This window comes from Dermochelys coriacea, chromosome 3 (genome assembly GCF_009764565.3).
Source record: "Dermochelys coriacea isolate rDerCor1 chromosome 3, rDerCor1.pri.v4, whole genome shotgun sequence".
In the NCBI taxonomy this organism is placed as follows: domain Eukaryota; kingdom Metazoa; phylum Chordata; order Testudines; family Dermochelyidae; genus Dermochelys; species Dermochelys coriacea.
In genome coordinates this window covers 106,259,759-106,331,847 of record NC_050070.1, presented here as the reverse complement: position 1 = coordinate 106,331,847, position 72,089 = coordinate 106,259,759, and the positions used below count along the sequence as shown (strand labels likewise).

Genomic DNA, 72,089 nt, shown 5'->3' with positions numbered 1-72,089 from the left:
TGAACAAATTAGCGGATCAGAGGCAGGAGAGCTGATTGTATGTGAGTGCACACAATCACTCTTATCCCCCGGGAGACAATCAGAACCCATAGGCCAAGCTAAGAACAAAGCTTCATGTACACAGGACCTGAGAGATCCTTTGAAGGGGGAGGTAATTGGGAGATCCAATAAAGAAAATTGAAATTCCTGCAACTGTTTAGCTTAACATTTGTATGAATCCTGGATTTTCCCTACCTGGGGTGAAGCCTATTTCGTGGCCCTGGCATATCACTGCCACTTTTTCCATTTCCACAATGGTTTAGTTCATTGATTCCTGAGTCTGATGGTGATGAAGGGCCATATTCTGGCCAGCTCCTGCATGGGAAAAGCAAGGAAGGTGAGTAAAGAACAGCACACAAGAAGCCATTTGCAATGCACAACAATGAGTTTTACTGGTCCCACAAAACCCAGAGACTGTGCTACATATTCTACTGGCACCTTACCTATTAAATATTTACACACGAGCATACTTCTCTCGCAGTACAAAGAGCCTTTCCCTCACTCTTGTGCCTCTGCACAAAACCTGGCCAGAATCCCATTGGGAATATGTAAACCCAGCTCCTTCCTGGTGCCTCTCATAGGTTTGGTGTCCAAAAAAGAGTGGGACCAGATGAGGATTAAGTGACTTCTTGCCCCACCACACACGCTGCATCAGCCCACTGGAATATCTGAGCGCTAAGTGGGAGGGCATGCTGCATCCTCTCCAAGGGTGGAAGAGCTAGTGCTCTAAGATGCACAACACAGAGACCCCCAGAAAGTATTGTGCTGAATCAACAAGAATTTCTCTGGGGTTCTCCAGCAATAGTGCAGCTCCTCCTGCACACCCAAAGCCACCAAAAGCAGAAACAGGGCCTTAGTTAATGTCCTATTATAGGAAATATGAAATATTATCATCACCATAATTGATTTATGTGTACACACTGTACTCCCGAACTTTTGGCCTAAATAATTAGGCCCTCACATATCTGGAGTATTTTCTTTGTGGCCCATACATGCAGCAAGATTCTGCAAAGGAGTAGGAAATCATTTTAACTCTTTCATTTCCGGTACTTACGGTTATGGAGTCTCAGAACACACTCCATTGAAAACAGAAGGAATTAAGAAATATTTGGTACATCCAGCTGCTCAGCAGGTGTTCCATGCCCTGATTGCTCTCCTATGGCATGTGCTAGAGTGCAGTTCAGCAAAGCTTCACTTTAACAAATTTTTAGAAACCCATCGAATGTCCCAAGACTAAACATTACTTCCTGGAGCATGTTTTCAGTGTAAAATCCATCAGTGTTTTATGAGTGGTTTTTTAGGGCACAGAAAACCACAAAAAAAGAGCCACAAAAAATCTGGCAAATTTTGTTTTTTAAATTCCTTAGGGCCAGGGCCAGCCTTAGCAGTTCAGAATAAATCCCTTTATTCACATAACCTTCTACAAGAAAAAAAAAACAGCCTTCCACAATTTCAACTGGAGAGAATAATTTCCCATATGTTAAACTAAAATATTCATCAGCTGCAGCTTTTCTGGCACCGGCTCTATAATCAAAGTAGAGCATTAAAAAGTTTCTCTGGCCTAGAGTACTCCTGCTTGCTTCAGTGGTCAGTAACATTTTCCTTCCCAAGTTATGGTCTGTGCCCTCTACTCACTTGAAATCTTAACGAAAGGGACAAAAGAGGTGGACTTTGATATTGGCCCTTCTCCTCTGGATGGGGAACTCACAGCGCTTGCCAGTTTTGCTATGGATTCACTAACAATTTAGGAAGGAACCTGGGGAGAAAAACGATTCAGCTATTAAAGAATGAAGAACTGAGAGTGACTTTATCTGCCTCTGCTGAGGGATGATCACTTGGACTTCCAGCTCCCGAAGGCAAAGCGTGCGTGAAACGAAAGGTGTGGTTCTGAATCCAGATAGTCGTATCAAACCCGGTGAAGAAGCAGAAAGCCACGTACTGCCTTCTCTGATACTTGTGTTATGCACATGGATGTAGCTCAAACATAACATTTACGGTATTGCCAAATGCTTATAAATCTACCTTTAGGATGTCAGTAGGGGGTTAACGCAAGCCTGGGTTGACACAACTCTAGAGGCATTCACATAAGAGGCCTACAATTGCTGCATAGGCACATTTGGCCCATGTTTCCAAAGAGGCAGTAGCTGCAACCACAGAGGAGTACACTGCCTGCCTCTGTTGGACCATTAGTATGGAAATGAGGCATGTGTGTGACAGGTGGCCTTACAACCAACACAATTAACTTTCTCCATTAGCTGACGCACTGACAAAACAGATGCAGCATCAATAAGCACAAAAAACCGCCACAAACACTGAATAGGAATGACACGTTGCACACCCCTATTATTTATAAGGAGGAGTAGCATAATTTCTTCCATACACAGTAGAGAGTGGGAAATAGTTGTGGTGTTTGTTTGTTTTTTAATTTTGAAACTTACAGTAATATTATCCTGGACCCCACAGAGCCCTCAGTGCTATACAATGCATTCAGGAATTAGTTTGCCACAGCAATGGAGGAGAAAGTAAGCAGGCCAAAACAATTGTTTGTCAGCTGAGTAAATTCAGGAATATCAAGATCTGAAGTGTAGAGAGTAGGTTCCAAGACTTCGATGTATGATATATTCTACCTGCATACAATAACACCCCTCTGGACAGTTAAGGTGGAACAGCTATTTGTATTCCTAAACTCTGTTGCAATTCAGCTGAATACACTGGATTGAGGAAGACAACTTGACATATAAGCTTTTAGCAAAGGAGCAAACTGCAGGGTTGACCTAGTGGGAAAGTCAGTTTACCCTTTTTGTGTGTGTTTATGAGAAATAAATAGCTGTTGGGATTCTTAGATGTTCTTGTTTAAAAATAATTTGTTTCAGGCAGGCCCTAATATGGTGGGTGACTCACACTGGATATTTAAAAAAATAACAGTAATCATTTGAAATACAGAACTACACCTCTACCCCGATATAACGCTGTCCTCAGGAGCAAAAAAATCTTACCGCGTTATAGGTGAAACCACGTTATATTGAACTTGCTTTGATCCACTGGAGCATGCAGGCCCGCCCCCCCCCGGAGTGCTGCTATACAGCGTTATATCCGAATTTGTGTTATATCGGGTCATGTTATGTCGGGGTAGAGATGTATAACATAGTAGCAAAGACCTACGTGACAACCTCCTAGCGACAACCAGTGCCTGATAGAACAGTTAGAAACATTTTGAGCCAGATCCTCAGTGAATGTAAACTGGAATAACTCAATTGCTATATTGATTTACACCAACTGAGGATTTGATCTATTCTCTTAAAACAAAGAAAATATAATCGCATTAAATCATTAAATCCCAAAGGATAATTAAGCAGGAAAATATTCTAAAATAGAATGTGTCATCTTCTAAGTTATACTGAGAACAGACTACATTGCACACCAATTCGGTGGAAGTTTGAGTAATTAAAATATCCAGTTTGTAAATCAGCCCAGCTCAACAGTGATCAAACAGAATTGTCCTCTGATGATTCATAGATTCATAGATACTAAGGTCAGAAGGGACCATTCTGATCATCTAGTCCGACCTAGTGATTATTCACTATCCCATAGGAAATGCATTGATAGATAGGTATTAACACCACCCTTGTATCACCATATTTTGCACCCCCTTTTTTAGCAGAGAATTAAATGGCTGTAAGGGCATGGAAACTGTATTTTTCACACCCCTGTTGGTGATCTCTTCAGGTCCCTGTTGAGGCAGAACTGACTGGGTAATAGGGGGAAGCCTTCACCAGTATGTGTGTTGGGTGTGTATCTGTTTTATACATTGATGATTCAAGTCTCCAGAGCTCTGAATGCACAGGAACTAAACTAGTATTGAACTAGTTTGTAAAATAAAACAATATCCAAATTTTGCTTTCAGATTCTCTGCCACCCTCTTGAGTTTAAAGGATTTATTTTTTATTCTGTTCTTCTCTATCTCAGTTTTTATACTACACCCATGACCATTCTATTTGTGCCTCTTTTGATTTTTCTCTAAAACAAGTGCCAGATAATATACAGCAGATCTGATTTTCAGGATTTTAAGACCCATAGAGCCAGAAAGCAGAGTGAAGAATGACTGAAAAATGCCTTGCTTTGTTAACTGTAAATATGAAATTGGTGCGGAGAGCACAACATTACCTGGCTGTAATGGGATGCTTGTCCATTAATGTGCTGTGGGAGCTGGGATGTTTTTAAGATATGTGATAAAGTCTAGATAATTTATGGTGATCAAATAATTTCCTGGTATTTTGTACAAGGGTTGAGCTGCTAAATTTTGATGTTGGTAAATTATATTCTGCTTACTTAAACTTCTTTCCTAGTTTCAATCTGATAAAGAATTCCTCACTAAAACAATTGTTGATTTGTTGTTTAAACAGTGTCTTTGTTTGGCACCAGAAGAGGCTGTATTCCAGTGGTGGGTGAAGTGAGTGAGTTTGTGTGTTTGTGATTTCTATATGAACATAGAATACGATATGAAATCAGATTTCTCACTGATTACAACTGCCATCATGGGTTACAGAGGGAGATGTGCTTGCTCTTAGATAGCCAGGTTCCAGGCCATGGGGTTTGCAGACACCACCTTAAATTCCCCTGCAGGTGCATTTGGAATCATCTCAAATTTTGATTTAAAAAAAGGGTTCTCTGGCCACAACTCACACATGCAAAAATTGAAGCAGAAATAAGCATTCCTGACACTATTAGAGAGGGGAGGTCTAAATTAGCCTTATGATGGAAAGGCTCACAATCTTAACTAGGAAGAACTAAGGTTTCAGAGTAGCAGCCGTGTTAGTCTGTATTCGCAAAAAGAAAAGGAGTACTTGTGGCACCTTAGAGACTAACAAATTTATTAGAGCATAAGCTTTCGTGAGCTACAGCTCTGTTAGTCTCTAAGGTGCCACAAGTACTCCTTTTCTTTTTAGGAAGAACTAACCATCTCTCCATAATAATTACACAAGCTGTTAATTTTATTATTTTGTGCAGTTCCTGGGGATACATGGCACGTAAGGCCTCACTATGAAAGTGTAGTTTAATTGACTGAATTATGGAAAAATCCAACACACAGAAACCTACTAATCTAATTAGTTATGCATCTCTTGCTGATTTCTACCATATCCCTGCAAAGCCACATATCTAGCTCTGGTGTGCAGGTGGCTAGGCAGTCTAACTTCATCCTAATGACCCTAATTAGTAGTCAGTACTATATGAAGCAGGCTCCTTGACACCAACTAGTCTACCTGACCAGCTAATAGCTCTCAACAAGTAGGTGTTAATGAGGCAACATGAATTTAGATGCCTCCAGAGAGGGATGTGTGGAGTTGGGCTGCTCTTAATCAGAGTTTTCCATTTACTACCTCTCTGTGATTAAGAAATTACAACCAAATGACTGACAGTGAAATCACCTGCTGTGTGCAGCTCCAAAGCTCGTCTCTTTCACCAACTGAAAAGTTGGTTCAGTAAAAGTTATTACCTCACCCACCTTGTCTCACTGTAATCAGAAGGCATATCTGCTCAGAGTGCTTGGCCTCAGCATTCGTTCTGTCTCACTTTTACTGGAGTAGGTGCAGGAGTGGAGACTGTGTGGCTGTAACTTAAGTTTCATTGTTGTCACTCCCTCACTAGCACAGTGTGAACAACTCGGAGTGAACGATGTATCTGATTAATTTTGCATCTTTTCTGCTTGCAATTCATAGGCTTTGGAAAAGATTTTCAAAAATGTCCAGTGATTATGGGCAGCTATGGTTTTGAGTGTCCAACTTGGGACACCTTACAGGAGTTTTGGTTTGAGAAATCACCCCAGAAAGGAGGCATCCATGATCACTAGTTGGTTTTGAAAATCTTGACCTTTCTTTATTTTTTTTAACAAAGGTATTAGTTATCGTTTTTGGTTTGTATTTTGTTTAAAATTTCCTGGAAAAAAATAAAAAAACAGATGAAATTCAATGCAAAAAAATTCTTGGTAAATACCAGGGTTAATACATGGGATAGGAAGACAGAAAAAAACAACAAATAGAAAAAAGTAAGAGTATTGAATATAAAAGCAGTTTGATGCTGTGGTTTATTTCAAGAATTATACATTAACAGTACAGACACATATTCCCATGCATGAATGTGTGTGTGTACCTTCCACTTCTTTCCCTTACTTTAACAGCCAGCCTCACATTTACACTTAGACTAATTTATTATTAACATAAATACATTTACCTATTGTAATGTATTGGATTTTCTAAACGTAATCAGTCTTCTCATGTATGTGAGTGGTCCAAAATCTGTGTGGAAATTGGTAAAAACTGGATAATAGCTTTTGTAAAACCTGGGAATTTTTTTGGTAAAAAACAGTAAAAACTGAAAATGAAGGGCCTTAGGAATTCATACTTGTTTGAGTACTGTGTTATGCAGGTATGTCTCAGATGATGGGTTGTTTCTGGACTATTCATTTTGACTATGTTTCTGATTATTGGCCGTTTGTTATTTCAGGTATCTGAGTGAACATCTAAAACATATGGTATTCCTTCTGCTCCATGACTGGAGACTGAAACTCATTAAACAAGGAAGGTATCTCTGGTATAAATAGTGCATGTCTGCCTGTGCCAGCAAATAGCCACTTGTTCACATATAGAAAAGGAAAGGAGTACTTGTGGCACCTTAGAGACTAACAAATTTATTAGAGCATAAGCTTTCGTGAGCTACAGCTCACTTCATCGGATGCATTCCACCGAGTACTCCACCAAATGCATCCGATGAAGTGAGCTGTAGCTCATGAAAGCTTATGCTCTAATAAATTTGTTAGTCTCTAAGGTGCCACAAGTACTCCTTTTCTTTTTGCGAATACAGACTAACACGGCTGCTACTCTGAAACCTGTGATTATGCAAGGCACTGAATTTAGCCGTATAGAGAAAAAAAAGTCCACCAAATGCATCCGATGAAGTGAGCTGTAGCTCACGAAAGCTTATGCTCTAATAAATTTGTTAGTGTCTAAGGTGCCACAAGTACTCCTTTTCTTTTTGCGAATACAGACTAACACGGCTGCTACTCTGAAACATATAGAAAAGGAGTACTTGTAGCACCTTAGAGACTAACAAATTCATTTGAGCATAAGCTTTTGTGAGCTATAGCTCACTTCATCGGATGCATCTCTAAGGTGCCACAAGTACTCCTTTTCTTTTTGCGAATACAGACTAACATGGCTGCTACTCTGAAACTTGTTCACATATGTATGTGTGTACTTGCACAAACAGCCATGTGAACAAATATTCTTGGACAAGCAAACAAACAGGGGATGTGAACATGGGAGTATCAAAAAGCAATTCAAGATTCATAAAAATTTGAATAATTGTTTCCATTCTTTGTCCAGCTGTAATGATAACTCTCTGTAAAAGCCTCCTTTTGTATTCAATCTCTTGCTTACTTTGTTTCAGTCGAGAGGTGATTTTTGGTTTGGTTTTGGTTTTGGAAGAATCAGCAAAATCCATGGAGCAATTTCTGAGCCAAGTCATCAGGAAATATATATATTTACTTTTCTCATAAAAAGAGTGAGACTTTTTTGTACACAAATAACTCAAAAACTTTAAAAAGTCAGACTCTCCATCTGGCTTGCTCTCGTTTTTTTAAAATAATAAAGTGGTGATTTAAGTTCTCAGTGTCACATTTAGCACACTACTTCACAGCTTTAATGAACCTGATCCCTTTTCTTCTGAACAAGAAATGAGCTGGGTAGTCAGGAGTGTAATATTTTACTCAATGGCAGTTCAAAATGGCATGGCTTTTAGTACCAGCCTACCCATTCCGCAGAGCTCCCACTTAACTCATAAAACTACCTCCACACTTAATTCCGAGTTAATCCACTGAGGTGGCACTGACTTTTACAGTTAGAAGCCAGTTCCAGTTCTCCCCTCCATGTCTGGCTCGTTGGCAGTATGGTAGGCAATAAAGTACCTGGTACATTGTCTGTTTTGTGGCTCACTTCCTTTTGTCACACATGTATTTATTGTGGGGATTAGAGCGTAGTGAAGTGGCAAATGTGTGGTGTCAGAGTTCCTTACAATCCACTACTCTGTTTCCATCAGGCTGCTGTAGAGGGACACTCTGCTTGCTTTCTTGCTTTTTTTGCATTAGAATTGCCAACCCTCCGGGGTTGTCCTGGAATCTCCAGGAATTAAAGATTAATCAAAGATTATAACGTCCAGAAATATGTCCAACCAAAATTGGCAACCCTATTTTGCATCCAGGGGCAGTCAAGAGGTGGAAAAGAGAGTTGTGTCCTAAATTGTATCTATATCTGAAACAGCATTTTTAAATTGTCCTCATGCCAAGGCACCTGGGATGCCATGGAAATATGACAAACTACAACTAGAACACTATAAAAAGTAAGCCACCAAACCCTTAAAACATTAACATCCAGATTTTGACCCCCTTAATCATGTTGGGAACCAGGATGAGATCATGTAATTAAGGCCTTAAATTAATAATATTAAAAATTGAAGCATCCATTGAAAATGGTGTATAGGGGGAAGATAGCAAATATCAGTTCCACTTGTTTGATCATAATAAAAAACATCTTAGGGATAAGAGTTTAAAGGTTTTTGTTTGTTTTTAAATAGGAAGAGATGGACTCAAATGATGCCAAACAACTTCAAGTGCTAGAGTCCATCAAAGCAAAAGCATCATTGTTACCTGCCATGGGGCACAAAGGAGGGGTCCAAAAATTCAGATGGTGTGTGAAAGATCTCTGAATAATAATAATAATAAGAAGAATAGAATCTTATGGTAATTTTGAAAAGGGTCCAGAAAACTCTGCTAGTGTGAACTGTTTCTGGTACATGAAGTATTATGGTACAAGGGTGCTCGAGAAGTTCCATCTAGTTTATCCTCACAAGGGTAGATATTTATCAAACACCCTTTAAGCAACTGGAACAAAAGGTTTATTGTAACTCCACACCCAAAACTTTTTACATTGCAACCATGATGTCTTCTTCAAGAGCAATGTGTAAGGAAGAAGATGCAATGGGCCAGATTTCTCTTTCACTGCCACCAATGGAGGTGGCCCCACTGAAGTCAATGAAGTTACAGTGGTAGAAAACTAGTATAAGTGAGAGGAGAATCTGGGTGAGCATGGTTCATGTAGAAGCAGAAAGAGATCCTGATAGCATCTATTTATCTTTCTTTATAGATCCTTTCTAGGAATGCCCCATGACTGAAAAAATACTGACATTGAAGAAACTCCTGCAAACTCACGATGGGCTTGATCCAAAGCCCATTTAAGTCAATGGGAGACTTTCCATTGACTTCAGTGTGCTTTGGATTAAGCACCCGTATACAGAGCTCCTATTACCTTCAACGAGCGTTCTATGCAAGGGGCTGGTTCCTTTATTTCCAGTTGTCAACATGGATGTGAAAGAAATCTTTTGTTTCATTTGCAGCCTCTACTCCCTTCTTCCCTCATTATTTAGGCCTGGACAGTATATCAGACATACAGTACCTGTGACATGACCACAAAGTAAATGCCAACGCACTTCCAGCATCAAGCCTTTCTTTTCTGCCACGTAAAATAAAAGCCCCGCTTAGATTTAGAAAGCAAGGGAACTAATGGGGAAGGTGCATTAGTGTGACCTAGCTCCGCTGGTATAACACAACTAAAAATGCATGACTCAATTACACAAGAGTTAGCTAATGAGGAATGGAGAAGATGTTACAGTTTAAAACAAATGGAGACTAAATGAATTGGGTGCGGCCTTTCAAATCTAGGCCATTGAACAAAAACCTGGCAAGACATTTTCTTCACAGGATATGAATCATCCGAAATAAAGAAGAGAGACCACGGCCACCTACATTCAGAGTTTGTACAGTATGACCTTAAGGCCCAACATCTACCAGAAGTTGAGTAGCAAAAGGCCAAGCTCTGAAGAATAAAAGGGCTTACATCAGTATTAAATAATTCTCTCTTGGAGATGCAAATTTCTAATTAGTTACTGTGGAAACTGTAGAGGCCTGGAAGTAAGCCCTGCACAATGAGAGTGAGAGTTTACTTTTTTGATTTACTGCAGGACTGCAGCAGTGGAGGGGGACAGAGAGGGGGAAATAAATTCATTGCTTTTAACATGACAACAGAATAAAGTGCAGCAAAAGAAGTGACTGTTTTGTGTGCTGCTGTTACGGAGCCCAGAGGAACTTTATGTGACATAGTCTCACTTAAAATGTTGCGCTGGAATTGTAAACTACTTCTTTACAAAGAAATGACTTTCACAACACCCTCACTTGTCACCTCCCTTATAAAGATGTTGGCCTACATTTGTTGAAGTGACCAATGATTTGAAGTGCCTCAGTTTTGGGGGTGATTAACTGGAGGCACCTGAATTTCAAAGCGTAGCACTTTCTGAAAAAATTAGGCCCTTTTAGACCACCTAAAAATGAAGGCATCCAAAAATCACTAGCTGCTTTTGAAAACGTTGGTCTTGGAACCCAGCACAGAAATCTGGGTTTAGCTAATTCTTCCAATTTTCTTATCCTCACTTGGATGTATATAATCTTTAGTTTAATACATACACAATATGGATAGTGTAGTATGTTGATTGCAATGTACAATATGGATATTCCATGTTTATGGATGGATAGTCAATGAGGCCTCTTTCTGCAAGATTCCTCAGTTTTTGTTTAGATCAATGAAAGTTGAGGATTGTCAACATCTGACTGAAGCTGATTAGCACCTCAGAGATTCAGGTATCTTGTTTATCTCGAATGAGGAGGTGTGTATTAGACCAACTGAAAGCCAGAGGGAAAATAAATAAATCAGGGTGAAATTTATTTGCTTAGGTAATAATGACAGCTGACAGACTATTTATTGTACCAGGGAACATCTGAAATAGGGCTGAAGTGATTCCATCAAATTCTTTGTCAGGAACAAGAAAGAAGGGACTGGATATTCAGGGTTTGAATTAAGGGATAACTGGGACAGGGAGCTGTGAATGCAGTTGAATACATATTAAGAGAGGTAAGAAGGAAAGAGGATTTTCCCAAGTTATTAAAATGTACTCTATACTATGGATCATCCTACCACCACTATAAACTAAATTGCACCAGGAATGGGCCAGTTCATGATGGTACTGAGTATTGGATTTTCTCTCATGGTGCTATATTGTTCATCAGAATCTCAAATTTCATTAAAACATGTAAGTCTCTAGCTGCTATGGTTGAGAAGAAAATCTCAAAAATGTGAAATAAGTGGTGCAGAGATGTTTCTCTGAGCCTGCAGAGTCTGCCACAGCAGCTGTCAGAGGTGTGAAATGCACCATTCAACTCAGATATTCAATGAGGATGATTTAAATGTCAACAACATTGCTAACTATTTTGTTCTTCATATAAGAGAGGACAGGAAGGATCATAGATCTGCACAATTTACTATGAATGATGTCTCATTTTGGTGCCATGAGTACTTGTCTTTTTTCCCCCTCTGCCACCATCAAGAAAGAGCCAATAATCTATGGGCATAGTCAAGCCAACCAAGGGGGCACCGGTCTTAAGGAGCCCAGTGCTGCTCAGAGACTTGCACAGTCATACTTTCAACATTGGCACAATCTACTATTAGCTTTGTCTCATGTTGATAACTCACATGGGTGGAAATTATTTTGTGGGCAGAGCTTGGAAGAGCAGCACCACTGTTTTTTCCCCAATCTGATGCCTGCAATTCTGAGTATAATGGCCAATAACAGACAGTGATCACTCAAGACAATCTGCCACCCTCTGCAAAACTTCTACCCTTTTAGGTTTCAGAGTAGCAGTCATGTTAGTCTGTATTCGCAAAAAGAAAAGGAGTACTTGTGGCACCTTAGAGACTAACAAATTTATTAGAGCATAAGCTTTCGGAAGTGAGTTGTAGCTCACGAAAGCTTATGCTCTAATAAATTTGTTAGTCTCTAAGGTGCCACAAGTACTCCTACCCTTTTAGGGTATGTCTACAGTGCAATAAAAGACCCACAGCAGCAAGTCTCAGCACCCAGGTCAACTGATTCAGGCTTCTGGGGCTCAGGCTGCGGCGTTAAAAATAGCAGTGTAGATGTTCAGGGTTGGACTGGAGCCTGAGCTTTGAGACCATCCCCCCACATGGGGTTTCAGAGCCTGGGTTCCAGCCCAAGTCCAGACATCTATACTGCTATTTTTAGCCTCTAGCCCTGCGAGCCCAAGTCAGTTGACCTGGGCTCTGAGACTGCCATGAGTATTCTATTGCAGAACAAACCTATCCGTAGACATTTGACATACCCTGAGGTTTATTGCAGTGTAGGCATGCCCCTAGAAATTCACAAAAAGAAAAGGAGTACTTGTGGCACCTTAGAGACTAACAAATTTATTAGAGCATAAGCTTTCGTGAGCTACAGCTCACTTCATCGGATGCATGAAGTGAGCTGTAGCTCACGAAAGCTTATGCTCTAATAAATTTGTTAGTCTCTAAGGTGCCACAAGTACTCCTTTTCTTTTTGCGAATACAGACTAACACGGCTGCTACTCTGAAACCTAGAAATTCAGTAGCTTTAACTTGGGAGATATTCTGCACAAAACGCTTTCTGTTTTCAGACATATGGGCTCTGCTTGTCTACACAGCACTGCAGGCTGGTCTACAGGGATGTGTGAACTGCAGAGCACTCTTGTGTGTAGAACTCAGATTGTCCCGTGTATGTACCTAGTGAGCATTAACATAGTGTTGTTTGAAACAGGATTACATCAGTGCCAGCTAGGTATCTTTTAGTTTGTGCTAGCAGGGCCTTTGTGGAGCTACACATCCCAGAGCTCTGCAATTCACACTCCCATAGATCCCTCTGCAGTGCCATGTAGACAAGCCATTTCCTTGGTCAGGCATTCAAAAGAAAAATGTGCTTTTTCCAGAAATCTACTGGTCTAGATTATCTATAGCTAGTGGGGCCCCTGATACATAACTAAAGATGTCAGCAGGACAATCTTGCAGGATAGTTGATTCCACTGCCAGGGTAAGGTCTTTCTGTGCAATGCACATCAGTAAATGAGTGTCCGGCAAATTTTAGCAAGGTGTTTGTTGAGAACCTGGGCAAGATCATTCCTGGGAATGAGATCCATCAACCAATGGTTTTAAACCACTTCATAGCATGTCTCAGTGTACCTGAAAAGGTTTTGACAGCTGAAATATATGAGGCATCGCTATATCTGTGATGTCTTGTTCCTCTAATGTTCCTGGGGCTCTGTGCTCTCCCTCACCCCTACCACCTCCAAAGTCCCCAGTGGAAAGCCTCATTTTTGTAAGGCAGCTGTGTGTCCATCAGTTCCCCCTGCCTCTGTGTGTCTATCTCTTTCTCTATGTACCAGTAAGAGAACAGACATTCTTTCTGGTATTTGGTTTAAGATAAGCTGATTTTAACAATTAATAATAATACTTTGCATGGCTCAACTGCTTTTAATCAGAGAGTCTTAAAGAACTTCCAGATATATGGCCTCACAGTACTCCATTGACTAGACACTATATCCATTTTGCAGGTTGGTAAACTGAAGCTCAGAGTGGTTGAGTGACTTGCTGAAGGCCACAATAAAATCTATGGTAGAATCAGGAATAGAATCCAGTGATCCTGATTACCCGAGCTCAGGACTGTTCAGGGACTGCAGCTTTGCCTGAGTTCTGATCCTTTGGCACTTTCCCCACCCCACCCCTCTCGAGCCCAGAGCAGACAAAATTTGGTGGAATGATTTTAAAGTATGATGCCCAGGATTCAACGTGAGAGTGCTCGTAGTGCACTAGGGACTGTTGTTGCAAGGGATCAGGCAGTTATTAAATTTTATTTTACACAGCTGAAAAATTGAACAAATGAAGAAATGTTGCTATGAAGAAGAAATGAATGCCAGCTGCATTAGCATCTCAGTAGAGAAGATGTTAATATTTTCTATGAGACCTGAGAGCTGCCTGATAAATGCTATCATACCTTTTTGATTGGGCTACCATAAGATAACAGGCAAAATGCAAGGACCCAGTCTTGCTCTGATAGAAGTCAATGGCAGAACTCCCACTGATTTCAACTAGACCAGGATTAGACTCCCAAAGCTTTTGGTATAACAGTGTCTCTACTTCGTGTGTAGAGTTACTTGTTTTACTTATTCTGAGAGAAGAGGATCAATTGGCTCAGTAATGATACTACGCATCCTCCAAATATAATATGATAAATATGATAAACAAAAAATAGATCCACATTTGAGCAGCACCCAGTTTAATTATCACCATAAATGTCAGAAACTTTTGGACCTTTTTTCTTGGAAGTATTTTTTGTGGCAAAAGATTCTAAACTCATTAAAATTTGCTCACAGCTATTGAAAGCACTAGTTTGCATGCTTGTATTATATTCTGCCCTGGTATTTTTATAAGGGCCAATTTGTCATGACCCATAAGAGGTAGAAAAACTAGCTTACCAATGGTATAAAAGCATTCATTTCCTACTCTTTGCAGGTTACAAGATGATAATCCTTCAATTCATGTCATTCTGATTACTATCTTGCCTCCCCACCCCCACTTCAGCTATGATGGGCTAGCTCAAAAACTTCTAAAGCAAGAAACTAATAATATGTATCTATACTGCTGAGATTACATAAAGCAGTAGTTTTCATTTTAAATAGTCTATGAAATATCAGCAGCTAAAAGCTTGTAAGTGAAATGGACAAACTGAAACAGGAAGACAATAATCAGAATGATAGCCCAACACCTCATGATTTGCTAAAGCTAGAAATATTTGAATAAATTAGTACAACTACTTTCAGATCCAGTAAACTTCTTCAAGCACCAATCCTGGATCAGCAATCAGAACAGGGAAAAAATGATCCTGTAATAATAATAAATAAATTAATAACAATAAAATAATAGTATAATAAAATTAATAATAATAATAATTATTATTATTATTTATTAATCTGAGGTACAGTGAAAGGAGCCTTTTCCCACCAAACACCATCCCATTTCTTTCTGCACATTAAGTATATCCCAGTGGCTATGGTTCAGTCTAGTTGAGCGGGGCCCATTAATGACAATGGTGTTAAATATGCACTCTTTCCCTTTGTAGCTAGTACAGAGCTACAAACTCACTCAGACAATTTATCTGTGCCTCTGGGATATTGAGCATTATCCTGAGCTGCTCTAGTTTATGGCTGGGACTCTTGAGTCTCTTTACAAATCATAGTTGCCTGAATCAATTTTAAATTTCACAATAATATTGAAAATCTTGCCTCTAACAATCCGAGCCCTTTCCCGAATGTTGTCTTTGGACACAGATCACAGGAAACAGGGATCCCTCTCACCCATGTTTGGCCTATTCCCTTGATTCCTTTGTTTCCTAGACTGACTCCCAAAATCTTCTCTTTTTAACATTTCCTGCATATTTCCACTGGCTGGGCGGACTTCCATCTGCTCTGTGTTCTCCACTGCCATATGTCTGCCAGGAAACTCACTGGTCTTGAGAGGCATGTTGATAGGGTTTCCTTATCTTTGGTACTTCTTACACCATGCTTGCCTCCCTTTCTTGCTGAGTGATTTGCATGTTAACAAGCAGTAGGCAGTGGCAATGGCACAGAATCACAGAAAACATTTCTTTCCTTTAATACTGAGCAAGGAATTTTATTAGAATGACTAAAACAATATTGTTTAGTTGCTTTGGGTCTCTGTTTCACTACCTTGTCTAAAACCTTTCCCAGCACATCCAGCCTTGCTTCCTGCTACAGGTTTAAAGAAACCATACACATATCCTTACACGCATAACTCCCCAACGTGGGCTAGTGGCTAAATGTCTCAATCTGGCCCATACACTAGGAAACATCAAACATCAAAATAATCATATCTCTAAATGGCCAATTTAAATGGACTCAACCTGGCCTTTAAAGTTGCTCCCACAACTTTGTGCCTGTCACTTTTGGGTTCCAATAGCTGAGTGCTGACATCTAATTTTTTCACAACTCAAATAGCTGCAGGCACAAAAAATGACAGATACAATTTGAGAGACCTTTTTGGGGAAGTTTTGTCCCTAAATACATATTAAGATAAGTAGATAAGGTCACCATGTAATAGAAAACTGTAATTCCATTGAGGAAGTCTAATGACATCAGCAACCGTGAGATGGGAGCTCACAGACATTGTCATCAGAACCTTAAATGGAGTATCTTTACAGTCTATTGTGGATTTAGATAGATTTAGATAGAAATATCTTTTATTTTATATAATACCACCCAGCTTCTTTTATCAGTCGATCTGAAAGTGCTTTTCAAAGGGAGGTCAGTATCATTATCCCCATTTTACAGATGAGGAAACTGAGGTACAGAGAGGGGAAGTAACTTGCCCAAGGTCAGCAGGCAGGCTGAGCTGGGAATATAACCCAGGTTTTCTCTGAGTCACAGTCCACTGTTCTATCCACTAGTTCACACTTACCTCCTTTGGGGACATCTCTTTATATTCCAAACTTCATAAAAGTTATATTAATTTCATCATTATGGCAGATCAGTATTAATTATTGATGGATTAGTCTCAAAAATAGAGCTGGTCAGAGAAATCTCAACAAAACATTTATTCATTGAAATTTTTCCAGTTGAAAACATTGTGGCTACAGCTTTCATTCCCATGGAGCTCGAAGAGGGGGCTGACGGAATCCTGCCCACTAGACAGCTTTCAAAACCTACCTGCCTGGTTTCCTGCCATATTGCCCCCTGGCTCCTTGGCAATCCACCTGCTGGGCAAACCAGAAGCCATGATCCTGGAAGCCCTGGCTTACAGTTCAGCAGTAGCCTGGGCTCCCAGGGTCCAGGGCAGCCTGTCCACAGCCAGAGCTCTATTCCTTTTGACAGATAATTTCAAAATTGTGTGTGTGTGGGGAGGGGAGGAGTTGTTTTGAATCAGAACAAAACCAACTTTCAAAATCCTCCACAAATGGACTTACTGCTCTGTTCAAGCAGAACTGAGAAGTTTGAAGGTTTGTTTCTGGCACTTCTCCAAAGCTTATCTGAATTGGTAATCTCTATGGGCTGGAAATCACAGAAAAATCTGCCAAGATTTCCAGTGCTTCCAGGTCTGAGATCAGAGATATTTTAATTGCATTATTTCTACCTCAAAAAGGAACCAGGGAGTGTACAGGTTCATCCAACTTTTTCACGAATAGTTTGACTGTTGAGAGATCAAATAAAGGGAGGGGGAAAAAAGCAAGAAAAGGAGAATAGCTGAAACTCCAGGGTGGCTGGCAGCCAGATTGAAATTAGAGTTGCTTTCTCACAGTGAGTTGGAAACGTTTCATTTGAAAAACAGTCTTGCAGTATGCCTGCCTCTGTATAGATTCCTCCTCACAATGCTAATGGCTTTACTACCACTGTAGAAAGTGATTAAAATAACATTTCAATCAGTTTTCCTAAGGAACCATCACTTAAAGGACAGTAAAAATTAAACCAAGACAGTAAAACTCTGACAAAACAAAGGAGGGGAACTGCCAGCCTGTAAGGTACTAATGCTCATTATAGCTGGTGCATGTTCAGCTTGTATGAGGGGCTTGGGGAGGAAAGTAATTTGAGCAAACTAACCTGGGCTGCCTTTTCATTCTTTGTCATTCACTGCTGTTGTTATCTTAAGAATTCCAGCAGTTGGGCTGGTTGTGTCCTGCTTTAGTGCCCTTCGTAAACTATTCCCTTTTCAACAGGTCTGATGGCCCCATTGGAGTGGCCATGACAATGGATGTTCATTTTACCACTATAAAAGGGTTTAATGATTAAAAGGCCGCACCATTGCACTCTGCCACAAAACTCATTCTTTCACTCCCATGAAGCCCCTTTGATTCCAAATGTTCTTTTGACGGGATCAAGAGTGGTTTTCATTCTGTTGGGCAGCAGAAACATCTGCATTTTTCATCCTCTACCTCCTACTCAGTGCACATAGTTAATATGTAATTAATGAAACATCTCTTCTTGGAGTGGCATACAATCAGCATAGGGCTCCCACCAACCTTGCTCCAGCTCCAATAAAGCAGGTCTGCTTTTATATCCTTGTACCCTCATTCAGCAATAGTAATAAACTCAGTTCCAGGCTTATCTAGCCAGCTTACATCTTAATCTTTTTTTTCTCTTCTGTCTCCTCCCAGGGATGAAAAAAATCCTCTCTCTTTCAGGTTATCCGAGCACATTGGGAGCGGGTGAACCAAACACACAGCAACATTCAAACCAGAACAGAGAGGACAAGGCTGAAAGGGGTCTAAGGAAAGAGAGAGAGTGAGAGAAAAAAAGACCTTGGTAAGTAATCAGGCAAACTGAAAAGACAGTCACACAAGAAAGATTTAAACCATATAGGTTTCGACCTTAAAGTGTCATGCTTCCATTGGTGTGATGCAAGTGGAATCTAACACAGTGTGTGTTGAGATAGTGTTACATTTAATTGCATGTGAGCAGTCCCTTCAGACAACCTCTCAGTTAATACTAGTACTTTTTACATTAGTACTTTCAGGGTGAAGAGTGGATATTCTCACAGTAGTCTCTGAAAAATGTCACAGCCGTGGCTTATTAAGTCAGTCACTTAAAAGAAATTGACCTCCATACTTTTTTTGCTATTGTTTACTATATACAAACTTGACACAATGCTTCTCCTATTCAAGGTCTTTATTAATATTCATTGCCTCAGAGGTGATGCACTGGAATTGTTTTTTTTTTTCCTTTCAGAGTAACCCTGTAGATGGGAGGAGATGAGTGGATTCACCCTCATTCCCGCCAGGTAATCTTTTATCCGCTTTCAGATTTGGAATTTCTCTCTGTGATCCAAATGTTTGATGACTGATGTGCGGTCCTCATGTAAAAGTGATAAGAGGACTCACATTTCTGCCACAAACTCTAGGGAATGCTGCTCTCAGAATAAATTGCCAGAGAGAATGTTCTGCAAGAAAAATAACCCAAAGTAAAATGTCTAAAAAGATAAAATACATCATCCTGGTTCTGATCCTACCTGCACTGCGGTCAGACAGAAGACCGGCAAGTGGGAAAGGAGAACCACACTTCTTAAGCTTATCTGGTTGTGGAATTATGCTGCAGTTGGTGCAATCTTGACATCCAATGTCCTCTGGCACTGGCTGTAGCAACAGTCCCATAAGGGGAGAGAGGCCCCATTTTAAGAATTAGGCCAATTTCAAGATCATGGGCCAAAAGCAGAGGTGATAGGTAAGTTACACTTTATTAAGTGGGTGAGTCTCCCCTAGACTTATACCAAGTGAATACAAGGGAGTCTAAATTGGTGACAAGTTAAACATTGGCACATTATATCATCATTATATTAGACTGCCTTAGCTTCCCTTCTAAACCAGGCCAAATTCTCCTCTCAGTCGCCGCTGTCTAAATATTGATTTCACTGGATTTACACAGACATAACTGAGGGTAGAAAACGTCACCTAGTATCTTGCACTACACTAAGAACAGGAAAGGAACCGAGTATTAGGCATGTGGAAGATCACCAATAAGGTGTGCTATTAGAAGCAATTGCTAAAGCAGAAGAATACTCCAAAAATTCTCTTCTTTGGAAGTACAGCATATTCCCACTGTAAAGCCACTGCCAGCTCAGATGTGGCTCTACCTATCAAAACTGAAGGAACTGCTGCAGAGGATATATTACATAAACACCCAACCAACAAAAACAGTATTAGATACAAATGATCAGATGCTAGTCTCACTTGCACCAGCGTAACTCCAAAGTAACTCAAGTGACTTCAGTGGAATTACTCCATATTTACACCATTGTCCTTCATAATCTTATCTAATGCAAAATTCTGCTCCTAACTCTTGCACATATCCACCCATTGAAATCAATGGCAGTCACACAAATATCTAAGAGCAAGATTTGGCCCAGGAAGAAAAGAAAATTGCATCTTGCAACACAATTCTTTGGGCCAAATGCTGGCATGTATGACTCCCATTGATCAGAATGTGGGTAGAATTCTATGGGTAGAATTTCTGCCATTGTTTCCAGAGTGAGGATGGAATTTGTCTCATTGCTACTGTGACAGAAAAGGGCATGGGCTTTGAACATCATTCTAACTGGCTGGGCTTGCCAGCTAAACCTGTCCCAAGTGATCAAGAACATTGTCACCAAATGCCAGTTGTGTGAAGTACAAACAAAAATCTCAAATGATATTTTTAATATTTTTTAAAAAAGTGTATTAGAATACAAGACCAGAGAAAAATAGTTTGATCAAGGTTGGTATAAAATAAACAAACTTTATCTGGCTAAGCTTTGCCTTAAGTGAGTGGTTTCCTGGCTTGGAAAAAGAAGTGGGAGCTACTGATCTGATGGAAAACTAGTGTGCTGGTAGGGATTGGTACAATCTGCTATAGTCACTGATCTGCATTCCAGTTTATCTGAAATCTGGCCCAAGACTGGAAAGTCCAAGTTAGCTTGCCAGACTATTCAGAGAAAGAGAGCTTCAAAGAGAAATTTTACCCTTGATTCCAAAGCATAAGTGAGTCAGGATAGGGTATAATGTTTGTCGTGGAGATTAACCCCCTACTGTTTCAGCTATACATGGACACACTAAAAACTGCCAGTAGACAAGTAGAAACTGTTTGGAATCTCTGCAGTTGAGCTAAACCCAGGGATGATTTTCTAGGCAACAGCAGCCCACAAGTCCCATGGTGCAGTCAGAGCAGAAGGTTTGCAAACCTCATTATCTTAGCAAAAGCCTTCTCCTAACATAGAAACAAGACAAGAGCAATGACACAAACTGACATGTAGCATAGCAAACCAGGGTGAAAAATATTAACATTCTTTAAGGGATGAAAAATAATCCACAGCCAATGCCTGGAGACTGACAAACCAAGCTGTTGCATATCTGTATACAAAACTAATTAAACAAATCCATTAGAAATGAACATATAGTGCCAACAAAATAAAACAGTCTTACTTTGTTTCATCAGGAATCAATAGCATAAAGTTCCCAGGCTGCAAGATGTTGGTAAGACAGCAGGCTAAGTCACCAGCCCAGGAAGGATCAATGATATGTCTGAGCATGTTTTAGGCGCTTGCCTCAGGCCACAATTCATTAGTTAAACAGAAAATTTAAGCATAACACCAAAATAAAGTACTTCCTCTGCCAACAGAGGCTATGATTCTTGGGAGCTTTTCCCTTACCTCTTTCAATCCTCTTTCCAGGTCCTTTCCCTGACCCAGGAACTCCTGTAGAAGCCTTTATGATCCCTACAGTTCTCTCTCCCCAGGCCACCACCTGCCTGGGAGTCATAAAGCTGGATTTACAAAGGGACTTGCTGAGCATTACAGTATCTTTCTTTTAAGTGCCCTGTTGCCTAGTGGAATCCACAGCCCAAGTTAGGCACCGCCACCCTACATGCTGCATAGGGAGAGTTAGGCACCTAAGCATGGGATCCACAAAAGCCAGCAAGCTGAGCAAGGAGCACCTAAGCTAGCCAATAGGAAATGCCAAGGAGAGGTGTCTGGCCTAGGTCCCACCCTACAAAAGGACTTAGGCACCCATCTGTGCTTGGATTTCACAACCCTCTCCTGGAGTGAGTCACCTAAGCACTTTCTCCCCCAAAACTTCAAGAGGAGGCAGTGGTGCTGCTGCCCACCCCCGTTAGCCCAGTGACTGGAGCATTTACACAGGATGTGGGAGACCCAGGTGCAGATTCCTCTTCTGCCTGACATGGAGAAGCGATTTGAAAATGGCTCCCACTCTCAGGAGAGTGCCCTACCAGTTGGGTTATGCTATTCTGGGTGGGAGCTCTCTCAGTCTCTCCTGTTGGAACTGTTCCACCCTGTATAAACAATTAAATATGCATCGGAGCAGGGGGACTGGACCCTGGGTCTCCCACATCCCAGGGGAGTGTCCTAATGAGCCATTCTCACTCTTTTTCTCTGGTCCAGCGGGGTTTAAGGCAGGAGATAGGTACTTGGGCACCTAGACTGAGGCATCTAGGTGTGTACATGATCATGGGTAGATTTTTGGGCACTTTACTCGCAGAAATTTAGGTGCTATGGGAGCATAGGTGCCTACAGAGTTAGGCAGCAGCTGAGTAGGGGTTTTGATGATCTCAGCGGCACTTAACTGTTGGACTTAAGTACCTGAAGTGGCAGTTAGGCACTTACGTCCTTGGGTGATGCTAACCCATAATGGTTAGGGGAGGGATCCACAAAGGGACTCAGGTGTTGCAATGCTGAGTGTCAGGGTGCCTAGTAAATCACAGGAACAGCAAAGGCCCGCAAAGCAGCGTCTGGGTCCCTCTACAAATAATCAGATGCACAAAAGCTAGCACCCTAGTCGGGGATTGCCAGAGCTAGCCAGCGGGAGATGCCAAGGACAGAGGTGCATGTTATCCTGCACCCCCTTAGCTATAGATACTTAAGCCTGGGCTGCAAGGAGGCTACAGCTAAGTCTGTTTCAGGCTCCGGCCTCAAGCCACAATTCACTGGTTAAACAGAACCTGCTGCTCCAGACCCCCTGCTCCAATGACTCCATTATTGATCCACAGTGAAATAGCTTCAGCAGGAGAGGGTGAGGGGTCTCTCATCAGAATATCCTGTAGCTTATTGGTTAGCGAACTCTCTTGAGCTGCTGAAGACCCCTGTTTAAATCTTTTCTTCCCCTCTGGAAGGGAGCAGAGGAAATTGAACCCAGACAAGTGCACTAACCGCTGTGCTAAGAGTTATAAGGTGGGCTTCTCTGCTGGTGGTTTGGGGACAAAAAAGGAAGGACTATTCTGATGAGAAGGCAACAGGGTGGCTGTAAAGCATTTACTAAGGGAAGGAGAGTCCCCTGGTTAAAGTAACTCGCTTCAAGGTTTAGCTAAATAAAAAGCTACCTCAGGCACAGATGAATTTTGGCTGGGGGCCTACAGAATGTGGTGCCTAGAAGTTCACAGATGTTCAAATCCTCTGATTTTCATGTTGATCTTATTGAAATGAACTCCCAAATCTAAAGTAAAAAAAACCTAGCCGAAAGAGCTGAGCATCACCTGACTGTCAGTCAGTGTGGGTTTACCAAAAAATCATGCCTTTTAGTGTAGATGGCCCAAATTGTGAGACCTCTTGGGCTTGTCTACACTTAAAATGCTGTGGCAGTGCATCTGCAGTTGTGCTGCTGTAGCACTTCAGTGAAGATGCTAATAGGAAGGGTTCTCCCATAGGCACAGGTAATCCATCTCCACAAGAGGCTGTAGCTCAGTCAATGGGAGAATTCTCCCATTAATCTAGAGTGTCAACACCGGGGGGCACGTTGGGTTAACTATGTCACTCAGGGGTGTGGATGTTTCACACCCCTGAGCAATGTAGTTATACCAACCTAATTTCCTAGTGTAGGCCAGGCCTCAGAATTCATATATGTATTTAAATATGTCTTTAATTTTGGCTCAACTAATGGCCAATAAATCCCCTGATCCCCACAGGGCAGTGGGCTCACACCAGCTTTCACTGGATTGGTGTCAGCTATCTCTGGAGAAATACAAAAGATAGAGAAACTGAAAAATAAATTTCTATACTGGAAAACATTTCAACACATAAACAGAGGGGTTTTCTTGTTCATCTTCAATTCGGGGGTGGGGGAGAGGAGAAAAACAAGTTATGAAATGTAAGCTAAAACCAGTGGAAAAGAGACATAATAGGAACAGAAAGAAAAACGATACTTCAGTACCTCAAGTCAGTCATCCATTCCTTTGACAATAGAAACAACTCCCAGATACCTGCAAGAGAATTACTAAAGAAGAGACGGAATGAACTCACATTGTACAATTATAAAATGACAGATACCTGAACTATGAGAAGCTACCCCTGTATATACTAACTTGTCACCTGGAAATCCCATTCTGGAGATATACTTGGGCCCTATGCTATCCAGAATGCTTGTAGATCATTTCATCTTCCCTTGCCCTCCATTTCTGGGCCTGAGGCTGGCCAGAACATTTGCTGGAAGAACATGGCTGCTCTGCAAATACAACCACAAAGAGCAGCCAAGCCAGTGTGTGGTTTCTCTGTGTAACATGGCTGATCTATTGAGTAGTGCAGCTGGTGTGGGCTGCTCGCCTGGTATAGATGCTTGGCGGAATATTTGCATTCCAGTTACCATTGCACCCAGGTGTGCTCCTCTGAGAATCCAATTGTACGTGTTTTTTCTTGGTCCGAGTTTCCATGGACCCTTCATGCATGGAGCAGCTGCTATTATTAAATTAGGAAGTGAGGTGTGACTACAGAGACCAAAGGTCTCCTCCATCTTGAAAGGTGATGCTCAGGACTGCAGGTAGATCAGTGCACAGGAGACTGATTATTGAGTTCTACTTAGTTTTCATAAAATAGTTTAATTGTTAAATATAAGGTCTCCTGGCTTTACTGAAAACACACCTCTCTTTAAGTACAAATTTGTGGGCCACATTTGTGCCCCAAAGGAACATACATGACTTGCATCCTGCTACAACAGACACAGAGACCTGAACTAGTGGGGAAAGATTTTGAAAATGTAGTCATTAATATGTACATTTAAAATTCTGATAGCCTTTCCTTGACTGTTTGGGTTGAGACACATGCTCTGGAATTTAAATTCAGAATAGCTCCAGCACATGCACACTGCAAATATTGAAATTATTTATGTACAGACAAATTACATGTGATACCAGAAATGTAAGTGAGATTTCAGTTTTTAGGGGAAGGATTTATAAACAACAAGTTTTGGTTTATTGAAGTCTTCCATGTGCCCCCTTTCCACATTATTAGCAGCATATACTATACATGGGGTGCCCTTCTATACCATGTTCAGATGGAAGAAATGCAAACTATATACCATTATAGTCACAAATCAAAATCTTATTTAGCTTCAAGATGCTTTGAAACATGTAATTACTAACTTAACTCTGCCTGTGAACTTGTCCTCATTAACTTAGTAATTAGCAAGATCTTGTTTGATCTTGGAGTTCATTAGACATTGCAGCTGGAAGATTGTTTCAGTTTTAACACATCAAAATAGACAATTAGGGTGATAAAGAATCAATATCGCTTTCCTGTTTCTTAGATTTTTCCAGGGTGGCAGTGTGCCTAATTAAACAGCATTTGAAACAGGGAGACATTTAAAAAATAATGCTATCATATTTATATTGTACTAATGCAAGGAAACCTTAGCATTATTGACAGGCTAGTTGAAATAAAGCAATAGGATACATTTTCTATCCAAGGAATGAATAATGGGGTGTCTGTAGCCCTGTCACTCATATTAGTAACAATAGGCAATACATGGCTCATTCTCCCTTCATGGAGACAAGACTATATCCCTCTGATTCTAGTGCAGATCCTTCCCAGCTCTAATCTCTTCACAACACAGACACAACTGATATTATTCACATACAAAAGATGGTAGGGCCCAATTCTCCAATATCAGAACTGCCTTACACTGCCCCAGCAGCACAATGCAACCCTAAAGTTAGCATAATCAGCCATTGGAGGATTCCCTTACCATAGGGAATCCTTGGCCTAGAACTGCCATAGTGGGTTGTACATGCCTCCTAGCTTCTGGAAGAAGGGCAGATGTTCCTACATTCCAGCAATGCCCCATCTGCTATAACAGCCCAGGAATCAGTGTAAATTAGACTTCTGTCCAGACAGCCCAGAATGTGGAGGGGGATTTAGTTCACTACTAGGGAATTGCCATGTGCTTTTGGGGCAAGTCACTTAATCTTGGTACACCCTAATTTCTCCATCTGTGAAATAGATAATCCAATACTTCTCTGTATCAAAGGGGTATTGTGAGATGTAATGCTGGAAAGCTCTTTGAAAGCTACTATCATAGCCAGGTCATGGGCTGCCAGCCCTCGTAGTCACAGAGCCAGAGTCCATGGTCACAAGAGTGGATTCAGCTGGGTTAGGATACCAGCAGGGCAGAAGCAGGAGAAAAACTGGAGGTCAGATCCACAAATCAGATGCCAGGAGTCACAATGGGTCAGGTTGCCAGGAAATCCAGCCAGGGGATGGGGGGAGTAGGAGGCACTGGCACACTGTCCAGAACAAGGTGGTGCTCAGTTATTCAGGCAGCTTCCTGTTCCTGCTGCAGGCTTAAGTAGGGCCAGCAAGCCAATCAGCTGGTCCTTGACTCTGCCAATAGGCCTGCAGGGGCAGAGCCTCAAACTGAGGCTGGACTGCCTGGCTCCAAGGTAAGCAAATATCAGCAGGCTGCCAGATGGAGGGTTGGCATTTGGCTGCTCCTGCAGACATAGGTTCAAGACCCATTGGTCATGACAGCTTCTAATTAAAGATACTGTATAAGTAAAAAGTTATAGTATTGTAAACAAGATTAACAACCCAAATGTCCTTGCTTCAGCATGTACTTTGCCTGGATCCTTCAAACCCTGGATTTAAGTAGGAGCACTTGACTGAAGACAAAGCTCACCTTGTTGAGGGAGAAATGGATAATGAAGGATTTACTGAAGCAGAAAGCCAACAAATCTTGCATTTAACTTTAGGAGTACTTTTAGCATCTTGAAGGTCTTTGGCATGGGAGCCATTGAGTTAGGGAAAATAGCGGTTTTACAATTGTTTTCCTTTGATGCCATAAAAAGGATGTCTTAAATATGTCAATGAAGAATACAGTTCCAATAGAAAACATACAGGCCCAGGTTCACTGCTGGTGCGATGCCACTGACTTCAATGGCGATACACTGGGGGTGAAGTTGGCTCATAGGATGGAAGGTGCTAAATTGCTTTATTGTATTTACAATAATTTGAAACTAAATTGGCTTAAAGGTATCAATTGTTCACTGATCTCAGCTGAAATTTAGAATTATTTTTCATTGCTCTGTATTTTGAACAGAGAGGACTTGGGGTTAGATTGTCAGCTGGTGTGAATCCACTGAAGCTAGTGAAGCTACTTGCTCATACAGCCCTAATATAATACCATTGATTTGGAATTACACCAGGGATGAATTTGGCCCACTTAAATTGAGTCTTAACTAAACTGGTTATAGACAAGCAAGGAAAGCAATACGTAGGTTTCATCTTCTTTGCTACACATGTTAATAAGTGCATCACAGTCTTGTTTAGAAATTAAGCATTTAAGCATTTAGAAATCCAGATTACAGTAGCCTCTGCAGTGTACCTAGTCCCACTGCCATTGAAGTTATTGGGTCAGGCTTAGCATCCTTAAACCATGTTATTTTTTCCATACAAGAGCAAAACCTTTTAGATTACCTTTTAGATTAATAGAAAGAAAGAAAGAAAGAAAGAAAGAAAGAAAGAAAGAAAGAAAGAAAGAAAGTCTCCATGAGAGAGAGCACAGTGTGTGCCACTCACTTTGTAAGGGCCTCCATTCTGAATACCCTCATAGCGCTATCCCCCATAGGAGGTAAGCGGAGAGACTCCTCACATTGAAAGGCACAGTACAAGGAACATGGACTCATAACACTAAACACTTCCATAGTCACATTTGCACATTAAATAATGGAATAATCTTCCCACCAATGACATGCCATGATATTATTAATCAAGCATGCAGTTCTACAGTTGTATGCAAAATGACAGAATACTTCCACAGGCACAGCCAGTCCTGGGGCATGCAGCATATACGTTGCATACAAAAATGGCACACCACCAGGGATAATTGCCCTTTAATCATCCCAGTTTCTCTTAGCCCATTAACGTGAACTAAAATGCTTTTAAACAAAACAAGCAAGCAAGGAACTGTTGAAGATTCCCAGTTGTGGAATAATTATACAGGTTTGAATCACAAATAAAAGTATTTGCAAGCAAACTATCTGAAAATCATTTCCCCAATCACTTAGCTCCCAAGATCTGAGTTCAGAGGTCTGTCTTTCCACTGCAAGAATTGACATCATTAAGAGATAGGTAACAAAACGAGATACTGCTTTCTGCCTTGTTAGGGTAACAGTGCGGTCAGCTTTTGCAGGTTGTGCCCGCAAGGGTGCGGGGGGAGATACCAGCGAAAGGAGGACACTCAGGCCTAAGAATAGTAAACTATGCTTTATTGAAGGAAGGAAGGAAGGAAGGAAGGAAGGAAAGACTTTCGCTCCAATCTGTGCAGGGAGCCCCTAGGATGTGCGGAGGGGCTGCAGGGGACTCTGGCCATTCGGGACAGCTGACCAGGCAGGACTCAGGGCAATTTAACATTACTGCTGGCCCACTGGAAATGCAGAGTGAGTGGATGGCCGGAGAGGCGTGGGTCTCGAGTGACAATTGCTCCGGTTCCTCTAAAACGAATTTGACTTATAGCAATGGCACCACCCTCTGCCATCGGTGGTGGTGTTGGGGTGAGAGGGGAGTACATACCAGTGGTTTTCTGTATTCCTACAATGCCAGTGCCCCCGTATGGAGAACGCCCCTCAGCACAATCAGGTGCGGGCAAACCCCACGTGCACATTACTGGTCTCAGTGTAACCAATGCTCTGATAGTTGATGTCACAACGCCTCAGATAGAACATGGCTCCCCACAGCAGGATTGCTGGGCTGTACTGGCTATGCAGCCATTGGGCGTATAAAACCTTATCCAGCCAATGGTGTGGACGGTGCAAATTGGGATGGCTCCTCCCCTATACGTATGGAATGCAAACCATGCACGCTCATGCAGTGCATAATTACATATTGGTGGCACGGCTACGATGGAGCCCAAACCCCATTGTGCAGAGACCCACGGTTTCCTTCAGTTTGCCCCTGGCTAGGGGTGGCCAAACTGGAGCGGGCTATTGTAAATATCTCAGCCACGTTAGAGGTTATAGAGAATAATACCATAGATGCAATCCAAGCCCTGCAATTAGAAGTAGCTTCTTTATCGCAAGTTGTATTACATAATCGTATGGTGTTGGACTATTTATTAGCCACTCAAGGCGGCATTTGTGCCTTGATTAATGAAAGTTGTTGTTTTTACTCAAATCAGGATAAGTGCATCGAGACTGATGTTCATAATATGATGGACCACTTGAAGGTGTTACATGACGTGGGCTCTGAGACTTCAGTATGGGATGACCCTTGGCGGTGGCTAACCTCCTGGCTTCCGAATCTCGGCGCCTGGGGGAGACACATCAGGCTCCTGCTATTGATTGGACTACTGGGCTTTGTATGTGTGTTTGTCATTCTTCAACACTGCGTGAATTGCTCCTCCACCCTCCTGGCCCGACTAACAACCCCCAAACCAGTGCGCACGCTCGCCGTGCACTGGTGGCCATAACTAATATACCTCAGTCCGCCAAGGGGTGGAGTGTAGGGGCAAGGTTGCGGAAGATTGGCGAGGAGCTAAGTGGTGGACTGAGTATGTGACTGGATGTAAGCGGGGGCTGCAGGCAGTTTCAATGAACTTTGTCTGACAGACCCTGCCAAAAGATATTGTAGCATAGCTCAGCATATTTTTGCCTGTAAAAAGTCAGTTTATGTAATAAGCATAAATCATACATATAAGAATGTAACAGCTGTGACCCCATGTAACCCCGAGATAAGCACGGAGAATATAGCGCCGCAGAGGGCTCCCCCCCGGTGGAGTCCTGCCTGGTCAGCTGTCCCGAACGGCCAGAGTCCCCTGCAGCCCCTCCGCACGTCCTAGGGGCTCCCCGCGCAGATTGGAGCGCAAGTTCTTCCTTCCTTCCTTCAATAAAGCATAGTTTACTATTCTTAGGCCTGAGTGTCCTCCTTTCGCTGGTATCTCCCCCCTGGCCCTTGCGGGCACACAGGTGTAAGAGAGAATTTTTAATTCAGGTCCTGGTAGGTCAAAATCTTTTCAATTCATCTTTAAAATTTGTTTGTTTTTTAAAAGTCAGAGATAATTGACAGGCAAATTCTTACCCCATGTCTCTCTGGGTGAGGAAGACTCTGAATACCCTAGTACTGGAACCCGTGTGATTCCAGCTTAGGGTGTGTGGATGGTTGGTGGTGTTGGGCTGGATATGGGCAACTCACATAGTGCTGAAGATTTCCTTTGTGCTGAACAGCTGTGCTCTGCTGGGCCTTCCTTCATTCAGCCTGCAAAAGCTGGTCTATTGCCAAACACTCCTGCAGAGGTGGTGTAGTGAAGCCACTGTGCAGTCTCCTGAAGCCACACTAACAAGTGGGTAGGGAGGATTCCTTCTAGACCCCCTTGCAAAACTCTTGCACACAACCTAAGCAAACAGGCTGTATGCAAGATCCAGAAGTTTGCCCTTAGACTAGGAACACTTTACTTGCATGAATAACTCACACAAGCAATGCCACTGAATTCACGCAGACCTATATAACAACCAAGCCCAGCTTGATTTTTAATCTCAGACCATTTTATTTCATTTTTGATGGTAAAAAACCTGCCAATCTCGCAGTCCACTTTTAAAACAGCTTTTCACATGAACTGTTCTGCCTGCATGAAAATCATTTCAGCACATTGGGACTTTTGCCTAGTTCCTTATTTATTGCTGTTGAAAATCAGATTGTTCTACTCAGTGCAAAGTCGGGGCTCTCTGCTTCTTCCCCCACTCTCCTGTCACCCAGAGCTCTTGCTCCATTCAGTGGGCTCACATGCCAGAACTGTTCAGATAATCTCCAGATTGAATTGGGGACGCTTTATTCGATCACTAAACAGCAGGTTGATTTCAGCTGACACTTACTTAAGAAAGCACAAAGTCTGGTGAGGTAATAAAAAAGTCAACTGATAGAGGATATACAAGTTTCAATTTGCTCACCTAACATAGTTTTATCTAGCGAGTTATTCAACAAACTAAAGTTTTGGCTGCCAAATTATGTTTTCAATTGCTCCATTTTAAAAATTATTTTGAAAGCTCTAAAAATGAAATCTTAATTTTGCTGTAAACTACTACTGTATCTACTGTATTATCTGCCTGTGATCAGGATACTAGATGCAGAGGTTTTAAAGTTCAGTATTCACACAGAACTGTGTGAGTACACCAGATCTCTTGCAAATTGACTTTAAGTATATAGCTTGTTGTTGTTTGGGAAAGACTAAATGCTTAAGGGGCCTGATTCTCATTTACACTCAGGCCCCCTTTACACTCACTGTCTAACCCTTTTACTAGGGCTGTGATCCCAGTTTCTCTCCATATATCTGTGTACAGAAAAGAAGGAATAGCCCACAATTCCATAAACAAATCAGCCATTCAGAAAGGCGAGAGTGGGAAATAATGAAGTCAGCACATTAGTGCCTAGCCTGCTGGGTTCACACTGCTGAAAGCTGCCAGTGGGTGAATTTCCCAGCGTTTGGAAACTTTGTCTCAGTTCTGTGGGTTTGCTCAAGTGTGCGATGGCTGTTGGCGAGGGAGCTTTCCTGCTGGGTGGGTTTGCTTTCCTCCCAGCAGCCCAGAAAAGGTGAGAGTTCTCCTTCATGTCTCCCCCCACCCTGAGTCACCCCCACAAAGACAATGGTTTCTCCAGCAGGTCCCCTCTGCTAGGGAGCTTTCCCCTCTCTCTACTCTCACACTGGGACCTTTTTCCACATTTCCAGGATTATGGCCACTTTCACTTAGATCTATGTGTGTTGCCTTCCCATACAAAGAAGCACTTGGGGACGGGATTAGTAGGATTAGAAGAGATTCACATATGTCCAGTTCAAGCAATTGGTATTCAAAGCTTTACACTTTCAAATGCCACCAAGAGAGAGAAAAGGAGCTGAGTGCTAGCTTAGCATTTCAGCACCTTCATGTGGGACACAGTGCTTTTTTATTGCTGTTGAAAGCTGTGGTTACTGGGAATAAACAAATTCTTCTGTTTAATCATCGGCAGCAGCCTTTAGCCATAAACTCCTTCACTTCAGTACCACAGGTGTGTCTCCAGTACAAGTCAAATCAATCAGATATTGCCAGGAAGACAGAACTAGCACTAATTTCCTGGATTTCATCTTTAGGGCATCCCTGATACAAACTTCTGACAATAGCTGCACTTGTCTGATAAAAAATGCAGAGCAGATTCTGTTTTCTTATGGCCACTATGTGTGTCTGGTGTTTGTGGGAGAAGAGATGAATATTGCTTACCAATATTTTGGGTTCTAGGGGCCTCATCCTGAAAAACTCCTGTTCATGTGAGTTATCCTTACTCCTGCAAAGTCAATGGGGACTCCTCATGTGAGTAAGTACTACATATGTGGGCACAGGCTTGCAGGATCCACCCCTAGGGTATGCATGTGCTTTAGAGCTGCCTGAGATTTCTGGAAAGGCATTAGAGAAATCTACCTTTTCTCTCTTCTGCTGTTGATTTACTCACTCCATCATTACCTCTTGGGCAGTGACAATGGGGGTTACCCCATACTAGCCACAGCAAGCGGTTAACTAGCAATTTTTGGTTTCTTGCAAAGTGTTCATTTTCAGTAATCAACCTCAATTGAAAACACCTCCTATTTGTTGTATTGTGTAAAAATAAGAGCAGCCGGGAGGTACTTTGTAGCCAGCCAAAACTAACAAGCCTCTATATAGTGGAGTGAGAGATTTTTGGAGCAGAGCAGGTGGAGGTTTTTTAATACATTCATTCATTCATTAATTCATTCATTCATTCTTTTGTTCATTCAGTTCCTGCTCACTAGGATAAAAGCTCTTGTGGACTAACATATTGTTCACGAGCACTTGGAAGGGGGAGAAGTATACATTAAAAAAAATGAATTAAGAACTCTCATACTCTGCATAATAACTGTTATAAGTTCATTTTAGCTTCAGATAAGATGTGAGTTTGTCTGGAAATTAGGTTCATAGGCAGCAGAATTTAAGGATGGGTGAACCAGTCTAATTCAATAAAAATTGAACTGAAATGTCATTGAAAACTTAAATGGAACCTTCTTACTTCTTTTGATGTTCGAAAATATAGTAAGTTCAGGCCAAGTTACTCACTGAAGTCAATGGCACTGATTCTGATCTTACTAACCCTATTACAAATACTCACTTGCCATCCAAATGGGGCCTGATGGTCTTCTCTCACGTGAGTAAAGTGGGCAGGATCTGAGCCAACATTTGGTTAATTTGCCATTTCTGCCATTCCTGGATTTGTCCAATGCTGGAAATGGTTCTAATGAAAACATATGGGAAAAGCTGTCATAAGATTTCCAGACCAAAGTGGTTCAGAGAAGCAGTTGAATGGTTGAGGGTCCAAAACACTGTTTTGCAGCCTGGAGATGAACAAATAGGATTAAAGATGGGCAGAAATGCTCCAATATCAGAGAAAGTGGAGAGTGGCAATTTCTTGGCATGTTCATCAACTCCCTTGGAAACCCAGGGAAACCCATGTGTGCTAACATCACATGGCTGCGGCTCTGTGGGTTTGTAGGGAAGTGACAGAATAGGCAGAATGCAGAGTCAAGGAGCAGCCCTTCCCTCAGGCATACTCATCTCAAGCACCTGAGGCTCTTGGTATGGAAATTCACTTGGTATCAGAGTTGATGTTGGTGGATAGAATAATTCAAAGGCTACTTTTTGTAAAACTCTTGTTTTAAATAAACTATTAGTTACATGAGTGACAAACCACACTTAACACATTTTACAGCTCACTTAACTTGCAATCTTACACACAAACCTAGTGTTCCCAGATTAATTTACACTGCAAGTTTAAGACAGCATTAATGTGGAGATCTGAAATTAAAACCTCACCCATCTCAAGAGAAATGAATCCAGCTGCGTCCTCTCCCCTAACTTTTTGGTTGTCCCTTATTCTTGTCTGCCTTTCCCACCTAATTTGTCTATTTAGAGTGTAAGCTCTTCCATACCAAGACTGTCTCTTACCATGTGTTTTTACAGTAAGGCCTTCACCTTGGTTAAGGCCTTTTGGCACTATATTATCATTATTATTACTATTTTGTTATTATTTTATTATTCCACAAGGACACTGAAGTACTGATGAAGTGGAATATGTGAGGTGGAAAATGTTCAGGAGTAAATCAGTTTAGTGCTCAACCATGCCTTGTTCTTTTCCCTAAATGGATGCAGATTGGTGGTAATGGGGAGGGGCTTGTGGCTGCACACTATAGCCCGATGTGGGGGCAGAGTAAAATGTACACAATCTAGCCTTCAGTAATGGAATCATTATTCTCTAGGTTTTTCTTCCAAGTGGCGTTTGTTAGCAGCGTTTAAAGTCATTTCATTCCAGGATGAAGGAATCGGTACATCAGTGATTCTTGTACCATTCCTGTGTGGCAGGATTTTTTACTTGTAAGGAAAAAAGGGCTTCAGGCCAGACCAATAAGACCTCCTGGGCACACGACACTGCCACTGATTGGAATCTAACCTTTTGGTTCTCACACAATGGGCTAATAATAGCAAAGGCTGACCACAGAGGAGAGATACTAGATAGAAGGGGAAAGGAGCATGCGGTGTCATTCATGGATGCCTAGGAGCAACCAGTTTAAAGCAGTATCATTGGCTTAGTAGAGACTGTTAGCTCTCTCAGCTGTCGTGGAAGTAGAGCTTATGTGCCGATGTATTGGAATGGGTCCTCTTAGGAACTTCCCATTAAAATTTCACCACAAAATTGAAGGGATGGTTGGGACAATTTCTCTGCCTCTGCTTGAGCTCTTTGGATGCTGCTAAATCCTTCCTGCCATAGATGGCATATTACTGGGGCTCATGAAAATGTTTCCAACAAGTGCATTTGTCCTTCTGACTGTATCAGACTGTACCATGTATTTGGAATTTCCAACCTTCACTGCAGAACATGAAAAGCAATGTGGCCTTGTAGAGAGGGTGCTGGACTTGGCACCAAGAGACCTAGGTTCTTGTCCCAGCCCTACCTTTGACCTGCTGTGTGACACGAGGCAAGTCATGTTATTTCTCTGTACTTCTGTTTCCTCTCCCATCCTTTATCCATATTGTCTACTGAGATTGGAAACTAATTCTATTTCACTTTCCATAGCCACTCCAAACCTACTGTTTCCCCATCCCTGCCAGTAAACCTGTTCCCTAGAATATTCTTGGGGGGAAAAACACAAAAAGTTCTGAATTGATGACATGACTACTGTCCTGCTTAAACTTATACACCTGCTTAGGTACCTTTCTGAAAGGGGACATTGATTAGGACCAGTCATAGATTCCTAAGTTAGAAAATCTCCCTTATACAAGAAACACCTCAGAACGTACATACATCTCAGAATATTATTTATCTTTTCCTGTGGGTGTGATCTGGTGTCCATCTGATTATACACTATCAGCCCAAACCTTGCCTGTGTCATTGCTTTCTGAACCTCATTCTTCCATTTTCTGCTTGTGCTTGACAGTATTTTCCCCAAGCATATTATTTTCCATTTATCTAAATGAGTTTAAATCAATAGATGTAGCTAAAGTGCTATTGCCATACATGGGCTGACTGATTTCAGTATGTATATATTGAAAGATGATTGTTTTTTCTCTTTAGTGAGCCCTATGTACTTGGAAATGTCCGGGGATTATTGAATGATTCAGCTGTTTTTATTTGGTCTTCTTAATGCCAATTTGTAATTGCATTTAATTGAACTTAGTCTTTCTACAAAATATTTGGAACCCTAGGACCATTTTTACACTTCATTTGATTATTTCACTAATATTTTAGCTATTGGTACAATATAATACCTATAAATTTACCAAAGAACAACACAGCTGATTTCCCCCATTATATTTTCTCATGTCTTTTCTGTCTGTCTCTTTTTTTATTCTCAGTTGACATTATTTATGTCTCTATTCATACCCACTGGTAAAAGTCAGTGGCAAAGGGTCAGAATTAATGCCAGTGTTTAAAGAAGGTGAACAGAGATTCAGATGTGCACAACAGAGACTCAGTAAGTGGTTTAAGTGTCCAGAAGGAAAGAGGAGGAAAACTTACTAGTTATTTTAAAGTCCCAGAGTCACTAATTTAAAACATTCAATTCTTTAATATGTGTGTGGTCAACAGAGAGAGAAATAAGGAAATAAATTAAATAAGGATCACAGAAAAGTATTGTGATTATCTTTTAAACTTAATACAAATTGGTCCCGATTCTAAAGTAAATGGGAACTTTGTATAAACAGACTGCTTGATTCAGCCCATTCTGCACACATAATGGGCAGGTGATAATCACAACTCTTTATGACTGACAAAGCAAATAACTGTGGTGCAGACTTTTTCAGTGTGTGAAGGTAATGCCAGTTTTGCCAGGCACTTGAAAACAAATTCTGTAACAGATGCATATGAGCAACCCAGGGTGGTTTTATTCTCTCTAACATCCAAAGGCAGCAGAGTATTTCACTGTTGATTAATACCCCACTATATCTGAAGGAATATCTCATAGACGTTCAGATTTATTTACCATAATCCATTAATTAAATGTAAAACTTACTATTCAGGTATCTTTAGGGCAAGGCAAAAAAACCATGAACAAAATATAAATTGTTGATTAAGTGGTTTTACTTGTTTATAGAAACTAATTTCAGGCTGTTCATAGCAAATGTCACCAAGGATTAGCAATTCACACACCTCAAATAAAACTAAGTCGTTTTCTAAAACTGACTTCTAATTCTGTCCCTTTGACTTTTCAGAGTTTTTTAAATGTTTACTTTTTTCATAAAGATTTGCAAAGAAGTATTTAAATCTAGGAAGAAAATGGCACTCCCAATCAACTGCATTGCACAGAGAAAGTAGTCACATCTCTGTTACTATCTACAATGTATGTTATATTCTGTCTAAAAACCAGAATCTGTAAGGGCCTGATACTGCTTCATTTCAATGTGACTTTGACCTGAGTAAGGGCTCCAGGATCATACCCTATAAATGGCATTGTATTCTGCTCAGACTTCTACCCTGGATGTCAATGAATTTGAAAAGGAGTGTGAGTCAAGGGGGAAATTGTATCATTAGGTTTATTTGACTGGAATCTGGAGAGTGACAGCGTTCTTGTGCCTGATCCTACTCCCATTCCACTCAATGGGAGTTTTGATACTGGTTTCACTGGGAATAGGATCAAGCCAATTATTGGAAAACAAGCTTGTGATTATCACAAAAATAAAATACCAGCCTTACAGACTATACAATTAAGTGGTGTATGCATGTCAGATGATAAGGTACTATCAATCTGGCTATAAATCAGTAACACACTGAGCAAAACCAGAATATAACAAAGGAACCCTGACTACTTTCTATTGAATGAAATACATGCTTTCTAGAAGTACAAGCAGATTTCAGAATTCAGTACAACATATTATGATAAAGTATCTATAACAGTCTTCTTTCTTTCTTTCTTTCTTTCTTTCTTTCTTTCTTTCTTTCTTTCTTTCCAGTATTAGTTAATAAAATAGTAACAATATAATGTATCATAAGAATCTCAAAACTCTATCATCTCCTTTTTGATATACTTGTTGTTAAAAGCTCAGGTTAAAAATGTCTTGGTTAAATAAAAACAAAATCTAGGTGGCAAAAAATATAAAACAAAATAACCTCTTAAACATCCCACAGTAGTAATACATTAAAATTACACCATATTGAATTACTCAGTCAGTCCTTATGTTAGGGGGTCAGATCCTGTGTTCTTTGCCAAAACAAAACTACCACTGAAGTGATCCAGGATGTAACATGCCTCCAAGCTAAAAATATTTAGGACACATCCATGCACCATCAGAAACTGCACAAGAATTCAGAATTAGGCACTGATAATTTGAAGTACATTCACTAAGTAAAATCAGGTAAACGTCTATAGAATTTCATTACTCCCACTCTAATATACCTTTAAAAATCAGAACTGTATAATGAATCTGCAAGTCCTAATCAGCCATGCTGTTTATGCATTGTTAAAATTAAAACTTCCAGTCCTGCCAATGGATTACATTTCATATATAGTCACATAATTAGCACTTGTGCTATTCTGGCACTTCCTCACATCCTGTGAATCTCACATGACACATAGTGCAAGGCAGTTGGGCATCTACCTCTCATCAGAAAATATGTATTTTTCTCATCAAACTGGCATTCTCCCCTTATGAAGAGGTGGATCAAAAGGGAAGGAAAATGTTAGTTTTTTTCCAGCACAGTTTAGCTTTCTTATTATTTCCTCCCCACAATTATTATAATATGTATTTGTCTAAGGTTATAGAGTCTTAGGGCCTAATTCTGCTCCTGTTGATGTCACTGGGAGTTTTATTATTGATTGAAAGGGGAGAAAGACCTAGTTTTTAATATCCTTAATAGTCTTGTCTCAGACTGGTTTTGCTTTTGGCCCTCTTTCACTTTTTAAAGTAAACAAAACAAAACAAAAGCAAAGTGTAGCAGGTAATTGAGAATAATCAATACATAGGACATAGAAGTATGATACACTGCTTTATATTCACACACATAAGAATATAAATATAGAGAAATATAGACTAGAGGAAAGTACATATTGTGGGGAACATTCCTATCGCTAACAAGAAGTAAAACTGCCAAGTGAGTGTTTTTCTTGTTTAATCTTTCTGCTCAGTGAATATAGTAATTGCTTATGGCCCATTTTAAACAAAAAGGTGTAGTTTTGGGAAACACCCTGTTACATTAACAAACTCCAACAAAGGGTGATGAAGACTGAGACGACGACGACGATAATAATAATTAATACCTAACCCATCTATCTAAATTGTAGACTGCCGTGCCAAGCCATTCTCTCGAAGTCTGGTATTTCTTTTTGCTTATTTATATCCCTACATGGCACGGGGGAAGGATTAGATAATATGCATAGGTCAAAGAAGCTTTTAGTCATTTCTGGCATAGGGTTGGGTTTATGTACAAGAATTTCCGTGCAGTGAAGTTTTCTGTCAAATCTTACATTACAGCTACTAACAGAGCTTCTCGGGTATCGCCGACTTGGTCTGAAACATGCGGAGCAGATGTTGTGTCCTTTCGGCTGTAACAAAATTTGCGATAGTGAAAAGGCTGAACGCCTTGAAGTACCAATGCACCAGCCAAAGTTGCAGGAACTGCAAAACAACAATTGCCCCGCGTCTTTTCATTGCATTCGGGAGGAATCCGATTGCTGGGGACACTCGTATGCCCCGAAAATAGCTCTGCGGTACTTGTTTGTGTGATCTTTTCTTTCTACGGTGGATTTCAAATTAACGCAACAAAACCCACAAGCCGCGATTTGCCATCCAGCCAGCAAGGCAAAGCTCTGTCCCGGGAGGCTGGTGGGAGGGAGAAGCGAAGGAACGGGAGTCATGCGGGTGTGCACGGTGGATGTAACGGATGGAGATGGAGCTGGTACGTGGGGGCTGGATTGCTGGAGTGCGGGCAGAGGCAGCCCGAAGGCCATTTATGCATCAGCTTGCTTCATCCCCAACCCGGGGCTTCCCAGTCCTTTCCCGGCCCCCCTCTCTGCTCTTTCCACAAACACAAGAAGGTCTCAAGGTGTCCCCTTTTCTGCAGGTCAACATGCTGGGCGTGTCCATTTGGAGGAAGAGAAAACATTACAGAGAGGGGTTACGGCTCAACTCTTCTGCAGACTGCGGTGGCTGGGGAAAGCCGCATCGATCGCCTGCTCAAGACTGGATTTCTGCCTTTGGCCCGATCCCTGCCAGGAGCTGGGGGGGCGTCGCATATTTTACCCTCGGCTCATTTGCCAGAGAGCCTACCTCAGACAAAACCCTCCCATGCCTGCTGGAGGGAAGGCGTGCGTATGTTTGTGGATCTTCTGAATAAGTGCTGAAAGACCGGGCCCAAAGTATAATGTCCTAACAGCAAGTGTCTGCCCACTGACACCCAGTCAATGATGCTGGCGTCCCTCCCACCCGGGAACCCAGCTCTCTCCCATTGTCTGGTCTATCAGCCCATTCAATACACCCGGCTTTAAAAAATGCGGGTGTAAAGATCCTGGTTTCCCACCCCTCTGGCCGGTACATGCAATGCAAATCTGGCTATCCCTGGGTAGGACAGAGAGAGAAACACATGCCAATTTGTCACCTGCAATTAACATGCCCTCAGTCTGTAACTCCCCCCTCAATCACTGCTTGAAGGTAGCCTGCAACTCTAGAAAGATCGTACGTGCTGAGCTGCCCTTGGCAATGCGAGAGGCTGAAATCTGCCGCGGATCTGCGCTTGTTGGAACGCCATGGCCCCAGAGGGATGAGCAAGAGGGGGGAGAAGGCAGCCAGGAGGAGCTCCATGTCTCTCTGCGGACCCCCTTCCTCCTCCAGAGCGGGGCTGGCCCAGCTGAAAGGGTGTCCCTCTCCTCCACCACACGTTCCCCTCCGAAGAGGGAAGCAGCCCCCCGGATTCCGATCGCGGGGCATGAGCTCCTGGGGAAGGCTGCCTGGCTTCTTCCGTGCAGCAGATGTTTGGGTAGAAAGCCGGGACCTGTCGCTCCTGCCTCTTGCTAAGAGGAAATAAACATGAGGACAGGGCTCTTCATAAACGCCAACGCCTGGGGCCCAAGCAGGAGGCTGTGCCATGCACCCGGACCCTGGTCCGATGGAAGTTCTCTTAAGGTTGGTGGTCTCTTAAGACAGACCGAGTAGAATTCCTTTGCTTACAGCTGTCGCATTACTATGATCACCTGTGGGGGTTATTGCGGGTGTGGTCCTTCCCCCCCCCTCTACAATAGTGGCACATTTGCCTTCTAGCATGCTAATAGTTCAGCAATTAACACTCCCTTTATTGACTCGTCAAGTGTTTCAAATAGATACACCTTTTTCTGAGACTCAGTCGGCTCACCTCGGGTTTACATGTTGTGCCAACAGTTATTCAAGCAAGTAAAGAGGTTTCCGAGAGAGAAAGAGACAGCGAGAGCGAAACTCCGGGTGTATTTTCAGGAATGGAGATAGCGCTAGGAGTTGAGTCCTGCTTGGTCCTTCTTAGATTTACTTCCCTTGGCTGGGAAGAGAGGGGCGATCATCAGATGCGTGATTCAGTTATTGATATCGTTAAAAGGGAACGGATCGGTGTAGAAGCGCCAGATTAGACGGAAGTGGGGACACGTTATGCAGACAGCTTTGCTTTCTCTTGACACAAGGCATGTTTCAGCTGCGAGAAACGCCGAGACTCCAAGGCTCTCAGCGGAGGCTTAACAAGCTGAAATTGAATTCAGTTATTTTCCTGTCTGTGATACATTCTTCCGAACAAGGGGAAATGCACCTTGTTTCTCGGTCCAATTATTGGTCTTGCCCTAAAGTGAGAGAAGCGTCTTTTCTTTTCTTTCTGCCAATGTATCTGCTCCAGTGCCCAACGCGGGATTTACAGACAAACAATGACAATTAGAACGTCTTAAACCTGTCTCCGCAGATTAAGTACAGTTAGAATCAATAGGATGAAAGCGTCCATCCCTTTCTGGCTCTTTTCCATGTGGGTCTGAAGTCTCTTTGTAGTAACAGGTTTCAGAGTAGCAGCTGTGTTAGTCTGTATTGGCAAAAAGAAAAGCAGTACTTGTGCTCAAATAAATGTGTTAGTCTCTAAGGTGCCACAAATACTCCTTTTCTTTTTGTAGTAACAATGATTGGGTCCTAACTGCCAGCAGTTGCTTTTAGTGTGAGCAGTGCAGTTGGTCTTCTTCTCCCATTAAACCCATCCCCAGACTGAAAACTCCCGTCAAGGTTTCATTCTCCAATCAGGTGTGTTGTTAAAGGGGGAGTCCAGGCTTCAACTTGAGCCAGTTTCACATGTTAAAAGTACCACTGCCTTGTCTACACAAGAGTTGTTGAAGGGGTTGGTTGGAACGTGCTAGCCTTCTAACCAAACACTTTAATCAAGACAAACCTTCGCTGTCACTCTTCACAATTCACTCCCTACGCCTCTCTCTTTCACACACCCATGCAATCAGCATGTGCAGAGCGCACACAAATCAATCCCCGGCAATCCCAGGGGATGAGCAGCCTCTATGAACACCTGAGCTCTATAAAACTACTCCTGGGGTCCAAATTACACTCTTCCTCATAAGCACACCTGCCTTTGGCAGGCTTTTCCTGCCCTCTCAAATTCTCCTCTTCCCAGCCCCGCAAAGGCTCATCCCAATGCATAGTGTCTCTGCCAGGCCCGCACAGAAAGCACTCGCGTGCCCACAAGCAAACCCTACATACACATCGGTACCCAGACTGCCGAGTATCTGGAACCCTCTTGCATGACGCTTCTCACAAGCTCCTCCACAATACACACACACGTAGGGCAACATAAAGACTTCCAGCTAGAGACACAAACTGTCATCCTCCAACATCCCAACACACTCCTTCCTCTCTCTCTCTCTCTCTCTCTCTCTCTCTCTCACACACACACACACACACACACACACACACCAGTCTCTTACTGTGTCTGTTATCAAATATATACCAACCAAAACAAATTAAAACTACTTCACGGAGCCAGTTACTTACTCTAACAAACATTCATCGCATCTATATTAGCTTTTGCTTGCAAGATTCTCTCCCTTGTGACTTGATGTTTGTTTCCTTTTGCCTGCATGTGTCCAGTTCTTTTATGCAGCTTCTCAGTCAGTCCAATTCACAGATGACTTCCTTTCCCCACCTCCTCCCATTCAGTGTATCGAAAGAAATACTTTGAGATCTGGGAATATATAATGGTCTCTCTTCTAATTTGGAAACAATTTGAATGCCCACCTTAAAAATACTTGTCAACACAAATTCAAAGTTTCCCATTTATGTAAAGTGCAAAGAAAGTCAAACGGTTGCAGCCAAAGAGATTAATTTTCAAATATTTTTAAGTGAAAGCGATTGTTTGCGGATAGACGGCAGGCACCATATCAATTACTTATTTTAAAAAACTACAACATTAAGGCAGTTAAGGTACAATCCAATTTAACAGAAACCTGCAAAGCAGAGTTAGTTACGCTCAGAAATGATAAGCAAGGAAATTATAAAGCTCGGAGGCAAATGAAAACAAAGGGGAACTCAAATATGTATAGAAAAAAGATTCAGAAATGAAGACGATTATTTTCTTTCGGGGTTGGAAAGAGCAAAACACACACACACACACACACACACACACGAGAAAAAAAAACAAAGCAAACAATCCTCCTCTCGTTCCTCAGACAAATAGAATTTGCAACAACGTTACCTAACACTGAGATGCTAGACTGAAAAATGACCCCAAGCAAATACACATCCAAATCAGACCCTCTGCTCTTTACTGTACACTAGATGCAGTTTTATATTGGAAATTAGAATCGGGGGAGGAGAAGGAGTGAACATGCCGCGATGAGTGCGTGTTGTCAATCAGAAGGGTTTTGTGTCTGCTTGACTCCTGATGGTCCATGGCTGAGGTGTCCCAGGGTGGCACCACAATGAATATGAATGGGAGTCCTTGCTAAATGGGACAGTCAAAGCGCACCGCCCTGAATAATTGCACGTCATCCTAACAAGACCATTATAGATAGGAGGGCTTCTTTTGTCTCTTTTCTCTGCTGCAGTGCTATAAAAGCCCCACTTTTCCAGGCTGAGGTTAGTTCAAGCATCCACCAACCAGCTATCCTGTAAACAGGCTGGGTAGCCAGCGGGAGAGATTAGAGGGAGAAAGGAGAGTTTTCTTCCTGTTTGAACCTTCCCCCCCCCCCTCCCCACAGAACCTGCAGTTTATTTATTTTTTAAAACAACTCTATTTCACCCTCTCCAGAGCAGGGAAGAAATTTCTTGCTCCGAAGCCCCAGTACAATGAATTCTGACTCCAGCTCTGTCTCCAGCAGAGCTTCCTCGCCAGACATGGATGAGATGTACCTGAGAGATCACCATCACCACCATCACCACCACCACCATCAGGACAACCGGCTCAACTCGGTCTCCTCCACTCAGGGCGACCTGGTGCAGAAGATGTCCGGGGAAGGCCTCTCCAGAAGCGGCTCCAAGGCAGGAGGGGAAGGCAGCAAGTACAAAATCAAGAAGCAGCTCTCGGAGCAGGACCTGCAGCAGCTCAGGCTGAAGATCAACGGGCGGGAACGGAAAAGGATGCACGACCTGAACCTGGCCATGGATGGGCTGAGGGAGGTGATGCCCTACGCTCATGGACCTTCCGTGAGGAAACTCTCCAAAATTGCTACCCTCCTGCTGGCCAGAAACTACATCCTGATGCTCACCAGCTCCCTAGAGGAGATGAAGAGGCTGGTGGGTGAAATCTATGGAGGACACCACTCCGCCTTTCACTGCGGGACAGTGGGACACTCAGGCGGGCACCCGGCCCATGCAGCTAGCACGGTCCACCAGGTCCACCCCATCCTTGGCAGTGCCTTGTCTTCAGCCAACACCTCCTCCCCGCTGTCCGCCTCCCTACCAGGGATTGGCACGATCAGGCCCCCTCACTCTTTACTCAAGACTCCCTCTGCCCCTCCAGCCCTCCAGCTTGGCAGTGGCTTTCAGCACTGGGCGGGTTTGCCTTGCCCTTGCACTATCTGTCAAATGCCCCCTCCGCCACACCTGTCTGCCCTCACCACAGCCAACATGAGCAGGATCTCAGCAGAATCCAAGGACTTACTGAAGTGACACTGAAAACTCCAGCGCCCTTTTAGCTATACCAGAGATCACACTTTCAAGCAAGTTCTGTTGGGTGATGCTGCAGGAAGACGCCACACAAGAAGTCCTGCGTTCGCATGCATGCTTCTTTTCCTTTGCTGAGCGCCAGTGTGTTTCCTCCCACTGACATCCGAGCTTGTCCAAACTGCATTCGTTGTAACAAGGGATTAGTGTAGTAAGGACCTTACAAAGGTAATGTTTTAGTTGGATTCTTGGGCCATGTTTTCTTCTTATACTAAAACAAAAATCCCTGTTGTAAAAACAAAAAAAAATGTAAATATTTCCTTAAAGTGGATGCAAAAAAAAAAAAAAAAAAAAGACATGGTGGTCATTGTACGGTTCGCAGGTGCAAAGAGACGATGAGTTGTTTGGGGTTTGTTTGTTTTTGGTTTGTTTGTTTGTTTGTTTGTTTGTTATTTGTTTGTTTTTAAAGGCAACACCTACATTTCTGGGAATCTTCTCTGCTCCACTCTAGGATATGACAGCTAGGAATGATGATGATTTTTTACACAATATAGCTTAAAAGAATGCATGCATGCTTATAATTGAATCTCGTTTAAACATGTTGTACTGGCAATGGTGCAGTTTTCCTTGTAACAAGGATTTAATAGTGAATTCTCTAAAGCGTTTCCCCCCCCCCCCCGGTGGCTGTATAAAACAAGAAAGAGAAATAGTGCAAAACACGCGCAACATCCCCAAAGCCTGTTTGGCCAGATCTCCTGCTGTAAATGCAGTGTAGTAGTCAGCTGGCTGGGATCCACATTGCCCTCAGACCCCTTGCTCAGTTAGCTGCATGCAGGGTCGACTCTGGCCGGATTGGTCATTGTGTTACTCCACTGGAACTTTACTGTTGTTTTATGTTTGGTTTCGTTATGTTTTCCTGGGCATTTGCTTGAAATATTTTGTTAGGGCCTCAAAGACAACAACCTGTCTTTATTTTTTATATATTCTTGATAACTATCGATATATTTATTATGGACCAGTGTTTCTGGATGAGATTTCAAATAAAAACAATTAAATAAAAGTTCTGGTTTCGCCTTTGTCTGGGACTGCAAGACAAGAAAAGGAAAGCCTGTCTCTTGCTGTGACTTTTCTCAACAAACTGAAGAAGGCTAACAAGAACTGCCTTTAAGATAGCAATAAAACCGAAACCAATTGTCGAGCCTCCACCCAAACCCCCTCTCTCCCGTGTGTTCTTGCGTGTGTAAATGAATTGCTTGAATTATAGGGCTATTTCTCTTTATACAGTATGGACAATCTTTATGAATGCATAAACAAATCACCAAAAGTGATTGTCAGATATACAGAAGGATCCAAATGACACTTGGTGCAAAATGCAGATGCGTTCACGGAAAAGAGGAGAAGCAGTAAGTTAACTTTTCTTTATGTCCAAATAACATTTATTTTCCAGGCTAAAATAGATTTTAAAAACAAATCCGTTACAGAAAATCAACCATGAAATATTACAAGCTCAAAATGAATCTCAGAAGAAAACTAATAGAAAATATTTTGGGAAAAAACAATATGTTCTTTTTCTGGGTTGATTGAGTAGCAGTCACGAAATTCCCCATTTCTCAGATATCTATGAAGAGATTGTTATTTTCTGTAGAGCGGATGGTTTTTGCATAATTACTAGAAAAGAACCACTTATTTATCGCACATGAAGGAGGCATAAATAATACAGGGAAATAATTGGAAATCGGACCTTTATTTTCCTTCCCTCTTCTACCCCATCTCTAACACTTCTCTATATTGCCTCTCAATTAGACATAAAAATTATGTAAGAGAAACGCGACCATTTAGAATTGCTCTCAGACTTCTACTCTGCTAGGTACACGGAGAACTTTTGTCACTGTAAAGTCCATGTGTTTCGACCTCGATGACTTTGTGAAGTAGCGGTAGTTATTGTTCATTACTAAAAAAAAAACCCAAAAACTAAAAAACCTTAACACAACCCCACCCTCCATCCCCAAACAAAATAAAACAACAACTACCACTTTATGGTTACTGAGAACTTCCAAAGAAGTTTCCTAGAAGGGATTTGAAACGAAATCTGACCGCAAACCGAACTGTTTACGTTAAAAAAAAACCGATCCGAAGTGAGTTTGATTTCTGATTCCTGAACGGGGTTCGGAGTTTAGAAGGAAAGGAACAGAGGGAGGAAAGTTTACGTTGTTCAATCTGAAAGAAACTCCTTATTTTCGTTTTAACCGAAAACCTGCCCGTAGAGTCCATGGAATGGAGAAAGGGATAAAGAGAAGACCTAATTTGGCAGCGGGATTATTTCCAGTGGAGTTGGGCAGACAAATAGGGGGATAATGGTCTGTTTCCCTTTGGTGATTCATTCCGCTGGGTGATGAAGGAGCTGTCGAGGAGCTGTTACTCGAAACAAACAGAGTAACTCAGCTCCGTTCCTTGTGGAGTTTAATATTTCCAAGGTGAGGAGACCCTAATCAGTAAGTGAAGCAGCTTTTCAAATGCACCCAAAGTAACTTTACTTGTTTTAATACAGTGACTGCGAAGTGCTACAGCAATTGATTTCTTTGTAAATCAACGGAAAACACCAATGCATAGTTGCAGTGGGAATATGTTACACTAACGAAAAGGGCCTTTTCAATTTAGTTTTCTCTTGTTTAAATTAATCCGGGCCCCTTCGAAAATGAACTAATTAACAACAGATACATTTTCTTTCTTTCTTTCTTTCTTTCTTTCTTTCTTTCTTTCTTTCTTTCTTTCTTTCTTTCTTTCTTTCTTTCTTTCTTTCTTAGCACAAAGTCTAATATGTAAACTGAAGATAGATAGGACAAAAGTTAGAGCAAGCCCTGCACATGGGGGGGCCAGGTCTGGTTCTTCTTACTTAAGCGAGTTGTCCCATTGAGTAAAGCGAGAAGAATTTGGCCCTGTGAATTGGGCGACGAGAGACGGGGACTTCTTTTTGACATATAACTAAACCATTTTTGGGTGCGATCGCCAGGAGGGTTACAGCGCTACACGGGGAAAGTAGATGCAACTGCCCGGAATTCATATTTTAAAGAAAACTACGGTCATTGGTATCAAACAAAAAGTGAGACCTTGATGGGATCTGGTGGAAATCCACTTGCATTCAAAATTTGATCCCCCGAAAACGTTGCCGCATCCAGATCCTCGCCGTGTGCCCTTAAATTTGTGGGATGGGGCAATTGACCAGGAGAGAGGTGTAGAATGTCCTTCTTCCTCTTCTGGGCTTGGGAGCTAAGTACCAGGAGACTGACCAAGCAAGTGCTTGTTTATGGAAAACACAGTGACAAACCCAGATGAGAAAGGTCTTGGGCCAAATCCTGCCCGCTTTACACATACTCATAATCCCTCTGGGGGCTACGTTTTATTCTCAGTGACCCGAGTGTAAATTCAGAGCAACCCCACGGGAAGCAGTAGAATTATTCCAGTGAAACAACAGAAAGCAGACTGGCTGCAAGGGATGAGTAAAGGGAGCATCATTTAGTGCAAACGTGGGTAATCCTGAGGCTGGAGACCAGGGCCCAATAAAGATTTAAAAATATTGTCGATAATAAGTTAAAATTAATGCTAAAGAAAGTGGCAAGAAGCTCAGTGGAAGGAAGATTTCTTATTCCCTGCGCTCTGATCTTTCAAACTCTTCTCTAAACGACTCCTCTACCGGCAACTACAGTAGGGTCTGTTATCATTTTATATACAGCTCTAGCTAGATGCCTAGATACTCCTTCTCTTCAGAGTCTAGTGAGGCCTAACAATGCTGAGCTGCATCGCCTTTTCTCCCCAGGTGGATTCCCTCAAGACACGCGTCAGCGTTTTCATACCACGCTGCGGTTTAGAGTATGGATAGTGGCAATGGGGAGATTTCAGCGTGCAGTGAGCCTGGGTCCTTGTACTGTGCTTGGGGACTACTCCGAATCGACCTCCCCGTGGCTTCTCATCAGCTGGTCTTTGTCTGGTGACTCTCTGTTCAGATATTGGAAAGGAAAAGAAGAGCAGTTTACCGTTTTTGAAAGGTCCTCACGTTTTACAGAGAGTGAAAAAAGGACCCTTCGTCCTGTCTCTGCTACTGGGAACACTAGGACCTAGCACGGGTGATTTTTATTCCTTGGGGTGTTTCGCACGCGTCTACATTCCCACCGCTTTTTAATAAACCAGACACCATTCCCCACTCTGCCTTCTCACCCCCTGGTATTAATGGTGTCAGCACCCGAGTCAGTTACTGAACTGAATTCCCCACGCCGTTTCTCCTTCCTAATCTCGGGGAATCAGGAGCACACTTCGGAGGGTAAGATCACGAAAGGCGCCAGGCTATTTTTCCTCTTGAGCTCTCCTGGACCAGTTGGGAGCGTTTTGCTTGGGTAAAGACTGCAGGGTTGGGTTTGAGGCCACTTGGTGCCGTTTCTGAGCTCGCTCAGCCAAGCACAGCCTGCAAATCAAGGGAGTGGTCCTTCCCCTGGCGAAGAGAAGCAGCAAACGGCAGCCGGGAAGTGTTTTCCCGTAATGTTCTCGTTCTCCTCACTTTAAACCCCAGGAACCAGCTGGGTTAGTGCGCTGCTCCCGTCCCCGCACTCGTGTTGTACGAACTCTCTTTATGGCCTGGCAGTCTGCCCGGGCCCCTTGCACAGCAGAACCCAGGCGGCTGGGGAAGCGGGCTCGGGTGTACACCACCAGTTCGTGTCTTAATTCCTAGTCGAGCAGGGTCGAGCTGACAGCTACAAAACTCGAGTCAGCTTCGGAGGCGTCTATAAAGAAACACTAAATGCACCAGCTGAGTGCTCTGGACTCAGGGGAGCTGGGCGGGGGGCGAATCGAACGGGGGATTTAAGAGCAAGATGCAAGAGCACAGAGCTTGGAAACAAATGTCCCATTCCCAGCTCCGGCTCCTACGCGGGCGAGAGCTAAACTATACCCCAGGCTCCCTCCGGGCACCCTGTGGCTGCATTTCACCGAGAGAGAGAGAGAGAGAGAGAGGAGGAAACAGCAGCAGGAAGGATCTCGATGGCTCTCTCGCGCCTCTCTGGTGTTTGGGGTGGGGAAATCCCGAGCAGTTTGCCAGCCCCTGCGTGGAGCAGACAGGCACTCAGTGTGCCTGAGTGGGGGGGAGACGGGACTAAGCTCCAGAAGTGGGGGCGGGCAGCATCCAACTTCTCGGACGGAGAGACAGAAACTCTTTGCACTGAGTTATATGCGATACGAGCAAGAAACTTGGGCAAGGAGTAGCTGGTAGCTCGGCTTCCTCGTCCGTAGTCTCAGCCCAAAAACTAGAAACTTCAATCCCTCCCTGCACAGGTGCGAGTTTGCAAACAGAAGCGTCAGGAGGTGCCCAGACTTCACTGGAGCTGGTTATTCTTCCAGCCATTTCTCCTCCTGCCATGTGCTCGACATACCCCCCATCACAGGCTCCAGTTAACACCGTCCCAGCCAGGAGGAAGAGAGTTCGCTTCTCCCAGGGCGGATTTTAGGTTTTCCTTCCACTGGGGTTTAGGATCAAAGCAGATACGGAGTGGTTCTGCTTTGTACTTGAGCGTGGGGGTTGGCATAGTAAATTCGTATCCAGTGGTGGCGTGGGGAGGGAAAACCGCAACAGAGACAGCAAGCGAGTGAGCGGCTGTGTTGTGGTTTTAAAAGCAGAGGCAGCGAAAGGGGAGTGACAATGAAACCAGTTTTGCATTATTCAAATACATTTTTCAGCATATCAAACCCCATACACAGCAGATTTGCCAAGGCTGGATTTAGCGAGCATATTTCCCCCGAGGTCTAAACCAATGAGGAAATGCATTTATACAACAAATCTATCTTGCTGTTAATGATCATATTCAGGATTTCATCAGAAGAAGGGAGAAGTATTCCAAACCATTCATTCGTTGGTTTGGGAGGCTGGAGGACGCTGAAAGATATTTTTTCTAGCCAGCTCCTTTGGTTTCCTTCAAGGTCTCTCCAAGTTGTCAGACTTCTTTTTAATTTAATCAGACTTTTCCTACGGTCCAGCAAAGAGCGTTGGATTTGACACAACTGTTCTCACCTCCCTGATCCTACTCCTTATCCTCAGCCCTGCCTTTCTCCTGGCCCAGGGAAAAGGAACTCTCTATATAATCTCTCAAAAGAAGAGTATCTCTACTTTCTACCACTCGAAGTTTAAAGGGCTGGATAAAAAAAAAGAAAAGAAAAGAAAAGAAAAGAAGAAGCACAGATCAAATATCAGAGTAGCAGCTGTGTTAGTCTGTATCCACAAAAAGAAAAGGAGTACTTGTGGCACCTTAGCTACTAACAAATGTATTTGAGCATAAGCTTTCGTGAGCTACAGCTCACTTCATCGGATGCATTCAGTGGAAAATACAGTGGGGAGATTTATATACACACACAGAGAACATGAAACAATGGGTGTTACCATACACAGTGTAACGAGAGTGATCGCTTAAGGTGAGCTATTACCAGCAAGAGAGCTGAGGAAAAAACCTTTTGTAGTAATAATCAAGGTGGGCCATTTCCAGCAGTTGACAAGAACGTGTGAGGAACAGTGTGTGTGTGTGTGTGGGGGGGGGGGAAATAAACATGGGGAAATAGCTTTCTCTATTGAGAGTATGTCTCTCTCCGGGTTGACAGGGGAAGCTCTCTGACCCCAGACAGTTGCTGTTACAAGGGAGCTGCTGACATTTGAGTTACACCTTTGTGAATGGCCTCTGTCCACCCATTTCACAGATAATCTTTTCCTCCTAGAGCGAACCCAGGATCGGGCTGGAGACTGAGCTCCAAACTCTAATCGCCGCCTCTAGAAAATCAATCCGTTTACTGGGTGACCTTTGCTCATTTTATAAGCAGGCAGAAGTAAATATAACATCGAGCCACGCTGCAACAGAGCTCAGGTCCAACCCGCTTTCCCTTGGTAATCTCAGGCTTTTGTGTTAGTGGGGTAATCACAAAAAACGTAACACGGATTATTATTCATTTCCGGGGGTTGCTGGAAAAAGGGAAACCCATTTCCTTCCCATTTTGCGAACCTCTCTCTCCCCCCGACCCGGGCTGTAATTCGGAATCATGACGGGATTCTGCGAGTTGGGGCCGGCGTCTGCGCTGGGATGTGCCCTCTGAACACCTTGGCAAGCACACACCAGCAGCAGCGCCCTCGTTCGCAGGCTGTAACAACGGATGGGAAATAAACTGACAACCCCTAAGCGCCCGGTCTCTTCTTCGAGGCACCCCGTCCCGGCGACCAGCGCCGCGCACCTCTGCGGGGCTGCAAACACTGTCTTTCAGTAACCCCGCGAAAAGCAACACAGAGGAGAGCCCCACGAAGCGGCTTCGCACTTGTCCCCCGTGCGAAGGAAACGGTATGGCCGGGAAGAGCAGGCACGGATTTTAGGGCCCGATCCTGCTCCCCAGACGAAGCCAGGGGGAGTTTCGCTCTTGATTTCAAGGGTTCAGAACCTGGGCCTTAATTTTCCTGGGGCAACGAGCTCCTGGGCCGTCTGCGAAGAAGCCCTACTTAGGCTCCTGCCTCCATAACCTTTGTCCTGTTCTGAAACTGCCTCCCTCCTACCCCATGGGAAAGCTCGGGCTGCTTTAGGTGTGGAGGCGCTCTACTTCCCGATGCTACTTAGAGACAGCAGGGCCACTGGGCTGCGAACTGGAAGCGCTGCCCCGTGTAGCGCACATGGATGTCAATGAACCCCTTGCTTATGGTGACCGTCAGAACTTCATAGCGAGGGGCAGGACTCTGCGGGTCCTTTCTCAGCAATGCTCCCAAATCCCGCAGGGAGAAAAGTTTGATCCTTTCGACGCAGAATTGGTCTGGGTCGGGAGAGGAGAGAGACGTGGACTGGGGCAGAGCATAATGTAAATTAGAGCAGCCGCAATCCCAGTGCTTTCAAACGCCCCTGTGCTCTTCCAGGAGGTCAGAGCTGGGCTGTTGCTGCTCTCTATCACCCTTTAAACCAGTTTTTCTCAAATGCGGCCCCCAGGAACTTTTCTTGCGCCGACAGCCCTCTGGGGAGGGGGGTGGGGGGACAAAGCAATGGCCCCTCCTCTGGGGCTTCCAGGAAGGGTTGGGCCTTGCCCCCCTTTGGAGCCACAAACACCTGAGGAGCAGACAGCCGGTGTGAGTTCCCCATCTTCCTGGGGGCAGTGGGGCTCAGGCTTCTGGCTTCAGCCCCGGTGTGGCGGGCGGCAGGCTCCGGCGGCTTAACAGTGGGCTCCTGCCAGGGGCTCTCACCGCTGGGCTTTGGGCTCCTGGCTTTGGCTATTCAGCGGTGGGCTACATCCCTTGGCTGCAGGACTCCATCCCCGGGCTCACCACCCCCCTCATTGCTCCTGCTGCCTCCCTACCCACCTCCCCATCCAAGTCTTAATTTGTTCCCCGGTTTGCCAGGGCTGAGTACGTCTGCTGTGAAAAGTGGTATTTGTTAATATCACTTTTCACTGCCTCTCAACTAGCTAACAAGTCTGCTGCTGTGAAAAGTGTTATTACAAACATACAAGTATCACCGTTCACAGAAGCAGACTTACTTGTTAGCAAGTCTAAAAAGTGCAGCCAAAAAAGCAAAAGAAACAACAACAACAACAATAATATTAATAATTAATAAAAGACAAGAACATGCAAAGCACCTTATATGTGTTTCTATTCTGTTTAAGTCCAGTAGGGAATAGAGACAACTGTACATTATTGTTATTATTGAGTCTGAAAACAACAACAACACATAAATAAATTATTATGATTTGGACATATACAGGTGCATATTTATTTGTTTTTCCTAACGTTACCTAAGTATTTTAGGGAAAATAGTCAAGTGGCCACCAGCAAGAGTTGGTGGCCACACTCTGAGCCCAGCAAAAATAATTGTTGTGAGGACCCCTGCTTTAAACACCTCCAGAACATTTGATGGTTCGTTTTTTTCTTCCCCAGTCTGCCACAAATCACAAAAACGTCCCTTTTCCCCTGGGGCTTCCCAGTGCTTGATTTAACTCCTTTGCTTTTCATTCATTTTCCTCTTCTCCTTCACCGGTGTGAGTATGACAAGCCAAAGCAGCCTCGGCCCCCCAGCCTTCGGGGCCACCTTTCCCTCTGCCCAAAAAAGGGGCGGGGCCTTATGTGCAGATGGACAGAAAAAGAAATCGCAGCAGTACTTAACTTTCCTTGCTTCAGCTTAGAGCTTGAGTGGCCAGGAGGTAAATTCGTGTCTGGGGCAATTCACGTTCCCAGCAGTTACTACCAAAAGAACAACTCGTTTTCAATTTGAATTATCTTCTGAATAGGTTTCAGAGTAGCAGCCGTGTTAGTCTGTATTAGCAAAAAGAAAAGGAGGACTTGTGGCACCTGAGAGACTGAAAAATTTATTTGAGCATAGCTTTCCTGAGCTACAGTTCACTGCATCGGATGCATTCAGTGGAAAATACATTGGGGAGATTTATATACACAGAGAACATGAAACAATCAGTGTTACCATTCACACAGTAAGGAGAGTGAACACTTAAGATGAGCTATTACCAGCAAGAGAGGGGGGGAGGGGGAAAGAAAACCTTTTGTAGTGATAATCAAGGTGGGCCATTTCCACACAAGAGATCCACTTCCAGGACACTATGGTGCTAATAAGCGATGGTCACATAAACACCACCCTATATCGGAAACCTACTGACCGCTATTCCTACCTACATGCCTCCAGCTTTCATCCAGACCACACCACACGATCCATTGTCTACAGCCAAGCTCTACGATACAATCATATTTGCTCCAACCCCTCAGACAGAGAAAAACACCTACAAGATCTCTATCAAGCATTCTTACAACTACAATACCCACCTGCTGAAGTGAAGAAACAGAGTCACCTACTACAGGACAGGCCCAACAAAGAAAATAACAGAACGCCACTAGCCATCACCTTCAGCTCCCAACTAAAACCTCTCCAATGCATCATCAAGGATCTACAACCTATCCTGAAGGACGACCCATCACTCTCACAGATCTTGGGAGACAGGCCAGTCCTTGCTTACAGATAGCCCCCCAACCTGAAGCAGATACTCACCAGCAACCACACACCACACAACAGAACCACTAACCCAGGAACCTATCCTTGCAACAAAGCCCGTTGCCAACTCTGTCCACATATCTATTCAGGGGATGCCATCATAGGGCCTAATCACATCAGCCACACTATCAGAGGCTCGTTCACCTGCACATCTACCAATGTGATATATGCCATCATGTGCCAGCAATGCCCCTCTGCCATGTACATTGGTCAAACTGGACAGTCTCTACATAAAAGAATAAATGGACACAAATCAGACGTCAAGAATTCTAACATTCAAAAACCAGTTGGAGAACACTTCAATCTCTCTGGTCACTTGATTACAGACCTAAAAGTTGCCATTCTTCAACAAAAAAACTTCAAAATCAGACTCCAACGAGAGACTGCTGAATTGGAATTAATTTGCAAACTGGATACAATTAATTTATGCTTGAATAACGACTGGGAGTGGATGGGTCATTACACAAAGTAAAACTATTTCCCCATGTTTATCATCATAGAATCATAGAATAGAATCATAGAATATCAGGGTTGGAAGGGACCCCAGAAGGTCATCTAGTCCAACCCCCTGCTCAAAGCAGGACCAAGTCCCAGTTAAATCATCCCAGCTAGGGCTTTGTTAAGCCTGACCTTAAAAACCTCTAAGGAAGGAGATTCTACCACCTCCCTAGGTAACGCATTCCAGTGTTTCACCACCCTCTTAGTGAAAAAGTTTTTCCTAATATCCAATCTAAACCTCCCCCATTGCAACTTGAGACCATTACTCCTCGTTCTGTCATCTGCTACCATTGAGAACAGTCTAGAGCCATCCTCTTTGAAACCCCCTTTCAGGTAGTTGAAAGCAGCTATCAAATCCCCCCTCATTCTTCTCTTCTGCAGACTAAACAATCCCAGCTCCCTCAGCCTCTCCTCATAAGTCATGTGCTCTAGACCCCTAATCATTTTCGTTGCCCTTCGTTGTACTCTTTCCAATTTATCCACATCCTTCCTGTAGTGTGGGGCCCAAAACTGGACACAGTACTCCAGATGAGGCCTCACCAGTGTCGAATAGAGGGGAACGATCACGTCCCTCGATCTGCTCGCTATGCCCCTACTTATACAACCCAAAATGCCATTGGCCTTCTTGGCAACAAGGGCACACTGCTGACTCATATCCAGCTTCTCGTCCACTGTCACCCCTAGGTCTTTTTCCGCAGAACTGCTGCCGAGCCATTCGGTCCCTAGTCTGTAGCGGTGCATTGGATTCTTCCATCCTAAGTGCAGGACCCTGCATTTATCCTTATTGAACCTCATTAGATTTCTTTTGGCCCAATCCTCCAATTTGTCTAGGTCCTTCTGTATCCTATCCCTCCCCTCCAGCGTATCTACCACTCCTCCCAGTTTAGTATCATCCGCAAATTTGCTGAGAGTGCAATCCACACCATCCTCCAGATCATTTATGAAGATATTGAACAAAACGGGCCCCAGGACCGACCCCTGGGGCACTCCACTTGACACCGGCTGCCAACTAGACATGGAGCCATTGATCACTACCCGTTGAGCCCGACAATCTAGCCAGCTTTCTACCCACCTTATAGTGCATTCATCCAGCCCATACTTCCTTAACTTGCTGACAAGAATGCTGTGGGAGACCGTGTCAAAAGCTTTGCTAAAGTCAAGAAACAATACATCCACTGCTTTCCCTTCATCCACAGAACCAGTAATCTCATCATAAAAGGCGATTAGATTAGTCAGGCATGACCTTCCCTTGGTGAATCCATGCTGACTGTTCCTGATCACTTTCCTCTCCTCTAAGTGCTTCAGGATTGATTCTTTGAGGACCTGCTCCATGATTTTTCCAGGGACTGAGGTGAGGCTGACCGGCCTGTAGTTCCCAGGATCCTCCTTCTTCCCTTTTTTAAAGATGGGCACTACATTAGCCTTTTTCCAGTCATCCGGGACTTCCCCCGTTCGCCACGAGTTTTCAAAGATAATGGCCAAGGGCTCTGCAATCACAGCCGCCAATTCCTTCAGCACTCTCGGATGCAATTCGTCCGGCCCCATGGACTTGTGCACGTCCAGCTTTTCTAAATAGTCCCTAACCACCTCTATCTCTACAGAGGGCTGGCCATCTCTTCCCCATTTTGTGTTGCCCAGCACAGCAGTCTGGGAGCTGACCTTGTTAGTGAAAACAGAGGCAAAAAAAGCATTGAGTACATTAGCTTTTTCCACATCCTCTGTCACTAGCTTGCCTCCCTCATTCAGTAAGGGGCCCACACTTTCCTTGGCTTTCTTCTTGTTGCCAACATACCTGAAGAAACCCTTCTTGTTACTCTTGACATCTCTTGCTAGCTGCAGCTCCAGGTGCGATTTGGCCCTCCTGATATCTTTCCTACTTGCCCGAGCAATATTTTTATACTCTTCCCTGGTCATATGTCCAAGCTTCCACTTCTTGTAAGCTTCTTTTTTATGTTTAAGATCCGCTAGGATTTCACCATTAAGCCAAGCTGGTCGCCTGCCATATTTACTATTCTTTCGACTCATCGGGATGGTTTGTCCCTGTAACCTCAACAGGGATTCCTTGAAATACAGCCAGCTCTCCTGGACTCCCTTCCCTTTCATGTTAGTCCCCCAGGGGATCCTGGCCATCTGTTCCCTGAGGGAGTCAAAGTCTGCTTTCCTGAAGTCCAGGGTCCGTATCCTGCTGCTTACCTTTCTTCCCTGCGTCAGGATCCTGAACTCAACCAACTCATGGTCACTGCCTCCCAGATTCCCATCCACTTTTGCTTCCCCCACTAATTCTACCCGGTTTGTGAGCAGCAGGTCAAGAAAAGCGCTCCCCCTAGTTGGCTCCCCTAGCACTTGCACCAGGAAATTGTCCCCTACGCTTTCCAAAAACTTCCTGGATTGTCTATGCACCGCTGTATTGCTCTCCCAGCAGATATCAGGAAAATTAAAGTCACCCATGAGAATCAGGGCATGCGATCTAGTAGCTTCCTTGAGTTGCCGGAAGAAAGCCTCATCCACCTCATCCCCCTGGTCCGGTGGTCTATAGCAGACTCCCACCATGACATCACTCTTGTTGCACACACTTCTAAACTTAATCCAGAGACACTCAGGTTTTTCCACAGTTTCGTACCGGAGCTCTGAGCAGTCATACTGCTCCCTTACATACAGTGCTACTCCCCCACCTTTTCTGCCCTGCCTGTCCTTCCTGAACAGTTTATAACCATCCGTGACTGTACTCCAGTCATGTGAGTTATCCCACCAAGTCTCTGTTATTCCAATCACGTCATATTATTTCCCCCCTCACCCCCTACTGTTCCTCAGACGTTCTTGTCAACTGCTGGAAATGGCCCACCTTGATTATCACTACAAAAGGTACCCCCCCCCCCTTTCCTGCTGTTAATAGCTCACCTTAAGTGATCACTCTGGTTACAGTGTGTATGGTAACACCCATTGTTTCATGTTCTCTGTGTATATAAATCATCTTCCCACTGTATTTTCCATTGAATGCATCCGATGAAGTGAGCTGTAGTTCACGAAAGCTTAGGCTCAAATAAATTCGTTAGTCTCTAAGGTGCCACAAGTACCCCTTATCTTCTGAATAGACTCAGGAGCGTGGTTCCTCCCAGGCTTGAGCTGGTTTTGGAATCTGCTCTGAGGCAAACAAAAAACCTCAACATTCAGGTATCAGAAAGAGGAGACTGTTTTTCACTTGATTCAAATTTTGTTTCCAGGAGTTAAGTGTGTCATACAATTGTTGCCACTGCTGCTTTCCAAAAGTCCGATGTGTGCTGTTACTGACAACTACTTTTCTCTGTGTTTGATCAATTTTGCAGTTCACCATCTTTGTCTTTACAGCATCAATGACAAATGCTTCTACATCAGCTGCTCCAATCTGAAGTTCCTGCTGCATTCTGCTGAAGCTCTGCAGTAGGCGACGGGGCTAGCTCGTCAAACCCAGCGCCTTGGATATCAAATCAGTGCGTCCAGTTATTTCTTCCAGACTTGGGCCAGAAGGGGAATTGCAGTACTGATCTTCGGCAGCAGGGAGTGGCGGCCTGAACATTCAGAGGGCCAGATCCTCTCCTGATGTAAACGGTCTAGCTCCATGGACTTCAATTTGCAAATGTTGAGGATCTGGCTCTAATTCAGTGCAGGAATGAAGGCGAAACAATCCGAATCCCTGATGAGTAACACCCTCTTCCGAGCCCCCTGGGGACCCAATGATTCAACCCCCAGCTGTGCCAGCGACAGTCACTGATGGATTTCCAGCTGCAGTTCTTTTGCTCGTGATGATCACAGAAGTGTTCTCCACCGTCCTGTGTTCTCCACCGTCACGCTAGCGGCAGGAACTTTTAAGGGCCGGGTTGCTTTTAGCTCCCATTTCTAAATCTTTTATTCCCCTGTCAGCCTCAATTTCCGAGGAATTAAAACAAAATTAGCACTTACCACAGATTCGTGTGTATTAAGTAGCTCGGCACCCACACATCTAAAACGTCCAGCTGACCGATTTCAACACACACACACGCACACATCTACACCGTCCAACTGACCGATTTCATTGTTTGAACCTGACACCAAATTTCCCATCTGCATATGGTACTAAGCAAGATCCTCTATAATATATTAACATAAAGGGAAGGAGAGGGTTAATGTGACTTCACCAGTAAGCCCTAGGCTCCACGTATGAGGAAGAAAAGCATTTCTAAAATGCTTGCCAAGTAATTCCACCTTGTCCTGCCTTCATCAGATTCAGCTGAAAGCTGCTTGCGACTGTCGTAAGTGGACACTGGTGACTTCAAGCCAGGCAAGAGCTGGGCATTTCAGAAATAATAACCAATAGGGATGAATACTTAATAATATTTCATGTCATGTTATAGAGTCTTTTTTAACCAAGAGGTAGCTTGGAGAATACACGTGTTTATTGGAAGACTTCCTCTAGCGCATATGCCAAGAAGAGCTATTGAACTGAATTTGCCAGAACAGTGAAGAGAAGACCCTGCAGGATGCTCATTCCAGCCCAGTTTGTCTGCTTCCCTCCTTCACCTCAATCTTGGCTAGTTCTCCTCTGTCTTGCACCTTATCGAGTCAATTACACTGGTGAGAAGTAAGTGCTCCTTAATCAGAAGAGTAGGATTTTACATAAAAAAAGCAGATCAACGTTTTTCATGAAAATCTAATTTCATGGGGGATTTTTATCCAAGATAAATGTCATTGATGTTTCAGATCTTGAATATTGTCAGCCAGCTCTGTTTTCCATCCACTGTGCCCGAGGGTAAATGACTCAACACGGTGCAAAGCAGCGGAGGACCAGGTCCTGCTACTCTGGAGGTAAGGGAAAGGCTTTTGGGGACTCCAGGCAGGCACATTTATACTGAAAACATTTCCTTCTGAATTAAAAATCAAACGTTTCAAAAAGTGAATTTAGGGCTTGTCAAATGCATAGGATTGACGGGACTGATGGGAGGGCTGGGGTGAAATCTGATGTCACTTCAACTAGGGTAAACAGAAGTGACTCAATTTGTAAGTCAGAGGTGATTTGAGATCAGAATCAGACCATTAAGGCTTCTAATTAAGAGCAGGCTCAAGCCGGAGCAACGCGATTTTCCTCTCAATCCTGATCTGGAGGAGCCACTTTTATCGATGAGAGGATAGTTTATTGGTATTTACATATTACTGCATATGGTTTACATGATCATTGCACATTTGGTTATGCATCACCAAGAAGAAGAGAGGTCCGCAAAGGGGCTAGAACTTCCCCATAGTCCTACAAGAACTATAGAGGCAGAATCTCTGCAATGCTCTCAAAGGTAAATTTAACATCTGACAACTGAACTAAAGATTAGAACAGAGAATCAGCTGTCTTTTGGGGACAGAACTCACCATGCCTGATCCTCGTACAGTGTCAGCGGTAGACACGAGGCATGTTGTGTGCATGAGGCATTCCAGTGTAATCATTTTTTTTTAAATCCAATTCCTTTCAAGAGACACAATTTAAAAAATATATGTTAAGATAATAAATGTCCTCACCTATGTTACAATGACAATTTATGTTATTTAAATGGAAATATTTGTAATATTATAATGTACTTTTAGTACTTTTACACTTTTGTTTACTTGTTACATTTCTCTTATCTTGGTCAATAACAATAAACTAGTCACTTTCCCTTTTATTTTTATCAGTTTGTACTCAATATCACTTTCTGATTCTCATGCACAAGCACTACCTCACAATGTTAAACTGCAGGTGAACATTTATTTGCTACAAAGTACATTCAATGTAAGAAATCATGGAAACATTTTTATTCATCTTAGATTTTATAAAAGCTTATTTTTATAAAACCTAAATGAGATACAAGAGTGTCTTAAAATAACACACTATAAAAGAGAAGTCTATTATTAATATCTACTTAACCATGCTGCTCCCCAGCCAGGAAAGCAATGAAAATCATAGTTCAAAATAATTAATAACACATTTTTCATTTACATGATAAACATATCCGAGGACTTCTGCATCTACACTTCAGTTCAATGTTTGATCTCTTGTAGATCACTCTTCTAAGAATGTCAACTACAGTGCAAATTAGTCACAACTATGGTGGTGATTTTTCTGATGACCACTAGGAAGACACCAATTCATTCAACACAGGTCAGGGACGTGCAACTAGATAGCAAGTTTTCTTCAGTAGACCTATCAGAAACAAAGCTCACAAGTACTAGAAGCTGTGTAGCACCAGAGCCATTACTTGGTTCATCAAGATGAACTTTTCCTGAGCCTTGAAAGATCACTGACTGTGGTTCAGATCTTCAAAGGTGTACTTCCCATTGATTTCAATGGGAATTAGGCAACTCAATAGCTTTGAGGATCTTGGCCTATGTCACTAATGAAGTGCGAAACAGCATCATTTCATGAAGGGTCTCTTTTCACATGAGTAGCTATTTCAGGCCCTATCACTTTTGAAATCATATCTGTCGTGAAGAGAAGGATAAGATTTTCTGTAACAACATGAGTTGTACACTGTGGTACAATTCACAGAGATGCCAAATTAGACACTCAAAGGGCGTTGCTATTGACAAAGCCAATTTGAGTAGTCTTGCTGATTTTTCAAGGCTTCAAATTTTCTTGGAACAAAACCCCCTCAGGTTTATCCTTCATAGACTATGAAGCCAGAAGGGACCACTGTGATCATCTAGTTAGCGCTACATAGCACAAGCCATAGGCCTTCCCAGAATTAATTCCTGTTTGAACTAGAACATTTCGTTTAGAAAACATCCACTCTTGATTTAAAAATTGCCAATGATGGGTGTTCTAAATTTTTCAGCAACTCAAAAGGCCGTATACTTGTGGCAGGCAGCAGTTCAGAACACACTCCACACTGTGATTTCGAGTCAGTCCATGTAGAACCCATATGCCATGTATTTGTCATCGTATCTCCGCAGCAGTTTTTAATTTATGATGTGTCACTGAAACAACTTACCACTATTCTTTAGTGGATAATCCAGCTTCCTGAATCCCCTTGGCCAGGAACGAACTCCAATAGAGACCAAATGATAGGCAACAGGATTGTGGGAGGCTCAGCAGTGCCTTTGACCCAGGCAATTATAGTAATCATGTCTGGGGTTTGAAGTTAGTGACATGTTTTTTTCATGGGCTGTGGGTCTGGGTACTTACTTGAACTTCATGTCATACATAACAATGTTGTTAATGGGTCATGGATTGTTTTGAAGAAGATAAATCTCAGAACACAGGGGCACAGGTTAAATAATGTTTCATTATTAATAAAAATTCTACTCTACTCCGTGCTGATTAGGCCTCAACTAGAATATTGTGTCCAGTTCTGGGAACCACATTTCAGGAAAGATGTGGACAATTGGAGAAAGGCCAGAGAAGAGCAACAAAAATTATTAAAGGTCTAGAAAACATGACCCCTGACGGAAAATTGAAAAAACTGCATTTGTTTAGTCTGGAAAAGAGAAGACTGAAAGGGGACATTATAGCAGTTTTCAAGTACATAAAAGGTTGTTACAAGGAGGAGGGAGAAAATTGTTCTTGCTAACCTCTGAGGATAGGAAAAGAAGCAATGGGCTTAAATTGCAGTACGGGTGATTTAGGTTGGATATTAGGAAAAACTTCCTAACTGTCAGAGTGGTTAAGCACTGGAATAAATTGCCTAGGGAGGTTGTGAAATCTCCATCATTGGAGATTTTTAAGAGCCGGTTAGACAAACACCTGTCAGGGATGGTCTAGCTAATACTTAGTCCTGCCATGAGTGCAGAGGACTGGACTAGATGAGCTCTCATCTAGGAAAATGACTCATTGTTGACAGTGGAGGCCAGCAGTGTTCTCCTCCAGGTCTTGTCTTATCTAGGGTTCAAAATTACATGGTCTCCTATGCCCTACTAGCCAAACTGTTTTCAACTCCAGTTAAAGGACACATGGGGAATCCACTATTGATATATGTTGTCAACAACGGGTCATTTTCCTAAGCTAAACACTCTCTCAGATGCAGATTCTGCCATTGATCTACACAAGGAGTGAAATCCTGAATCCACTGGTTTGCCATTGACTTCAGTGAGGCCAGGATTTCTTCCAAGATCTCCCAGTAAGGGTATGTCTACATATCAGCTAGGAGGGTGCCTCCCAGCTCAGGTAGAAAGACACGTGCTAACTCTGCTTGAGCTAGCACCATGTGCTGGTATAGGCAGTGGCTTGGGCTAGCTGCCCACATAAAAATACCCATCAGACCTGCTGGGTCCATACTGGGGCAGCTAGTCAGTACCACCATCTATGTTGTGGTAGCCACACTGCTATTTTTAGCATGCTAGCTCCAGTGGAGCAAGTGCATGTCTCTACCAAAACGTGGGGGGTGGAGGTGGGGGCGAGGGGCGGGGAAGCAAGCTTCCAGCTACTTTGTAGACATCCCCATAGTCATTGAGAGCTTTGCTCAGAGGCTAACAGCAGAATGGAATCCTTAGAAAAGGAATTTGTCCTCTCTCTCTCACCTTTCTAGCGACATTTGAATGATAAAAACAAATTGCTCAAAAAGCATAGCTCTGCAGCTAATTGATGACAATCAAGTACAACAAAGTCTTTCTTGAACAGTCCAAATGGCCCTAATGGTGAGCACTGCTGAGTGGTAGGAGAAAGCTTGTTTTTTTCCCTTTCATCTCTGAGTCTGGTACAGGGATGCTCACAAACTTCTACATTTTGAGAAAGTGCTGGTTTTATTTCCCAGCTGCCATGAACTAACAAGCTAGTGACAGATTTTCTGTGCAGATGGGGTGGTTTGGGGAAAACATGCCTAGCAAGTAGGCTCACTCTTTCAAGCAAAGTTATCTTAGTTTATTGTGCTCACAAGCAGAGTCAGCTTTTGGTGTCGGGAAGTCCATTGTCTCAGTGCTCCATGATTTGGGAGTGGGGATAAATACATAAAGGAGAATCCCAGATTTTGTTTTTTAAAGGAAGTGTCTAGCTCTTTCTCTTGTGAAGATAGAATTAACAATATAAACTGATATAGACTAGACACTAAGGTTGAAATTGTACTGATGTTTCCTAAAGATCATACTGTATTCATATTCCCCGTTACAGTCTCCTGGGCTGGCCTCTCAGGTCCATAAAAATTATGATGAAAGAACCTTCGATTAGTTGAGATGACCTCAAATCAGTTTATGCTGTGAAGGCGGTGCCAGCCAGCCTGCTGCTGATGACCACTGCAAACAGTCATTGTCACCTCTGGCCATAAGGAATAGCCTGTGAGGCAACACAGTCTAGTGGACTAAACACGGGACACAGAAAAAGGAATTCTAATCTCAGCACTGACACCAGCTCCTTCTATGACCTCAGTCGACCTTTCTGTCCCGGTTTCAGCATCTGCAAACTCAGGCTGTTAATTAGAGCTGTACAGTGGATGACAACTCTACTTAGTGACAACTTTCAAGGTTGTGAAATTTGGTTTGGTTCTGTGCGTGGATGAAAACAAAACCTTCAAATGGTTTTGAGAAACAGAATTGTGTAGAAATATGTTTTCGAACTGAAGCCCACCTGACCTTTTCAATTCATATAGTCTCTCTCTGGTCACTTCTGATCCAAGAGTCCTAGACCAAAAACCCCCTTCCTGATGAAAACGTCATCAAAACTGACATGTTTCCATAAAATGGTTCAGCTTTCACAACAATAACTTCATTTAGTCAAAAACGTTCCAGCCAGCGATACTGATAACACTTACCTCCCTGACGGTGTATTTGGCTTGTGAAAACTCAGTAATTAATGTTTGTAAATGGTATGTGTGTCCTAAAATTCAGCAAGATGTACATAAAATGCTACACTGGCTGGAGGCCTAGTAGGCTGCATAGTTCCTAGCTTATCTGGACAATTGTGACTTTCAAAACTTGTAAAAGTGTTGGTTTTCTGCAAGACCCCAACACAAGATCGTGAGTTCCACGAGCAGCTAGGCACAGACCTGGTAAGGAGAAAGCAGAAATCTAAATAGTCTGACCTCCCCCACCCTGTGCGCGCGCGCACACACACACTCACGTGGAGAGTTGACACATGGGCTGGGGAGAGCAAGCAGGGTCATGTGCCTCTCCCAAGATTTGCTGCTTCACTTTACTGAGCATGCTCACATGGACTGAGTGTGCTCAGTAACATAGCTGCAGCTGGCAGCCCTCACTCTGCTCCCTCTCCCACTATTGGCAAGCACAGGTTCTCTCTGCTCACATGCATACAGAATTTGTATAAAATTAATTGAATTTGGGGTGTAGCCTAAAGAATCATCCCACCCACCAGTCCCCTGCCTAAATCCTTTGGCTGGCCCTCTGCACTGTAAAGTACACATGGACAGGAGTTGGTTATATTGGTGGTGGGGGGTTGCAGGTTTGCAGCCATACACAAAAATGCAAAGGCTGGCTCTGCTCACAGATTTTGGGTAAATCCAGTAAGTCAATGGGGAAGGTGGGGAATAGTACAGCAAGTAAAAAACAAAACCAAAGATCCATTCTTCACTCATCCTAAAAGGAATCATCTTATATGTGCCACATTCTGTAGATTGTTTAGCATTCAGGCTAAAAATCAAGACCTATTTTTTATCATTCAGAATACAGAGCAAGATTGGGATTTACTATGATGAGTTGGGTTTTCCCAGGTCGCAGGAGTCAGCCTTCCAATGTGTATAAAGGGCTTTCTCTCTCCTTGGCCCAGACACCATTTCTGTTTCAGGCTTGCATTACATACGCCAAAGGCGGTGAATGAGAGAGAGGGAATTGAACTACTGAAATAACAGCACAGCAACTGCCTTAGGATGCGGTGTTCGTAAAACGTTCACTTGACGGTGGGTATGAGTCACACCTTTTCCTCTAGGACTTCCCCTTGTCCCCCACCAAGAATGGCAGCTCTCTCTGAAATGACAAAGAGCTTGCTTGCTAGAGTTTTCAGCTCTAGTGAATATTCCACTGCTGCTCTAAATTTCTGCAAATCTGCAGATAAATGATTTTATATCTAATTCGATTCAGGAGAGGCACACACCGAAATTCAGGGAAATAAAACACTAAATCTCGTTTCTTGCTTTAAAGGGCTTTCCATATATCACCACCAACCAGCATGTAAATTTTAGTCAGCCACTGGACTAGTCTTTTAAAGAAGTTGAAAAATGTCTCAGTGTCCTCAAAGGACACACCTGTTATCTGAAACAGTTTTTAACCAGCTTGTTAAGCAGCTTTGACAGATCAAAGACCCTGGACAATGGGCACAAACTTTAACAATAGTTTAGCCTTGAGCAAAAGCTTCTGTCAAAGTCAGGCTTATGCCAGTTGTATTATGGCCTACAATTGAAAATAAATTTTACTTGGATAAGTACCTCAGCCCGATCAGAGGCACTGCCGCCACTGAAACAAAAGCAGTTGGGGATAAGTTATTGACTCCACTGACAGCCTGAATGAACTTCATTATGCCAGCCCACTCTTGGAAAATGTGTCAGGTTTTAAACTGAATTAGATGGCAGGTGCATAGACCATTTTTCTGCCCCCCTTGAGACAGTAGAGGGCCAATCGTCACCTGATTCTACAGACAAATGTTTAGATTTGGTTTCCATATCACACAGCCATAAGTGAGAGCATATTTAAATCATAAGGCTTTCCCCTACCCCCCCTTTTTCTACCCCTGTCATTAACTTGCTATGTTCCCATGCACAGGTCACTCTGGCTTTCTGGTGTAATGCAATGTGCTTCTCCCCTAGCACAGATTACTATAAAGTTTTTGATTCATCTCTATTGCAGCTCACTTGAGCTTGCAGGATTTCTGCAGTCAACTTCTGTAAAAGAAGACTCAACTACAAGGAAATGAATCCTTTTCCATTCTCCTCTAAATAGGCACAAACCACGTATGCATGCTTTTGGAAATACATTTCTCTTTGGCGGTTATGTACCTGATTCAACTCCCAGTGAAGTTAATGCAAAGACTCCCCTTGACTTCAATGGAATTTGGATTGAGCACTGTCTCCATAGATTTTATATGATATGCATTGACCTATACAGTTAGAATAGGGAACTCAAATGTTAGTCTCCATACAGACTTTTTTCACTATTTAAAAAACCACCACACCAACAACAATTTAGTCAAACTTCTTGCCAAAATATAACCCTGACACTTCTCTGCTGTGGAAGCAAACTGAGATTCTACGGTCTGTATTTATTTTATTTTATTTTATTTTATTTTATTTTATTTTTTGCCTGCATATTTTGCTTGAAAACATTGCGCTTTATAGTCCACCAGGAGCTACAAAGCTAATGCAAGATCAGCGGAATTTCAGTCATTTTGGATGCCAGCTCTCATTACTTAATCATGAGCCACAGAACTATTAAGACTCCTAAGAATTAAAGTCTATTTTTCTGACCAGAGAGGGAAGAGTTGGCATATGCCTTTGGCTGCATGCAATGCGTGTTAATGAGCAAGTAAGATTCCTTTTCCCTCTTAGCAGGTTGGAGGCCCTTTAGCCATCCTGAAACTTTTGAACTGAAATGGTGTGTGCATGCCATTTGGTTAAACTGGCATAGCTTTTGATTCTGGACAACATTTACACCAGCTGTAACATTTTACACTCAGTTAAGTTAATGTACATATACTCCCCCTTTTATTTTATTTTTTATATGCAAAGTGAGAGCTGCTTCAAAAGTCAGATTTTTCCACAGCGGAAGGAAAATTATCTTCCAGCTTTGGCAGTGTATTTAACAATTTGCAGCAGCAGCTTGTTAGCATCAATGAAAATATTTAGCACCTTCCACCCAAGGATCTCCAAGTGTTTTATGAACATTAATTAATCATCACAAAACCCTGGTGAGATAAGTAAGAATTATGATTACCATTTCACAAATGGAGTCATACCGAAGTTATGTGATTTGCCCAAGATCACAAGCAAATCGGTGGCAGAGCAAGAATTGAACCTTAGACTCCAGCTTTCTACCACTAGTTTTAATTACTGGATAAGGTTATTTCTCCTTAGCATGCTCTTCCATACACATTGGGTTCACTTCATGGATGCATTTGGTTCATATGTATAATACTAATGCATCAAATGCTTCCCTTCTCTAGCTCTGTTCTAAACAGAGCCTGACTGCTTCACCTATGAGTTACATCAACATACCTTTCTCTCCCTCACATGCACACATCTAGGAAAACAAAGTAGGCTTATTCTTTAGGGCCAGCTAAAGACTGCTGTGTGTCAACACAGAGAATCATTTCTCACAGTGGTATCACTTGCTGGATATGTTCCTTCCCCTGAACAACAGCAGATGGTGTTTCATAGTTGGTCACAAATGGCTGTCAGTGAGTGTTTGTCAGCCTGCCAGTAACCTGTAGTTGGGGACTCCCTCAGAGAGTGTACCAGCCCTGACTCTGCTGATAGCAGCATCTGAGGAAATGATCGGTCCTTTCTTGTCAGGCACAAAATTAGCCATCTCACTTTCAAACTGTTGACAAGGGGGATATGAAAGAAATAAGGACTGTGCCAGCCCAGCTGATAATTCTTGAGCTCTCGTTCTATGGCTGTAGCACAGCTCAAATAGGAAATGCAGCTTTTACGGCAGTAGTGTTTATACAAGCTTAAAAGTGTTTTACCAATTAGGCTTACCGCATTTTTCCAGGCTAGGTTAGTTTTTTTCTGTCTTAAGGTAATTCAAGATGAGATAACTTTTAGTGACATTGTCTGTAGAAGAAATCTACATAGAGTGGGTAAAGGTCCCATTGCTGGTCCCATATTTGCTGTTAGTGACATGCGCACATCTGGAAGGCAGCCAGCCAACAGTGCTGTCCTCTGTGGCTATAGCCCTGCACTAATAGCAGTGAACAGAAAGGGAAGACGGTGATAATGTAGATCAGGTATACAGCACTTCAGTCCCCTTTCACCCAAGATGACACCAATTGGGAAACCTTTATAACAGTTTGTAACAATAACCATTTCCCTTTGGCACATTGTCAGCATTTCAAATACAATCAATACCAAACCTGAATTATTTGTTTCTACAGCACTCTCAAAGATGTGTCCATAAACTAGTGCAAAATACCTTTCACAGCAATCATTTGAAGGTGTCCCACTCTTGTATGGCTGAAAACCAATCTCTGTTTAAAGCCAGAAATTGTATCTGCTCTGAGTATTTAACTGCTCCTATTTTCTGCCTGGGTTAACTGGACACATACAGTCCCTTTCCTCGTATATTATCCTTCTGGCTAAGTGGTTGGGACTCCATTTTGGAGCCTGCCAACTCCACTTTACTCATATTCAGCTGATCGGGGCTGCTGCTGAGTAATTCTTTCCTTTGGGTATCAAGTTTGTCATTTCAGGATTTTTTCAAAGTTCCCAAGTTTAGGAAGGCTAATGAAAGTAAATACAAATTAGTGCAAAAATCCTAAGGTGGCTCAGGAAGAAACTAGAGGGGACTGACAGTTGTTAGTGATAATAGTTTTGCATCTATACAACACTTTTTATCCTGATTGCACAGAGTTTTGGCAGACCAATTTACAAACAGAAGTCTAGAGCTGGCTGAAACTCAGAATTTCCATTCCACATGAAATTCAGACATTTCAGAATCTCCTTTTGTCCAGAGTTGGAACAAAAAGTCAAAATTTCCTGCACAACAAAAATTCAGAAAAAAAATCATTTAGGAAAATATTGAAATTACCTAATCAAAATTAAACATTTAAATAAAGGTCAAACCACTGCATTTTGACTTTATATTATATCATAGCATACAGGACTAAAGTTGCTGTATAAATGCAAAATTATTGTAATAAAATCTAATATAAAAGTCAAAGTCAAAACAAAGTTCTTTGTCCATATCAAAACAATAGGTTTTGACTTTATTGAAAGGAAGCATTTCAATAACTCATTTTCAACATTCCCACAAAACGTTTTGATTTAATTAAATCAGGCTTTTCTGATGGAAAACTCTTTTACTGGAAACTTTTCAACCCCCCTTTACCGAATTACTTGACAAGCTCTCCCAACCTCCACCCCTCCGACAGCAACAGAAACGCAACAACTTTGTTTAGCTGGAGTCAAGGCTGTGAACACATACCAATCACTTAAGTGAAAAAGAAACTTTAAAGAATATTGAAGTTAAACAGAATCTAAACATTGGAAAGCCAAGAAATAATGCTAAGTTAAAATCAGGGCTTATGTTGTGGTCTGGTACATGGTTACATAAATAAATTAATCTCTATCCTTTATCGTTGTGAAGATAACCATGTGCATATTGAAAACGTGGATCATCCGTAGCTGATAAAGTGATGTCTGCCTGACTTTGTTCTGTTCATTTACATAAATAGGTAACTCAGACACCCAATGATCATAATTCAAATGTCAACATTGTTAATTATTTTACTGCTGATCAAATCATGTAAGAAAAGAGAAGGAAACCATATTGGGCCTGGTCCTGCGAGGTTCTGAGCACTCTGGCCTAGATTTATCAAAGCTTTTAAGCGTGTGATTTGAGTAGGACAACTCCTATGTTTAAAGTTAAGCACATAACATGCTTAAGGAGCCTGCTGGATTGGGGCCAGAACACTCAGTGGAGTGGACTGAACACAGTCTACTGTAAGTGACATCTCCTGGGTGATGATCTGCACAATCTACTGTAAGTGACATCATTTTGGTGCTGCAATGGGTTGGCACTTTGGAGAGTACCACCACTTTTTATTCTCCCAAGTGAGAAGGAGCTAAAGTCAAGAAATAGAGGTGTGGGGGGATGGGGGGGGGAGTTTAGGATCTGAGTCCCAGTGAAAATGAGCCAAATCTGTGGAGCCCAGCAGAGCATGCATGGTCATATTTTCAACACCAGAAAAATGCAGGAGCATCTCATTTTAGCAACTGGGTTGGGCTAAACTTGGTTTGTTGGTGGAGCTTGGAAGAATACCACACTGATTTTTTTCCAGCTTAACCCATAGAAAAAAATTGCAATTCAAGGCAAATAAAACAAAGCTCACGAAAGCTTATGCTCAAATAAATTTGTTAGTCTTTAAGGTGCCACAAGTACTCCTTTTTCTTTTTGCGAATACAGACTAACACGGCTGCTACTCTGAAACCTATTATAAAGAATGAAAATGGAGAATTAAGGAAGGCAAATAAGTATAGCTCTTCCATCATATCTCTGTCACCCCATGCAGCAATCATGGCAGGTATTTGTGTATAGGACAAGTATCTCCGTTACTTGACATCTTAAGTCTTGTACTACTTTAATGATTTGGCCTTGAACTTCATTGGCTGGGAACATCACATTCTTGTATACTTGGCCAGCATAAGGACTCATTTGTGTCAGGAAACCTCAGTGTATTGGGAAGATGACATGGGGGTTCAATCATCCTTTGGTGTGTGAGTGAAATGTGAGATGCAGGATGTTGGTGTTGTTGTATTGTCAGTGGCAGGTGAACTGTAGGACACTTTGTGATTGTGAAGGGGGAGAGGGTTGGTGGGTGTTTCATACATTTAGGAAGCTGAATATGTCAAGGGGTGTCTCACTCATATTGTCAATGATGAAGTTGCATGATGAGCAGGTGTAAGGATATCTCATGAATTAGGCTGGTGAGTGGCTAGAAATATGGGGAAATTGTCAATTGGGGAGCCTTAGCACTGTATTTCTATATTTTCCCACAGCCTTTCTTTTAGGCAGCTTTTTAATGTACAATTTCTTGGCTTTCCAATGTTTATAAACAGCATCATTAAGTTACTGTAGTTACAACCTTAAATCAAGCTGAGCAAACTTTTGTCTGGGAATTTCATTAGCCTTTTAATAAAGTTGTCAAGGAAAATTACTGGTGCTGTGCCATATAGAAGCATTTATTCATCACTGAGTATGTAAATTAGATTACATTCTATATGACAGCTGTGTCAATTAGCATATCTTGGTCTCCTGCTTGCTTGAACTGCACCCAATTTTTTTTCAAGCTACACTTGCAGATTTCTTAAATCCCTTTAGCCCAACCAGTTCTGCCTCAGAGCCCTCCCAGAGACTCTCTGGGGTTAGAAATTCTTTGGAGCTTATGAACTCTGCAGGAGTCCCTACATGGCTAAGGAGCCTTGTGAAGGTAAGGAGATCGATAGAAGGAATCCCTCTGGGATTTAGGAGATCTGCTGCACATCATGGCTCCAAATGTCTGCTGGACTCCTCATGGGGCTTAGAAGCTCTGAAGG

At 42.7% G+C, this 72,089-nt stretch overlaps 1 protein-coding gene across 1 annotated transcript; it reads left to right on the top strand.

The window, feature by feature from the left end:
* The first annotated feature begins 43,231 nt into the window (after positions 1-43,231).
* OLIG3 (oligodendrocyte transcription factor 3) lies at positions 43,232-44,919 on the top strand. Its single transcript, XM_038396807.2, has one exon. It carries the CDS (start codon positions 43,565-43,567, stop codon positions 44,384-44,386), a length of 822 nt encoding a protein of 273 aa, XP_038252735.1. The 5' UTR covers positions 43,232-43,564; the 3' UTR covers positions 44,387-44,919.
* Positions 44,920-72,089: the final 27,170 nt, after the last annotated feature.

Excerpts from the sequence above, each read along its gene's own strand:
- OLIG3 (XM_038396807.2), top strand. The coding sequence starts at position 43,565 with ATGAATTCTGACTCCAGCTCTGTCTCCAGCAGAGCTTCCTCGCCAGAC.